Below are 72,089 nucleotides of genomic sequence, written 5' to 3'. Positions count from 1 at the left end.
AGCAAGCCCTACAGATTAAATTGCAGACGTTTGAAACATGGATCTGCAGTCTGATTTCATCTTTTATTGCAGAAAGTCAAAGTTCTTTGAGGCAGAGTTTTGAGCAGAGATGACCGTGTCCCTATCATCTCTTCTTAGATGGAGTCCAGAGACTTAACCAAGCTGCTCTGATTTTCTGCTGTAGATAATGGTTCCAAAACCAGCTTGAGGTGTCTCTCCAAAAGATTTTAATTTAACATTCACAGCACAACCAGAGGATTGAAAATAAGAAATCATGTAAGTAGAAACTCTTGCTAATGCCCCATTTAGGGCAACTAAACACTTTTAAAACCAAAAGAAATGACAGAGGACTGTCGGAAGCTTTGATGTACTCTGTTCAACCTTTGCATAGCTAGCGGTATTTTCTATGAAACTACAACTCTTGTGACCTGGAATTTATGCCTTCTGCATTTGGTCTAGGCAGCCCCAGAGCACTGATGTTTCCAGGGAGAGCAATTCTCTTTTAGAAAATATTCTATCCTTGTGAGCTGGATACTGCCACTTGTAATCCCTATGACATGTTTCATTAACTGCTGAAACACAGGGAAGACATTACTTACAGCAAAATATGGCAGAGTTTAGCTATGCAGAGGTATGCTAATTTCTTTTATTAATGGCTAAGAATCCAACAGACACCTATTATTCAGTGAATCTCAACCCTGCCTGTGTATTTCCCAATAAGTGCTAATTAGCCATTTGAGAATCCACCAGAGAGCAATAGTTTCATTTAGTTCAGAATAAGCAGCAGTGTGGTTCAGCTGTCACAGAAAGCTGCGTCACCTCTGAAAAGCAGAGAGAAGCCTAAAAGGAACCATAATGCCTCTAGGACTCAGAGAACTTAAGCACTGTGATATGCCTCCTTTTAGATATCTCCTCTTTCTTCTGAAGTATATTGGAACAAACTGTCTGATTACACGGACCACCACCAACTGCAGCTCTGCTGAGGGCTGCTCTCAGGAACCCCAGAAGCTTGGTTCCACCTCCATCCCTATCAGCAGTAGTCTTGATTTCAGATCAGGTGAACAGGAATTTTACAAGGGGTCCCTACCTTTCCTTTCTTCTGCTCTGTACTGGTAGAAGGAAAATAGTATACAGGTGAACTTCCAACCTGTTAGTTTCCTGGTTTATAATATTCCTGAGTTGCTTTCTTTTTTTTTTTTCCTTTCTTTTTTTCTGCAAAAGATCAGAAGCCCTCATGATGCAGCAATACCTGCCTCCATGCACAATGTTTAGCTTCCAACAACTAGAAGTGCCCAAGATCTGAAATACCTCCTCCTAACAGCTACAGCAGGTGTAAGATTGGAGTCCATGAAACCAAGCATAAGTACACATAATTATTATCCTAATCCAGAACTGAATCAAAACTCTAAATCAGCTAGTCAGTCTATCAAGCAGCATCCCTTCACAAGAGATTGATATCAGCTTCCCTTTGACCTTCAGCATGAATTTGCTTAATAAAATGGCTAGATCTTTACTCACCAAAGCACCTTTGTAAGTCATTGTTTCCCTGGAAGCTGCTGGTCAGCTGTATTCTCACTAAATCTTTCCACGTTAGAAAAGCAAATGCTGTTTTCCCTATCCCCCAGCAAATCTTACAGCCTATTTCCTATGAGAACTCACCCTTTTGATGAACGAGGTGTCCTCCCACCACCACCTGTTGGTCCTCCAGCACCTGCTCCAGCCCAGCAGGCACAGCCTTTAAGTAGGGCACACAGAGACCCTGTGTAAAGCATGGGTAGTGTTGCTGTGGGCTGGGTTGGGTGGCAGTGCTTTATAGGTAGTTCTACCTTACTCAACAGGTTTTACAAGGCTGCATTATTTGTAGATACTATTACATGAAGTCAGATAGAACCCACATATGCAAGAGCATGATTAGAATAGCTATCTGATACTAATACTGAAGACTATCAAACCAGGAAAAAAATATCTTCCTAATCTGTTAAGAAAATAAATACTGTTATGAAAATAAATACTAAAAGAATGAATGAAAATTTATTAAAAAGATTGGGGAGGGCATGAAGGAATTGAGCTTCCACTTAATCTTAGACCTCCCATTTCTACCAGAGTACTAAAATGCTGTCCCTAGGTTGTTTCTGGCTAAGAAACTTTACCTTGTAATTTTAATTGCTGTCTGTTTTTACAGGAGATGCTGTTACAGGCCTATCTATCAGCGCCTGCTCATCCTGGGGCTGTCTGAAGGAAGGGGGAGGATGGACCAGTACAATCAGTACAAAGCTAGACTCATCCTGCTTAAAACTGTCTTTTGCTTTACAATATGTGCCAGCCATAAACAAGAGCTCAGTTTAACACCAGCGCTAACACTAGGTGCTAGCTTCCTTTTTAGCCAGGACACTAAATATAAGACCAATGATCTCTTGGTGGCAAGCAACAGTAGGACATAGCTGGTGAGCAGCAAAACCCCAGTGACGGGTGGGTACCAGCTTGCTCTATAGGCACTCTCTGCCCTGCAGTGCTGCTGTGCATTCACTGATCACCTACACAGGTTTTTCTGTCCTGCCAGGAGGCTCTGATGTGTGTCTGTACAGCTATTCTCGCTGTTTGGGGAACTGAAAATCTAGCTGGCTCAATCAAACATCAAGTACCCCGTTGTGCTGGTTGCTGGAGCCTGCTGGCCTAGGTCTGAGCTGCATCCTCCGGGGTGCCTTTTTGCCCAAGAACAGTGTGAGCTGCTTCACCTGCTCGCTGCAGCCAGCAAGGGCTGAGCCGCTGTTGGTGGAGACCAGCCATACTCCGAGGGAACCTGCTACCACCATATGTGCCATCTCTTTTCCCAGCATCATCACACGTCTGATACCATGTGAGACCAGTTATCCCAGACAGATACTTGGCCTTTTGTGGTCTCAGCGTGGCACACTAGAGAAGGTCTCTAGGAAGGAGGAGAAATGATTGTCTCAGTCAGGGTTGTTGAGACAATAATTACTTACAAAGATACAAGAAGATTTGTAAAAAGATGGTCTGTTTTTACAGACCACCCCTGCAAACGCAGGCTGTTACAGTGCTGACTTCCAGGTGCTAGCCTGGCACTGGTGCACCACGTATATTCATAGGGATGTCTTACTCTGGAGTACTGGGCTGGGGCATGAGCCTTTTCACGGATGTCAGGTTTCATCCTCACAGTTTTATTCCATTTACATTCCAAATGGGTCTCTTGCTCCTAGTGACAGATCTCATCCATTTCCCCTTCCACTAGCCACTTAAACCAGCCAATTTGAAGATCACCTTAACTTCAGACTATGTAGTGTGTCTTCTGTTTGCAAATCTTTTCAACCTGTGTGAAAAGCTGCAGGATAACAGGCTTCTGATGCTGCATGAGCTGGCATGCAGCCTCCCATCCATATGCCTGTGAACTGCCTGAGCAAGAAGACAAATCAATACTAATTAATGGTCCCCTAGAAAGTAAATGATTGTTCACAGTGTGCAATGTAGCAAGGAATCCTGTAGGCTATTTTTGCCTTTGATTTATCACACCATATAAACAAGGGTTTATACATGTAGCCTGGAGCCTAGAATCTATTGCTTTGAAAGGTCAGAGCTTCTGCTGAGATAAAAGGAGCCTACAAATCTGGAAGAAGAGCTGAGTTTTTTTACTTCCATGGATGCAGCAGATAAGAGTGGCCATTTCATCTGTCTGGTTGCTCCTGAGGACTGGAACCTACACAAAAATATTCAAGAGCACAAGTATTTTGTGGAGTACCTAGACTGAGCTCCCATTTCCTGCAGGATGGATGCTTTTCTGATATTTGGCCTTCCTCCCCAGCAGACAGAGCTAGAACAATATAGCTAGAATACAAGAAAATTATGTTAAAAATCAGAAATGTTGGCTAGCGAAGGCTGCCTCTCACAAGCTAAGGCAGAAAGTTCTGATTTCTTGTGCCTCTGCTGTAAGGTTTATGAAAGTGCTGAATCAATTGGTACTGCACGGGCTTCATGTGCAGCTCAGAGGGAAGGTTCAATTGCAGCCAGTTGTAGAAAAAGGATCTGTAAAATGCATCAGGCCTTTTAATTACAGATGGTCACTTAGCAATTTCAGCTTTTGGGAAATGAGTTAGTACCATTAACAGAGACAGGTTCTTCCTTTATTGCAGTCCCTTCCAGCAAGGTTTGCTCTCACAGAACATGAGCAATTTAGTTTAATTGCTCTGTGAGAGTACATGATGTTAGGAAATGGATCATCGTGCACTGGCTCAAACCTGTTTGAATGTTGTGCTGCATGAATGTAAGTTCATTATAAGCATACATCATGAGTTTTGCTCAGGAAACAGTGTCCTGGGTTACATTGATGATTACCTTCATTTTGCAACACTATAGGAAAACATTGGCTCATGTTATGCTCATGATTTCCTATAATCTTGGATCCCTGGAGTTTCTTATTAAGTATTCACTTAAGAGTGCAGTGAATCACTCTTGGCAACTGCACATCCTTCGGCTGTGTAGAGCAGCAGAAACCTGTAAGGTTTCATCCAGTGTTTTTATATAATTTCTCCAGCTTGCCTAGCTGACTAGTTTCTAGTCCTGTCTTTAACATACTTGTACCTCCTCCTACCTCAGTGTTTTCTAGAGCTTTAACAGTAAAGCTCTCTCTTGCATCTACCAGGTAATTAACATAAACATTTTGAACACAGCCAACTTTATGACGGTTGTCTGAGGAGCATGTTAATTGATTCTTGTATTTTGACCATGAGCACTGAAAACTCCTACATATTCAATAGTTCAGCGTGTTTATTCAGCCTGTTTGGGCTGTGCCATATCAGACTTTCATGGAGAACATACTTTTCTACCTTTTGAGTGAGAAGATCTTTAGAGACGGTATCAAAGCCCATTCTGAGATTTTAGATGGTGTTTATTGTTTTCTCTCTATCCAGACCTGCAACCTATGCATAAAAGGAGACGAGTTTGCTCTGAGAGGATTTTCAGTTGACAAATCCATTTTGATTATTGCTCATTTCTTTGTTTTCTTTCATGTGCTCACAAAGATTTTGTGCTTTCCAAGGTTTTTCTGACATTTGAAGGTAAGCTGATAGACAAATCCCCAATTAGTCTTTTCCTTCCATTCTTAGAAACTGAATATATTTGCCCTTTTCCAGCCTTCTGATGCTTATTTGCACTGCCTGACTTCCCTAAGGTAACCCCAAGTGGTTCTGATATTAGCTCTGCCATACTCTTTTGCAGTATCCTGGGATAAAAACCATCAGGCTCAGGCAGGATGAAAACTTTGGAGTTCTCTAAGTGTGCTGATGCATCTTTGTGCATTTCCCTAGAGAGATCCTGCTGCTCTGCTGCTGCTGCTTGCATTAGCCAGTCTTTGCACTTGATCTTTCCTCTCTGAAATGCAAAACAAGACACAGAGAACTTTGGCCTTCTTGGCTTTTTGTGCTGATGACTTCACTTTTTCATTTGCTAGTGAATCAATGATTTGCTTGTTCTCTTTCTGTCTCAATGTATATTCAGAGCTGTTTCTTGCTATTCCTGATATCACTTGTAAAACCCTGTTCTGTACCTTCATTGCTAAAAGTTGTGTCTCTGCATACTCATGCTGTTCTTTGCTACTTGTCTCAGTAGCCTCATTTAGTCGCTACTTTCTGTAGGCATCTTCTCTGAGTTTAGGGTGAATGAAGAACTCGTGACTTTTCCCCACATTTCCAAATCTTCTCCTGCACCTCTGGCTGGCTCACCCAACTATCCTTTTATTTCTGATGTGCTGAGAAGACAAGGTGTCAATGGCACTTCTCTGCTCAATAAAAAGAGCTTAAGCCTGATTCAGAGTTCTGCCCTGCATCACCCTCCACACTGACCCATTAAAAATCTTCTCCTTCTTTACTGCATCTTTAATTAAAAAAATTAAAAGCTAAAACATATGAATCAAAGAGGTTTGTAAGATTTTTACTGTAATTATTACCCGGTTTTTTCTTCCTTTTGAAGTGAACTTTCAGAAAGAAACTTCCATTTGCGCAATACTGTATAGAAAAGCAAGCCCAAGTATCCTTCAAAAACATGAAACAGGGAGGATTTTTAGTGTTTCTTTTGTGTGTGGCCTAATCCTGCTCGCTTTAGTAGAAAATAAGACAAACTCAGCAGGGGACACATAAGAACAACTGGGCTGCGTTCCTCTCCCTGGTGCTGGTTTTTACTTGCAGCCTTGCTGTGGGAGAAATTCAGTCACAACACGTGTTTCAGTCTGTCAGGCCACGATCTGGCAAATATGTGCAAACCCGCGCTGTCCCTTGTGGTGCTTGTAGCTGCCCTTCGGACCTCTGCCACCCAGCAGCGTTGTGAAAGACACTGTTCTGAAATGAAAGGTGAAAAGGGAAAGGAGTAAGATACATGGATGGAAAGGGCGGATAGGAAAAGAGAGAGAGGATCCCGTTCCTCACATTTACTTCTCAGGATGTGATGAAAGAACTCGGCTGCTTTGACTCTGCCTGCCAGGGAGCAGTGGAAGATCAGGAGATCTGCCAGTGCTTTGGCAGATGCAAGGCTCTACCCCTCATCTCTCAGACCTCTTCGCTGAGGCCACCACAGCGGGGCAGGGAAGGGCAGCATGCTTCACTTCCTTTCTTCGGGTTATGTTTAGCCATTGACTTCAGCTATTTTACTCTGTTCTCGGTTTATTACCCTACAGGTTTACAGTGCTGAGGTGGCCACCGATGGTCCCTGGGCCACTGGAGGGCAACCCAGGTGGTGCTGTGGGAATGGGCCGCCCGGAGAGGTACAGGGACCTCCGTCTGAACTGAGAGTAGTAAAATATTAACATGAATTACAGCACGGCAGTAAATGCTTCCTAGAGAGATAACTTACTTTTTCAAGAAAGATCTTTTAAAAGACTCTTCTTTCTGTAGACCCCAAAATACAAACCAGAAAAGCAAATGCAAACACAAAACAATACAGCCAGGGGAACGAGCAAGAGGCCAGTTTGGGATTGTAAGAAGACCAGCTAAAGTCCTTCCACATGCAACAGCTTGCAGGACTGTAATATTAGTCATGATAATATATTTAAAATTAAAGTTAAAATAACATTGACGAGAGCCACCACCTGCATTTGCTCTGGAGGGTTTTTCTGGGTTATCCCAACAATAAAGGCTGTTAAAAAGGGGGCCACATGCTCATTAAAAAATATAGACAAAATAACAGAACGTGACATTGGGACAATTCTGTTGTTTGCTTACCATGGGAATCCTTCATGTTTTTCAGGCAGTTGAAGTGGACCTGCTATTCAGATAGTCAAATTTAATTGCTCATTTGAGTCATTAAAATTGTTAAAGCTGTCTTGAAATCCAGTGGTTTGCAATAACGCTTTGAGAAGAGCTTTTCTCCTCCTAGTTTTATAGTGAACAAGTGGGTTTCCTTACACGTTTCCAGCTTAACAACTATGGGGCCACACGTTTTGGCACTTCGAGTATCATAGATAGGAGATACTTCTTAAAATACCCTAAACTGCAGCTGTCCGCTGTGCTGTCACGTAAAACAGCCCTTGCTTCTGCCCTTGAAGCTGGGGGTGACCTGGCAGACGAGAGCGGGATTTGCTGAGCGATGGGTGCTCTTCCACTGCCACCTTCTGGCCATGGCCCGAGAGAGAGGCCCGTGGAACGAGTCAATGAACTTGAAAAATACAGCGAACAAAAGATTCCACTGTCCTTTAATTTTTACCAAGGGGAGAAAAAAACCCAAAACCAAACAACAAACCCAACCAAAAAAAACCCAACAAACCCCCTCACCTTAGATGTCCCCTGTTGGCCAGAACTCAAAATATAATCATTCTATATAGAACCATATTTTTTTTTTAGCAGTCCAAAGCTTTGGTTAAAAGGTAATGCTATGCGCTAGACTGAGCTGACTATGGAATAAGCATTTTCAGTTCTACACAGCTTGCCTGCCTGGGCTATGGACAAGCTATGACGCTGATCTGAAAGTGCAGGAAAGCTTTAGGTCCATCAGTGACCAGCTCTGTCTCCTGCCTGAGCTGGGTAGGAACACTTTACAACAACATAAAACCTCCTGTTACAATTGTGATACATCTAGTTTTCAAAGCTCTAGGACTGTGCCTGTATTTTAAGGCATTTTATTATTTTTGTATTCCTGTAATTGCCTGTATTGCCTCAGATGCTCATCAGGGACCGGGTGAAATTTCTAACATGAAAAGGAAGACTTTTTGGCCAGACCGTCTCGCTAGGAAAGTAGCCCACAGCTGGCAGCACAGAATACCACAGATCTCTGTGCTGTACTCACATGAACCATCATTCACACCCAGATTTAATTCTGTGTTCTTTTGCAGAGCTCTGTGTGTGGATCTGCTGGGAAGCAGTCTGAGCAATCAGTCTGTCTCTGAAGTCAACTACAGACCACATTCCTCCAGTGGTGCCACAGTAAGTGAGCCCAGCAGTGAAGACAGCAGTACTAGTCCCCCAGCATCAGTTGCCAGCCCACATACGAAATGGACTGAGTGCTGAGCCCCCTCGCCGAGCTGGTGTTTCATCCCTGTGGAGCCTTTGTACACCAGAAAGTACAACCGTTGCCAGGTCCCGTTCTTCTCTTAGCTTGCTAGGGATTGCAGAGAGAATCTTCCTTCCTCCTCCTTTTCTCCAAGCCTCACCCCATTTGGATCAGAACTGAGCTCTGAAGATCACCTGTCTGTTTAAGAAACATTATTTTTCCTTTGGCTGGGAAATGCCTGTGTGCACAGGACTGTGAATCAGGTCTGGTTTTTAGAATAAGCTAGGTTTATTTCATAAACTCAGGGATGGAAATAAGCAAGTGTTCTTGATTCTGACCATATTTTACTGTTACAGATGTGCGGTGTGCTTCATTAATGAAGTGGGGGAGAAGTGTGTTTTGTGCCTAACCCTCTTGCATTTTGGCTACAGAATTTGAAATGATCAGCCCCTGAGAAGCCTGTCTCCAGCAGGTGTCAGTGGAAGCTACAGAATGGAGAAATTCCACCAAAGCCAGGCTTTATTCACCTCTACCTCCTACAAGGTGCTGCCTGGCCAGGAGAGAGTGAATGCTCCATTCTGCAAAGACATGTTTTTGTAAGCCAGGTTGCTGAATTATTTTTTTCCTTGCTTGAAGAATTCTTGAGCTCAAGAATTTGCAAAGTGGAATGCTGTGGCTGTCAGAAGGGAACAGTGATGCAGCAGGTGTTAAGTCATTTATTGAAGGGACAGTAGACATGTTTGAAAAGTTTGAAGTAGTGACCGAATTAACTCATATTTCTACAGGGAGCTAGGAGTCTCTAACTTTGCTCACTGGAGTAGTGTTTTAACTGGTACAGCACAAACACGCAAAAGAGCAGAGATAAATTTCTCTCAGTAGCTGAAATCCTGACATTCCCTGACATTTGAGTGCTTTAGATGTATCTGATGGAAACTCCAGAGATATGCCAGTGTGATGTCTACCTGCCTGATGTCCCGCATCTCAAAGGCAGGGGATTATCGTTTCCCTGGGGCTCAGCCTGTGGTTCCCACAAACTGCTAACCCCACTGACCCGTGAGCACTAGTGTCACTCGCTGCTCACATCACACCTTTCTCCCTGTCAGCTTCTCCATTCCTGGTGGCTGCCTGTGAAGTTGGGTGGTCCCAGAGACACATGCCTTGAGCCAGCAAGGAGCTGCAACCACAGAGCATACAGTCGTGGCTTGTGCTTTGCTGTGCAAGCTGGTGGTGCTAACTGGCTGGTGTCAAAAAAGTCACTTGGAGACAGCGGTCCATGTGTGACTGCTCCCTGTCAAGCTACTAGGAATACAACTGGACAAACACACAATTTAAAATAGGATTAGAATGAAGTTGAATGAAGATGGATGAAGGCCAAAGTGATCTCCCTGCTTTGGCTCTTACTTGAGCACTAACAGGGACCTAATAAAATCAAAACCACCAAGACAGTCATGCTGCCTTTCCCAGATAGCTTGGGGGGGGGGGGGGGGGGGGGGGGGGGGGGCTGGGAGGTGTCTATGTATCTGATCACAGCTGCACAATGATTATTTCCTTTTTTTTTTTTTTTTTAAATGTTCTCCAAGCAAACGATGCTAGGTTTTCAGTAAGGCTGCTAGCAATCCCCTTGCTCTCCCCCTCAAGCCCCCCGGCCCTTCACCCCCTGCTGCAGTGTTAGCTGACCTCCAGTGGCTGCAATCACCCCACACAATTTCAGGCAGGCTGCTGCTGAGGGCAGGGGCAGTTTTAACCTTAAAAATGGCAGGGTCCATTCTCATCAAAACATTATGAACCTTTCTGCAGCCTTTCTTGGCTGTCCTGTTTTACTGGTGACATAGAGTGGCAGCACAATGTAACAGAGGTTTAAGAAAACGCTATTGTACAGGAGAACTGCTTCATTATCAAGCTAATGTTCGCAAGGCAAGAACACTTATTTGTCACACATGACAACAGGAAAATAAATTACATCTGCCTCATAAAGGACTTTGTAACCAGGCTGGGACTCTTGTGCTTGGCCTGAGCTGCCACGTGTGTACTCTGTGTGCTTGCAAAAGCCCTGCTGAGGGCTGCTGCACAGCATGCATGCATAAGGGTTCTAATGGCTTTAAAGTTTAGTGAAAAATAATATTTAGGACAACTTGTTGCAACATATAAAGAAGTTTCCTTAGGTATTTATTTCCACTAACACTTAAATGCATTACAGGGTTCTCAAACACAGAATATCTTCTAGCACAGGTTTTGCTGGCAGTTCCCAAGTTCTCAGGGACAGGCATGTGACAACATGGGTAGATTGTGAATGAAGGGCATGTAGGAGAAACTTTACAAGGCCATTTGTAAGGTAACGACAACTTTTTCTGTTTCCCAGTGTATAACAACTAAATAGTCTCATCTTCTTAGTATTATCTTGGTAACAAGTAGCATATACTGTCCTTGCACCCTGCGATGCTCTCTGAACCCTGAGCTGCCTGTATGCATACATACACAATCACACACCTAATGCAAAATTTTCTGTTGAGATCCTCAAAAGAATTAGAGCCTCCGGTGACTGAAAGCAATGACGATGAATAATGGCTGAACAGACCTGTAGTGACCAGCTATAGCATGGTGCAGAGCTGGGGCTTCACAGGCTTCGGTGAAGCTCGAGGCAACATTGCTGAAAATCTATGGCTCAACTTCATGACATTAGTGAAACACCCAGCTCCTAGACACCAGACTGAATTTGCACTGGGTTCCAGGAGAGGCTGGGCTTCTGAATACCTTTTGAAGGTCAGTGCCTGAATTCCATAATGCTGCTGGATGTATTTATTGCTACACAGCTTTGATACTCTGGCACACTGTACCCAACAAATGTTAGTTGCTACTGTCTGACTTGGAGCTGTAGGTTAATCACCTCTCTGTAAAATATAGGTAATTGAATGCTCATTTGAGGAAGAGATGAGGAAATATCATTGTCATCTTGCAAAGGACAGAAAGAGCTTTATATTCTCCAATTTCCATACTGAGAACTTTCCACTGGTTTTAAAGCACTTATTGAGACATACCCCACTTGTGAAGAGCTACCGTCGCTTGGGGAGAATCGTTTAAAGTGGCAGCAGTAGCACTTCTATGAGACAACTCAAACAACAGGTACCACACAACATAAACACGTGGCAATTTTAAACCACTAACATGGTTTATTTCCCCAGAAGGTTTTATTAGATGACGTTCCCACCCCACATCAATTGAAGATCATGATGCCTCAATGCCACTTCACAGGAACATTTTAACTTCACTGAATATTAACAAGGGGTGAACCCACCTATCTTGTGTGAATAAAACATTTTGTGTGATGTTTTATTAACAAGTTCATCAACACACATTTGCAAAGCTTTTCATGATCCTCTATCAATTAATCCATTTACCTTCTCAGAAAAGCAAATTTATTAAAACATGCGTCCATTATTGAATAATGACACTGAAAGTCTTTAAAGACACTTGGGCTAATACACAAAATCAGTTTCTATTGACATCAAGTATTGCAAAATAATAAAAAAAAAAGACTTAATCTTAACATCCATTATCTTAATTTGCAATTCTCTAGCAAGAGAATCTCACGTTCATTTATTCCTAGATCTATAATTAAAAGCCCTGTCATAAATTCCCAGCATCTTCATTTCTATTGTGTTTTATCCATCATGTTGCATCAGAATCGAGAGGAAGAAGTCATAGATGATTCTTGATGTATTAAGCAATTTTTTCTCTCAAAGTAGATTTATCCAGTAAGGTTACAAAATCTATCTTTAAGAAAGATTCAATAAACTATATGAGGAAATAATTTGGATTTGACCGTAATAAGAACCATTCTTTCTCCCATGTAGGAAATTACTGAGATCTATTGCTGTCACCGGTTTCCACAAAACTGAGGAGCTGATCTGTCGGTGGTTTGCATCTCACATTGTCTCTGTCTATCCAGTGCCAGCATTTACCTTTAAAACAAGGCTTGTTTGTTAAAAATGGCAGCGTGCCACTTCCAAGGTACTAGAGATTCCTTATAGACTCCTTTATAATGATAAAAGGGATGGGGGGTGTGTGTGTGTGTGTGTGTGTGAAAAATGCAGGGAGAGCAGCCATGGTTTTGGTGACCAAGAGTCAGCCAGCAAAGGGCTGCTCCTCTCTTCAGGAGGTTCCACATGAGAGGTCCTACACCTGCAAATGCCGGATTGTGTTGCCAGGGCTTCTCCACCTCAACTAACGCACTTGGGCGCCTCCACAGTGCCAGCATGTTGGGGACCCTGCGAAGCTGAAAGCTTGACAACATTTTCCATACCAGAGCTATGCAGACATCCCCAAGCAGGGAAGCAATTTTGTAACAGCAGCCATGTGAATCACTTACTAAAGGCAGTATCATGAGTTTGAGAAAAGCTTTTCCCAACACTATACTTACAAATCTCTCTGAGCCTTGATGGGATGGGAAAGAATATGACTCACCCAGGGAAGGATTTTGCAGGTGTGTTGTGCATCCAGCTGAGAAGGACACCATCAGAGCCAATGCTGAACAAGTGTGTTACACAAGATATCAGAGGAAGCCACCTGCAAGGAGCTGCTTACTGAAATTTTCACATGGACAAGAGCCACAAAGCACGTACTCCAGGGAGAGAAGGAAACGGGAAAACTCTGTAGGATACTTTGCAGGTGGGAGGGGAGAGGTATACCCCTGAGCTCCCCAGGCTGTGGTGTGGGCTGGGTTAGTGGGCAGTTGGCTCTGAGATGTGTGATGGGCTTCGCTCCAACAGTTCCCACTTTGTGACTAGTGTTGGCCGTCTGCCACAGCCCTGACCCCAGGAACCACACCAGAGCTGCTCACAACCAAGAGCTGCAAGCTGGCATCCCAGAGGTGAGGGGCAATAATAGACACAGGAGAAACCCCAGGTACCGGAGGCAGTTTCATATGAGCATGTACCACTTTGGGTCATCACAGCGACCTACTGCTCTCATATTCTGGCATTCAGTTGCGCTTCCATCTACCTTGGTGAGGTGATCAAACCACATTGTGAGAATAAAATCTAGCCAGACACTGTGTGTATCCACATGTTTTGGGAAAACTATTCCTTCTTATTTTAAAAAAAAACCAAAACAACATGTGACGCTGATTATCTGCAGATACTTGATGTGCTTATGATTTCAATCAGCATTTTGTTCATTCATTGCCTCTCAGTTTATTGATTTATAAGCCCTTTAGAATGGTATGATTAGTGTTAGCATTTTATTCTCAGTGGGGGTAAAATGGTATTTCATTATTAACGTGTTAGAAGCTATTTCAAACTGACAGTTTGTTTTGAACCTGGGCAAGAGAAGTGACATTTATATTCAGAAGCAGAAGATTGACATAGAAATTATTCTGAAGCATAATTACAGTAAAGGCAAATGCAGAAGAAGATAGAAATTTCAGCTGGAGTTTCTGGGGGCTGTTCTGCCGCTGGTAGCTAACTCCTGCTCTTTTCTCAGCTCAGCATAATGAGACATAGCGGTGGTCCCTGTAGGCTTTTATAGTAGATGCAGGATCAAGATTTTTATGCATTTAGGCAACCCAGCGCAGGGCCGTGGGTGAGGATATAAGGCAAATGCTTGTTCTACAGCCTGTCCTGGCTATCCCAGAAAGCTGCAGTGGGATGACAACACCCTGTGCTAGAAAAAACAAGGGGAGGGTTAGTGCCGGCAAGGCAGCTGATGTCCCAGGAGCACGTATGCCCTTTGCATTTAGGCTGGTTTATGTCAGTATTTGCCAGGTGACCCGGGTGCCCACCTGCTCCAGCTGCATGGGGGGACGCGGAGCTTGCTGCAGCCCACCCAGCTGGCCCCCTGGCACAGCTCTGCACCTCTGCGCCTGCTCCAGGCTCCCTGCAAGTGCCCAGGGCTCAGCCAGGGATTTTCCGGGAGCGGCACTGACTTTGGGTGCACTCTGGGGTTGTTAATATAAACTCTTCCCATTTTTCCCAACATTTAACTTACATTACAAAGGTGTCTCTTCTTGCCAGTGTCCATTTTTCCATACTATAGGAGGACTCAAGAAGATTTTACAGACCGAGTTGCAGACTTAAAAAATAAATTGTAGTAGGTTTTTTTTTTTCCCCAAGCATTTTGACTTTAGTGACTGAGCCTCCGTTACTGATGTCTAAAGGAACTTTTCATTGCTGTGTGGAGGAGCAGAGGCCAGGGCTGTGCCGAAGTGCTGGGAGTTTCCGTCTTAACACTAGAGCTGATGGGAAGCTGACACTCTGCAAGTTTCATACAGAAGTTACGTACAACCTATTAGGCACAATATAAGGAATACATAGACCCAGAGAGCAGCAATGAGTCAACATACTACATGAAAACAGTTGCCAAACGTGACCTTATTTGTTGCTGTCTCCTCTGGAGTAGAATGAGAAAGAATACAAATTTGCCACTGCATTTTTTTGCACGTGGGGTGATTTTTGCAGTTATTTTCCAGAGGTACATAGAATCTATTACAATATAGCTTTTAATATTTAATATATTGTAAGTAGATTAAATAAATAAAACGTAGGGACTCAAAATTCTTTTGCTTAAATGCATAGGCTTTTGTTTGTGTAAGACCGAGAGCTTTAAACAATGCCAGTGAGCATGCGTTTCTGCTTGAACTTACTTGCAACTGAAGTATTAATAAATTCTTAGGATGAAATCCTAGCCTCGTTGATGTCAACTGGAGCTCTGCCTCTCATTCCAACTGGACTGAGATTTCAGATTTCTGCATGCCATTACTTTATCCCTCCTGAGCTGCTGTGTTATGGTGGCCGATCTCATTACATCACGCTGTTACATATTCCTTTCTAATGAATGAAGTAAAATGTGTATCCATTATCTATACATACTGCCTTCATAATAAAGGAAGGCAACAGAAACAATCCTTAAAAATAAATGTTCAGTTTTATCTGAATAACACAGAAAGCAGCTCAGTGACTGGATACATGGAAAAACATGAATATATTTGAGACTAGAACTATTCAACTCCAGATGAAGAAAAGTTGGAGGAAGCAGTATGCAATTAGATACAATTATGAAAGATACAGGAAATTAGAGCTGTTCGTAGCTATTTTTCCAATTAACATTTGTCTTTCATTGGAGGAAAACTTTTAACTGGAAATAACCACCAGAATTGTGCCTTGTCAAGCAAAATGCTGATTTCTTCTTTATAGGAGGGGAAAACAAAAAACCCTCTCCCTAAAGTGTTTTCCGAGGGTGAAAGATGCAAAGACTGAAAAGTGATTCTTGTTTCAATAAGAAAAATCAAAATTTCCATGAATAAGTTCCTGGATGAAATAGTAGAACTTGTCTTTATCCTAATGATAACATCTGTTTGCAATAACACTCCATGCCAGTAAAGGATGTTATTTTAACTAATCTATTGGCTTGGCGATGAAAGTGACAGTAAAATGTTGATATGGAAGCTAATTTCTGTGTTTGGCCTTGAGTTCCATCTTCACAGACACCGGGTGAACACAGAAACTATTTTTGGCAACATCATAGCAACCCAGATTTAATTCTGACACTTCTCTGCCTTCCTGAAATCCAGGGAAGACATCTGGCTGCGTTTTCTGTGTATGTTTGTGAAGTGCCATTGAAATCATTTGCATCAGCAGCAAATTTGGAGATAGAAACATGACAAGAAGGTGCATGTGGGGAGGAGGGGACCAAAAGCTTGGGTTAAGAAGGAAAAAAGAATGGCAGCTCTTCAATGTATAATGTGCTTACTGAAAGCTGGGAATAAGATGTCATCCGGAATGTGTTTCTGTGAACTTCTAGCTTTGTCTAGCGCTTCGATGTCGTTCAGACCCATGATTTATATGGAATTATGCATATGCATGGCATGCGAGGAACGAGAGGATGGCTCTGCCTGATTCCCAGGGGAGTCCCTGCCGGAGGCGTTTGCAGTCCCTGCCATGAGTGTGCTTCCAGCAGCCCTTTAGAAGAATAACTGACTTCAGTGTTTGTGAGTTATCGGTTAATTTAATACTATTTAGGGTGGCCACAGACTCCTCATCATTTTTTTGGAAATGAGAAATGTTTGTTTAAGCAAAAATAGCTCTGTAGGCTTTGTGTGCAGTCATTTAGCTTAATTCACCACCGTCTTATTGTCATCCTCCGCCAGAAGCTGAGCTTTCCAGTTACTTGCAGTATGCTCAAGTTGCAGACTCTGTAAAGGAAAAAAAAAATATTAAAAAAAAATAATAGTGCTCCTCATCTGCTCAGCTAATTGCGTGTTAGCCTCCTGCAGCAGCGAGCGGGCCAAGTGGATGCAGACATGCCTGTGCTGTCTGGCAGGGCAGCGCAGGGGCCCCGGCGCCTGGCGGCACACATGGTGAGGCATGGCACCCGCGGAGCCGAGCGCAGGCAGGCCCCTGCGTGTTGAGGCACACATGGCGCGGGAGCCTGCTGCCAGACGCGCTCGTCGAGGCTGTCTGCAGCCTGCCCACAAGGCAGCCATGTGGGTGGAAGGCAGGCGAGCGGTGGAGCAAACCGGCTTATGGCTGTTTCGCTTTGGAGACCACTTTTTCCAAGCGTCCTAAACACGGGCCTTAATCATCAGCACTTCTGAAGCACTCATCGTTCTTGTATCCAGGCAAGGAGCCTTGTTATTACCCTTTGAGAGATACCACATTCCCTCATTTCCTATGGAAGGGGGCCTGCCAGCAGTATCAATACCGGCACCGCTCGGCTTGTTTCGCATTAAAAATGTCCCCAGGGAAGATCTGTGCTCGTCTTCAGCAGGGTCTCAAGACCATCACGAGAGTAAACTCTTGTGCTGGGCCACCGATGGTTACCTCCAGGGAACGCAGTGGTGGTCACTTCACTGAACACACCGCTTTGCCTTTGCCAAGGGGAGAGAACGCTCCGTGCCTGAACTGAGAAACCCTCCCTTGGGCTTCTCACTGCTGAAATGGTGACAGAAGTGGTCACTGTCCTCCACCAGCTGCCCTTGACCTTCCTCTGTGTGGCGATGCACTGCAGTGACCCTGGTCCCTGGTGCAGTGGCTGGCCCTTTGTGCTACAAGCCTGAGTGGCCCCACTCCAGTTCCAATGCTAGAAGAGGTGTTTGGAACAAAGGGAAGGGCAAAATGCTGCCCACAAGGTACCGGAGCACCCGCACCCTGACCTGCTCTGGGCTGTGGCTCCCAGCAACAGGGTGTGCAGGAGGGATCACACAAAAAAGCTGTGTTTTCACCAACATTTAAATTTGCCTCCTGTATTTCAGAGTTCTGAGATGCAGGTACCGTAACCACGTATGCTGCTTAGGGGGATCCATGGATCTGCATGCCATGGCTGTTTGCACAGGGAGACTGAGGGGTGTTGCAGACCATCCAGCTCATGTATGAAAAGGCTGGTCACCGAGGGTGAAGAAAATACTGTAGAGATGTGATATCACAAGTTATATAATATCATGGCCAAATCTCTGCAGCTGGATATCATCAAATCAAAATTAGAAACTCATTGGAAGCAAAGGACAGTCTTTGCACAGATTGCCTATAAATCTGCAATAACTAGTTCTCCCTGGGCGTAACATCAAAAACATTTTTTAGTGTCTCATTAGTAAGAAAATTTATTGCTCAACTATTGAACTATGTCGATTTTTGAAAACATTGTGTGAATAATTCCAGAAAGCATGTGTTTGATTTGTATTCGTTTTGTGCCGCTGGATAGAAAAAGTGGCTTTTCCCCTACGATGAAATGACACTAATCATGAAATTAAAAGGTGAAGCATGTCTACAGTTTCAGAACAAGGTAAATTTTTATAAATATGCTAATGCCCTCCCTTTCCTATAAGTCAAACTAAGATTAAGGAGTTCATACCCCAGCTGAGCTTCAAAAAAAAATAAAAAATAGAAGACCCAATTACAGTTCTGTAGAGGGGAAAAGAACTCGTCCCAGCCCTTATTATTTTTTCTTTGTGCTGCAGTGTGTTTCCCAGCTGTGCCTGTTGGCCAGTTTTGTGGCTCAAATAGCCTGAAAAAAAAACCAAAAACAAAACCAAACCGATTGAGAAACAGGAGAGAAGTTTAAATGAAACTCAGCATTGTCTGCAGAGGATGGATGGAAAGGGTTTACAAGTACCTGTTACGTGGTGCGGATTTATTGTCAGTAATGTGTGTGCATGAGTCGGGTTAACACCACCACATGTAGGCAGAGTGCTATCTTTTCACATGTTTTAGCAATAGGGAGGGCAAAAGAAATGGCTCCAGGGGGATTCACTAGCATGGGCATATGTGTGCAAAATTCCTTTAAAAGCTTGGGTGCTGGCAGGCGGTTCTGTACCCAGGCATCTCCCTCAGCTTCAGGCCTGTGAGGATGACTATGAGTGAGCAAATAACACAAAGGCCCCGTTACCCTCCACCAGCATGCCCTCGCTAGATTCTCCTCGGCAAAGAAATGCTTGTCAGCAGGCTTGTAAGGTGAAGGAAAGCCTCTGAGCATGAGGATTTGTGATGCCCTGCTGGCCCTGCAGCTCCCCAGGACCAGGGCGCAGGGACGGCAGGGGCACAGAGGGGCTGCCACGAGGTCTGGAGCAACTTTTGGGGCAAGCCCACATCTGGACCATCCGGAGGCTTGGCTGAGGCTTGGGTTTAGCTGGTGAGCAATGAGGACAGGCAAATTATGCCATTAAACTCCCCTGCCTTTGGAAACATAACTGGTTGATTGGTTTTATCATGCTGGTAGCAAAGTTTCTTCAGTGTCTTTGCTTCGGCCGTGCGCTCTCCTTCCTTGCACGACATACTCCGCAAATGCAAACAACCAACCAGCTCTTATATCAAGGAATTTATAATGTGGGAAAATGAAAGAGAAAAGAAAGTGAGTCAGAGGGGCCAAGTGGTCTGGTCAGGGTTACTCACACCTCAGTGGCAGAGTCAGGAATAAACTCAGGCTGGGGAACCACAACCCTGTGCCCACCAGACTATGGAAAATACAACTGAATTCCCAGCTGCCCTTGCAAAGCAAATTTTTTTTTTTCCAGAATGGAAAAATAAAATAAAACAAAAGAAATAGCTGGATCTATGTAGCATTTGTAGCAGGTAATTCCTTCTCATGAAAGAGTTTCAGCATCATCCAATCAGGGAACTATGGAAACCACCAAAAAAATAAGCATGGCTATGGTAACGCCCCGTTCACATCTCTGAGCAGATACCTCCAAGCCCTGCCTGGTGAACTCCTGTACCAGCATCACCAGTGCAGATGAAGCAGCTGACAATTAGGAAGGACTGTGAGGGCAAGCAGAGACCTTCCTAAAGAGGCGCTGGGAGCCAGCAGCATGCCTGTCCTGGCTCTGCTGCCAACACGCTGCATCCTGGCCGGCAGAAGGTCTGTAGTGCAGGTGGGCTTCCTCCCACCTTCAGGCATTACCACCCTAATGCAAGCAATCCCCACACCGCAGACACTTCTCAGCCAAGGCTTCCCACTCGGTGCTGCTGTTTTGAATGAGGGGTGCCCTACCCAGCTCCAGGAGACACAGGGGAGAGGGTCCCTCCCGGAGGAGGTGAGCCTCTGGCTCCAGCAAACCTCCCCAGAGCACCTCCCTGCCTTGCCTACAAAGGCCTCCGAACTGGGCTCCAGAGGACACCAGCAGTGCTCCCCTGCTTTCTTCCAGCTGTGCTGGGAAGTCTCTTTCCCAAACATTCATGGGAAATGAGAAAACACAGGCACAGAGGCACAGCCCCGGCCTTCACTGGAATGAAAGTGAGCCCCCCTGTGACCCCACTCTCCCACATCAGGCCCCTCCAGCCCAGCTTTACGGGTGAGAAGGATCAAAGGGCTCCAACTGCTCCCATATGGTCAATGGCCCTGTACGTTGTGTATAATTACACACAAGCATCCCCACATCCATGTTCGGTCTCTATTAAAGATCGCTGGGCGGCAGCCAGCGCCGTTTTCCCAAGGCAAGAACATCTCCAGACATCATGGCAGTGGCGTCATACCCGCACACACATCCCAGCAGCTGCGGGGCCAGGACACCCACCCGGCTGTGGCACAGGATCCCCTCCGCTGCCCACCATCCTGTCCCACAAAGCTGGGACACAGCGATGCTGGCGGGCAGTGGAGACCCTCCTTCGGACTCCAGCTGGGAGGAGTGCTTTTCAGCCACAGGGTGGCATCTGATGGATGCATTCATGAAACGTTTACACTGATTGGGTGAATTCAAAGCTGGCCTTTTAAAAAATTAATTTCACTTTGTTAATATAACTCCTCAAAGGGGATGCTTACTTTTTATTAAGACTGGCAGAAACAGGAAAATCAGCCCTTCGGCCACTTATTTGAGGCTGTTACGATTCTTTTTTGAAGCAGACACCTGTGCAATGGATGGTGGACTAAGCTGGAAGGGGCAGGAGATCCCAGTTCCCGTTTTCAACCTAATGGTGAAGCTTCATGACGGTCCCTGGAGGTGTGAGCGTAAGGTTCACGTTCAGCCTGGCCACCCACCACCTCTGGATTGCTCCTTGCTGTCTCCCAGGCCAGCACTTACCAAATATAGGAAGAAAGCTTATTTTAGCAGAGCCCTCTTACCTGGGTAAGTCCGTCCTGTGACTGCCTGCTGCCGTTGCAAACCGTAATTGCTGAGCTGCCATCCTTGATCATCATTCTGGGCTGGAAAAGGAGAAGCTCCATCACTAAAGATGTGATGGATCCAGCTCAGCCTGACTTCATTTCAGGCAGGGCTTTGTGGCATGCATCACTGCTGGATGCGTTCCTTGTTAACATGCACCGTTGCGAAAGTGGCACTGGAGAGTACTAGGGGAAACTGGTTTCTGAGATGAAGCTCAGAGGCTGACACAAGGACTTGCATGAACACCCAGGCTGATCCAACAGTCTCCTTTTCATAAACACAACCACTACGAAACTTGGGGTTTGTTTGACTTTTTTTTTTTTTTTTATTGAAGAAATGCTCCCTCCTAGCACTTCCAGCTATTGTCACCTTGGGTCGCCTCCCAAGCTGTTAGCGGATCTCATTAGGGATTTTCCTTCAAGAAAATGTTTTCAAACAGAAAATGTACTGGCAAAGAAAAGCCTGTGTTTTGTGGTGGTCTTCCCAGGCAAGAAGAAAAGCGAAAAGGCATTAAAAAAAAAGACATTAGGCAGATTCCTCTGGTTCTCAAAGGGGATCCTTGGGCCGTGACTACCTCAAGGATATGGTTGCTCACCCATTTCTGTAAAGGGCTTTCAGTGGGTCACCTGGATTCTCTACAGGGCAGACAGTAAGGGACGTTTTCCTCCTTTGCTTCCTACTTTCCCCTGTTGTCTGTTTGCTGGCATCGAAACTGGGGTTTGGAGTGACAATGCTGAATGGCAATGTTGATACCTGGTTTGTGTCCAAGGCGTGTTTCTTTCAAGTAATTAGTTTGGGAAGTAAAAAGCCCATGTTGCTGTGCTTTTTCAGGGATGGGGGGTTAGGTTACCTGCTGAGTTGGAGACATTACCTGTTTCATTACCTGTTTGGTTGTTCCCCCCCCCCCCCCCCCCCAAGTTCTAGACTTGTGATAGCCTGGGAAAAAATTGCCTTTATAGAGGGATGCTTTAAAAAGAACCATGGACGCCCCCACCTTTCTCTGCGTAGTAGCCCAAGGGCAGACTTAATTAAAAGTCCTTCAAAATATACTCCCCACTGCTCTAAGCTACTGTGTCTCAAAAACTCTGGTGCTCTGCCAAAGTGGGAGCAGGCGTATGTTAAAGTGACAGGTACAAAAGAGGTTGTTATATTCCTGGTGCTCCCTTCTCTGATCCCTCTGTTCTGAAGTCCCACAACCTAAACATTATTGAAAATAATGAATAATCACCTCCTTTCTCCCCTTCCCACCTAACAAACACATTATGGCTAACCGTTTGCCTTTTGCAAGCAGTCTCTCTGGCACAGGTTCCCACTCCCGGTTGAGATTCAGCCCTGAAGCCTCGGGAATTTTCCTGGAAAGAGCAGCTTGGTCACACCATGTCTTTGCTGGCACTGTGTCCTGTGGAAGCCTGCCACGCTGCCTGCACAAGGACGATCAGGCTAGAGCACCTTAATACCTCCCTAGCTTCTTGTTAGCAGCGGAGATAATCAAAGCCTCCTTGTCATCGGGATACTCCGAATTTTCTAAGTGCATCTAGACACATCAGCCTTTCTGCTGACAGCACGGCCCAGGCACCACTGCCCACAGCCTCTGTGGCAGCCAGCAACGAGAGCCAGTATCAGGATGAGAGACAACGATTTCAGAGAGAAGGGTGGAATCGTCACTTTTCCTGCCTGTGATGGAAAGCTCATGACAGCCATTGCTAGGCAGTAGGATGAGATAAACATCCTTCCCTGAAGACTGAAGAGAGAGAAGGAGCATGAATTGGAGCACATTAAGTTAATCTAACAGCTTGGCATGGACTAGCTTCCCATTTTCACAGTAAGTGGGAGCCTTATTCTGTCAATGTGCTGAGGATTTTATTTCTAGAGATTTATAGCCACAGGTTCTGGAGTGCTCTGTAATTACATGAGTTTACACTTGCAGGGACAAAGGCTGAGTAAATATTTTATTAGGCAATTTTTTATCTTATTGAAACTGAATACACATGTGATAATTTGCCTGGTGAATGGGGGAAGGATAGTGAAATAAATAAGATAGTTTACACAGAGCTTTCTTTGTGGGCTGCATGCAGAATCAGCGCCGCAGGCTGCATTGATCCCAGCAAGCGACACCCACAGCCAGTGCAAGAGCCTGGGCACAGCCATGCAGAGAGGTCACTGCTGGCTGTGAAACATGTCCATCCCATGGGATGAAGGGACTCCAAAAGTCTCCTTGTACAGAGACATTGTCCTGGGACCGATGAATTTGTTTAGCCTGGTGGGTACCTGCCACCCATGCCAGCACAGGCTAAAGGCACCAAGACCCCTCCTGTATGGACTTCTTTTCCTTCCTTCAGCTGTTTTCTGATCTTGACTCCACGTGTTTTGCTCAAATTACCCCTTGACAGTAGCAGCAAGGAGTCTCCAGGATCACTCACAGGACACAGAGCACTGATGGTCCCCAAGGGCTGTTGGCACTGCTGATACACAGCTCTCCATCACACCCTCCCATTCATCATGACAGAAATAATAAATAGTACAGGCCACAGCTTTTAAACGGGACCTCTTGTTACCACAGATCTTTCAAGGTTTCTCTGCTGTGGGATCCAGTTAGTGGAACAGATCTGAACTGCACCGTCTGTGGCGTTGATTCACAGTGGAGAATTTCTGGCAAAATTTGAGGCTCATATCCAAGAGCATGCCAGCCAGGATGCTCTGAAGTTTAATGTTGGCTCTTGCAAAGAAGACAGTGTGATGAAAGAGGGAGATTTTACAAGAGAAACACTTAATTTTGTGGAAGTTGTTGAAAATAAATGGTTGTCATTGTCAGGTAGGTAAGTGGCCCTGGGAGGCAGAAATGGATGGAGCTGGCTGAGCTCACTGCCCTTGGGGGGCAGGTGATCTTTTCATGCTGTTATTTTTGGCTCTCCAAGAGCAGGTCCCAACCCCATGGCTCTGCTGGCAATGAAAGTGTGTTTGCACTGCCACCGTACAGCAAGGAGACATTGGCATCAGCTCCTTGGGGCCGTGGGTGCTCAGATGCAAACCCCAGGGTCTGCTTAGCTCCCCCTGCCCCATTGCTGGGCAGAAATTTGTGCCGTGCATCACTGATCTTCTCAGGAGACTCGGACTCCTGATGCCAGCTTATCAGCGTCAGGGAGCCAGTAAGGAACTTACTAATTAATGACATGGGGCCTCCCTCCTACGGCATTCATGCTGGCCAACATCAGAGCCAAGTGGCCCTTAAAAAAAAATATTTCTTAGGGGCAAGAAACTGATGTCACCTGTCCTGTGCCCCAGCCGGGGAGGGGGTCACTTGGCTGCCTAGGAGCTGCAAGTCCTCCAGGGCGAGGGTGGGGAAGACAGGATTCTCACTTCAGCTGGACATGAGACCCTCCTCAGACCCCTGAAGAACAGCAATATGTTGACATGCCCTTCCCCCTTGTCCATCAAAAGCAGCTGCAGTCACACAGAGAGATCATCATGCAAGTCCTCAGCCTTCTCCTGGCTGGTTTCATCACCGGTTGGCCTTGCCTCCCTCAAACAGCAGCAGAGAGCTGCCTCCTCTTACAAAATCCACCCCAGCCCGACAGTTCGTGTGATGCCTCCTGGATACGGCCCCCCTAGAGGGCTGCTGCTCTACTGTGTGGTTTATTGGGATGGTACAGGGTCGCAGCACTCTCCAAACTATCAAGCTGCAACAAAGTCTTTTACCATCTCATACCAGCACATTCTTCATACAGTCCCTCTGCTGCCTTCTCCTCACCCAGAGTACCTGTTCTCTCTGCTTCTTCCTCCTCTGTCTTCCTCAGCTGCCCAACCTCTTAACAGAACCAGCCACAGCTGCACCTTGTCTACACCAGCCAACCCACCGCCCCTGAAGCCAGCCCACAGCTGTGTATTATCAATGCTAATTAACCCAGCTTCATTCCTCTACACTTACCCCTTTTTTCTTTTTCTTTTTAACATTTCATACTTTATGTTTTTAACAATCATTACAACCTTTTTACAAATAAATTTTTCATACGGTCCTCTATAATTCCTCTACAGTACAGGGCTGGCTGTTCACAGCAAAGTGACGACCTGCTAGCCTAAGTTCCTGACTTATCCAGCCTCCACTTGTAGCCACGGGATCAAGACTCATGCAATACTGTGGATGTGATCCAAGTCCCACTGCAGCCAACAGCCAGCTGCTGTTTGCATTTACTCTGTATTGACATGAACTTAGCATGAGCAGAATGTGGCTTGCTTGGGAAGGTGCCTGTTGATTTTAAGATGACTTACAATGAAGAGTGAACTTCCAACAGCTTGCTGATGTGCAGGCAATAAACTCTTGGATATGGCAGCTGTATATGAAACTCAGCTTTGAAATTAAGCTCTTGGTGAAGAAGCATCAGTGTAACATTTTTTAGCAGCAAGACATTTAATAAACATCTTTGCAGGCACATGTAAAATTGATAAAAAGCAAAGCTTCCTACAGCGTTTCAGAGATTTGTATTATTATTCTATTCACAAACAACTGCAGCCTGTTATAAGTCCCACAGCACAAAATTTTCTAAGAATAGTCAAGGAACCTTAGAATTAATTTATAAAATTTGGTAATCATTTGCAACTTCATTAAATACTCAGATACCTAATAATACATTATTCTTATCTTGATTTTAAATTTTAATTGCATGAAGTTGGTCCCTCAATAATTAACACGTCGTATATCCCACCTAATTCATGAACTAATTGTCATTTCCTAGTTCTTAATGTTGCTTGCTAATTCTGCCAGTGATAAAGAATTTTATGTCAAAACTCCAGAGTAAGTGACATTCCGCATGCACAATAATGACAAAACAAGTTAATTTACTGCAAAGTTGTTGAAAGACAGAGCTTTTTTAATTGCATATTTGTTACCTTCATTAAAAGGTAAGTGGCTCTCCAGTTATGTATTTGCCCATTTCTTACACATTAAAAAAGTGCTAATGAACCTGATTAAAATTAATTGAAAAGGTCCAAGATCTGCAAAGAGATCCTAACATCAACAGACTTCTAATTACTGCTGAAAGTGGACTTAAATGGGGTTTAGCAGTAGCTAGAAATTCATTTTCTAGCTCTGTTGTAAGGAACGATACAGGCAAGAAAAAGCGACCCAGGACCGAAACACCTGGTTACGGATGCAGCAAACGCGGAGGGTTTGGACGCTGTTTCCTCTCATTCCTCTCGGCTGACAAGGGCCCTGCCCGCCCCCCGTCCCCGCGCGGGGCAGGCTGTGTTACAGCTGCACGGAGCAGAACAGGCGCTCGCAAGAAAGTCCCGGGGGGAGAAAACTCTGGGCTCCCCGGTTGCAAGGATGCAAGGTATCAGAAAAAGCCTGAATTGTAGGCGGGTGAAGGGAAATGCCCACTGAAAGTGGGGCTCTAGAGTGAGAAAGGGAACCCGAAACTGAGGCACTACGAGGAGAAGGGGGAAAGGTGCAGGAGAGGGCTGGCTGCTCAGCACCAGGGACAGACCAGGGAACGGGAACAGGGAGGTCTGGGCCCTGCAGAGAATGGGCTGTGCTGGAAATCTTGGTTTATCCCACTTGGGCTTTCCTGGAAATTGTGCTTACAGCCATCCAGGACGCTGGAAGAGAATGATCCGTGCTGTGGTTCACCAAGGTGAAAACGATGGGCGATGCCCAGAGTCAAGGCACTGGCCAGAAACCTTTTCAGCTATCAGGCACGTTTTATCCGTGCTGTTCGGGCAGTCACAAACCCACAGACCTGGAAAAAGGGGCTCATTCCTCCTCCAGTTATGCTCAGCAGCAGTAGCGTGTCTCTAAGGTGGGGAGAGGGTACGTTTATGTATTTATAGCAAAAATAGAGAGTTGCCTTAGACAACGGTCTCCCTCAAACTTCACAGACCACTTTGTTACTTTAACCGCACCATTTATCATTGTCCCTTTTCCTCTGTGCTCCCCCGCTATCCACTGGCATTATTCCAGGATATTGCAATCTTATTAGAACTATTTTCTTCATCTCTGTTAATAACATACACCACTTATCTTGCTACCACTATATAAATGTAAAAGAAGAGAGAAACATATGAGCTATTTTAATTTTTTTTGTTTTGATTGAATTTAAATTGCTGAATGAAAAAAATAGCTTCTTCTAGTAATTCTGCTGTAACTAACTCAGTTTGATATTGGTTCTATTAGCCTTCTAATAGCATGAAAGCTAAAAAATTAAGTCGTTCCACTTCCACATTCATAATTATGTGCAATTAAAATCTTTACATACCCAAAAGTCTTATATGAAGCCCTGAACCCTTCAACTGTCACTCTTCATTATCTCCAAGCCTAACAATTTTACAGTGACACATTGTACACAATGAGATGTGCTAAAGAGGAAATATTATATTTTACTGATGTATGTGTTCTTTTAATTTCTCTGAATTAGCTTTTTGATATGGATGCTAATTGTTTTCTTTGAAAGGAGTCGCCACAGATATGTGATTTCTCTGTGCCTGTTGCGCTTCAAAAAAAATACAGTTAATTGCAGGAAACAGGAATTTCTGTCTTTTTTATATATATAAAAATAATCAGCTGCATATCAAAGGAATGAATCTTAATCCAACTTTCTGATTGTACATTAAAAAGAAACCTTCAGTGTTTGTGACCAGCACAGAGTATTTGGCGACTTTTGATGTTTCCCCTTTTCATTTATTCATGAGGAGAGATGAATAATTAAAACAGGATGTTTGGCAAAACCAGTGCGCACACAAAAAAATATTTCCATATGAACTTCCAGCTTCAGCGCATGATACTCTACAAGACACGTTACTGCAGGGTTGTCCATATGGCAAGTGTGCATGTAACTCTGAAACCATAGACCTGATCGAGACTTGGGATCCTGCCATCAGTGGCTGACAGCTGTTACTGCTGTATAAATGCAAATGCTAAGTGTGGATCAGACAAGTGTGGCAGCTAAGAGAGGCTGAATTTGAGCCCAGTCCTGGGTGGGATGAAGGCCACTGGTTACGCGTGCTCGCAGGGTGAGTGACAAACCGGCTCTGGATCACCAGGGGAAGGTGGAGTGAGTCGCCACACTCCCTCACGGTTACGCAGGAGAAACCTGAGCTGCAACACAGAACTGCCCCTCTTGATGGAGCAGCAGGCTGCTCCACATGCATTAGAGAAGGTCCTTGAGATGGAGAGGGAGGGTTTGGTCTGTAGCTTCCTGCAGGCTGCTCACCAGGTAGTTTTAACATTCAGTCTTAGCTGCAATGCTGCCAGAAGCCCTAGTCTTCATCCTAAATCTCACAAAAGGTTAATTTGACTTACCTCTCATTCACTATAAAGAAATACTGTAGAGAAGTGACAATATACCATGCATATCAAAAGGTCTCAAGCAGTCTGAGCTGGTCTCCTTTGTCTTGAAAATCTTCAAAGGAGCTCATGTGTTTTCATCAACACACCCTGCTCTATTTCACAGCTTGGAGGATCCTGCTGTTGAAAGACATCTTCTCTCCATATCTAGGCTGGAAATTCCCCACTGACTCTAATGAAGGTCTACATTCCTGTTTGCGACATTACTAAATTTATTCTTCAAAAATTTTAATGCAGCTTCTGAGCTCCTGTGAACTTGTGCACTGGTGTTGGAATGACAAGTAAAAAGGGCTCCATTCACGCTCGGTCTAATAATCAGTCACTGTCTATAGCTGTCTCTAACATTTCCTACAAATCCTTGCCATCTGTGCAAACTACATATATTTTGTTTATCTTAATACCTGCAGTCATGCTTTAGCTTCTTACATAGACAAAAAGGCTTCCAAAATGCGGCTGGTTTGTGCTTGTCCTTCAGTATGCCTCTTGAAACCTAACTAGTTTTGCTCCATCTCCTCTTGGAGTTTCACCTTTGCCTCTGCTTTTCCTGAAGTGGAGTCTGTGGTTTATGAATCATTTTACTATGACTTTATCTTGTTTTCCCTCCAGAGCTGTGGTCTTCACTTACATTCTCTGAACGGCAAAGCCCATTTGTTTCTTTTTAAACTTCTGTCAGCTTAAATTTCCATCAGCACTCTTCTCTGCTTGGGGTCTCTGATCCCTGCTCAGACCTTACCTCAAATTAGGGATTCCACAAGCTTCTGTAAAATGAGGATCAACTTAAATTCTCAGATTAAGTGAGATGAATAATTAAAATTAAAATTCTGCCTCTATTTTGCTATTCCTTAACCAATGTGAGGATCATCTCCTATTTCTCATCTGAAAATACAATTTTAAAAGCTAGCTTTTTTCACTGATGTTTTCGGTAGCTCCACCTGCACAGATTTGTTTCTTGAACATTCTCCTGAGCCCTGTGGGCACTTTGGATGGGGTAAGCTGCATAAAGAGCTTGGTTCCATATTCCCCGTATGCTTTCAGGATGTATTTACCACTGTGGTAGAAGGACAGTGGGACACACAGCGTTTCCCAGAGGCAATCTTCTCAGAAATTAATAAAACCTTAATAAAATGTATAAAATTAATAAGTTGCTCTCCTTTTCCCAGACTACCCTTCCCCATCCTCCAGGAAAATTACAGCCAACAACTATGAGCAGATGAATCTTCTGAAATGGATAGGACAAATTCAGCAGAGCCTTAATATCGACTGGTGGCATGGGGTGAGGGCTGGGGAGCGCCAGAGCTCACACACCAGCGATGTCAGACCTTCAGAGGGTGCCGCTGACATCTAAAGGGGACAAGGGACCAAAGTGGGCCACCACCAACATGCCCTGACTGCCCGTTCTGGGCACGGGGGACACAGATCAGCAGAGAAATCCACTGCAGCTGGCGGCACAGGGAGGGATCTGGTGGTGTTTTCTTTTCCACCAAGGCTACTGAGGGCTTCTCTGTGGAAGACTCACTCGCTCTGCTTATATTGTTATCTAATATAAATAAGTTGATTAAGTGGCTTGTTTAAATTGCATTTATCACATTCCATCCTTGTTGAAAAACCCTCTTCAAAAATCTAAGTGGCTGGAGCATTTGCAGAGAAGTGTTATACTCACAAGAGTGATAATGAGTTAGGTGCAGCTGGGAATCAGGTGTATGAGAATCACTGAACACTTGGCAAAGGCTGTTATTCCCTTTCTCCCCCTCTTTTCCTTCTCATGATTAAAAAAAAATCAGGAAAGGTATTTGTACACCACCAACAGAAGCTTGTTTGTTTTGGTTTGGTTTTTTTACAGAGTTCGTTCAGCTTGTAGGTCCTTATTAATTTATTTTTCTGCCTCTCTAAATCACTGAGGAGTATCTGCTAATACTTCTTCATGTCATTCCTTTTTGGGGGTGTTGATGGTGTCTTTGACCCTGTGCCTCCACACAGAAACCTCAAGCATTGCTAGGAAAGGCTTTCCTCAGGTGTCACCTACAGTTTTTTCTGTATTTTGGTCAACACATATAAATTTTCTCCCACTTTCTGATTACTGTAATGGCCTTAAGCAAGCGGAAAACAGCACAGCATCCTTGTACCGAATTTCCCAGGACAAGCTTGTTTCCTGGGTAGGATGTAGCTTCAGTGCCACTCCCTGGCTCTCCTTCCTCCTAGTCCCAGCCGGGTGAAGGCAGGATGTGTCAAAATCATTGAAAACTCAGACTCCTTTGGGCTGAAGGGACATCCTCTGGGTCGTGGTCCAATTTGGAAGATAAATAAGAGAAGATTCTGGTAGTCTTCTGAAATGCTCTTATCCAAGGAAGGGGATGAATTTGTTTCCAGAGGCCCCAGAATCCTTGAAATAATGTAAACAAGAGTCATGATTCCTCTTGCAGATCCATTGATCCACATGTGTGGTGAGAAAGATTAAGAATGATTTCCTTGTAAACCTGTCATTGATGAATTTTAACCACCTGGTGCAGGGATAGCTGTTTCATGAGTCACGTCCACTATGCACAAATCCTCACAGCAGCTACAGTCAATGGATTACACAAGTGCCATTCAGTGCCATGTCTTTTCATGTGGGTTCTTTCTTTTCTGCATATTCATTTTGAAAAGATTAATATAAAGATGGAGCTACAAGAAAGAAAATATAACAGCACAAAAATCTGCTTTGTGCTTCCTATTTCTTGTTACTGTTAGTCACTCTGATCGCACCATCAGCTAAGTGAAGTCTAATTGAATAGCAGATCAGCTTGGATGGCAGCTCTGCTGCTGTACTACCAATTCAACAAATTGCCTTTTCCTCTCTAGCAAGGTGCTTTATCCGATTGGTAGCAAGTTATCATACAAATTTCTGTTACGAAAAAAGACTGCTCATTAGTAAAAAACATCCCAGACAAAAGCAAGATATTTAGACAACATTTCTGCTCGAGTAGCAAAGAAATGCTATTTGCAGGCTTAAGAGATCAGCCTAAGAGTTCCTAGAAACATTTTGGGCTTTCATGATGTTAGCCTAATATCTGCCGAGCCCAACTGCTCGCCGTTGCGCTACTGCCGTGCCACTGTAGAAGCACGTAAGACTTGGTGGGACAGTCATCCAGGATTCATACAACAACCAGCCAAATCATTGGAGAGAGCCAGGTGGACCACCCAACTGCTGACAACCAGCAGCATCGACACAAGTGCTGCGTAAAGCTGCAGTTGTGGGCTCACACCTGCTGTAGGCTGAGCACACGGAGGCGAGACAAGCCATGGCAGGCTGCAGATACTCACCTTCAGGAATCACATTCCTTCTCTGCACTCTGCCAGAGAGCCCGGCTGGATGCTTTGTGTACTGCTGTTATGCACTGGGGTGGTTTGTTACTGTTTTGCCCCGGAGATATTTCAGGCAATTAGGTCCCAAACCATCCCATGGTTTACAGATTACCTTCAGTTCTGTCCAAAAGTTTCAAGTCTGCACATCTCAAAATGCCTTCCCCAGTGTTTTACTCTGATCATCCCTCTAATGTGGGATATGGACTTGGAGCAAGCGCCTGCATGGCCCCAAGGCACAGCAAAAAAGTCGAGTATGTATCCCATCTGATGGTGGGATCACAAGGAGCGGACAGCTATGGTTGACTCTGCAGCATGGGAGAAACTTCAAATTTGTCTCAACAGGCCTGCTTAGAAATAACCCCTAACCACAGCGCTGCAGGATCTAATGCTGCTATGGATGGCCAGGAGATTCCCTCCTGGAACAATACTGGCAACCAAGAAGAAAAATGGAAGTTCTGCATTTGGTGGTTGAGCTGAGACACTTCTGCTGGACCCATAAGAAAAAGTACTTTTCAATCCTTGGCTTTAAAGCAATGAGATTTGTTTTTCTTACAAATTGCATTTTGAAAGACTTTTTAAAAAAAATCTAAAAGTTTTTTTAACAAATTACACCTTTTTTTTATGCTGAAATGTCACTGAATCTAATGCAAAATCACCACTATTTTCTGTTTTCTCAGGACTTCCAGTTTACTCTCCACGAAAGAAAACTATCAGGGCTCTGACAGAAGTTGCAATGGGCAGTTCCTGTTTTTCTCCCATAAGAAAAGAGTGCATAGATCAGGTATACATCCCTGGCAGAAGGAAGAGATGGTTCTTCCCTGGGGAGATACCCAGTCTACTCTAATAAGAGGTTTCCAAAACACAGGTGAAGCAGGCGAGGAAATGAACCAAGAGTCTGCAGCACAGCAGATGCTCTAAGTAGGAGAAAGTGTGAGTCAGCAGACAGGTAGAGTAGGACCTCTGACACATTTCAAAATCAATTTTGTTCTTCCTCTGATATTAAAAGTCAGAAGAGAGTTCTGTGTAGCTGCAGTAAGGCTCCAGACCTTTAGATTTTGAAATGAAGTGTTTGTAGATCGCTGAAGATCCAAATTATGCCCAAATTATGTTATTATAGTGTAATCATCTTGTTAGCTGCTTAGAACATTTTCTTCATTATCACTTCATTCATACTTCTGATGATGAACAGATGGTACCAATGTCATAACGCAGCATAAATCACTCCCAAATGTTGTTTGAAAACAGTCAGAAGGTGGTAGGGACATCCTCCTGCTGGTGAGCCTGGCTCACTCCCTTGGCTGTAAGAGGAGTTACAGAAACCTACTTTGCCACTTACCAATGTGCTGGCTGCTGGCACCACAATACTGCAAGTCCTGTATGAACAGCTGTCATATGATCGCTTATACTGAGAACAAAGTATGCATTTTTATGTTTTTTCTCAGCAAAGACTGGTGAACCTAAGGCATTTCAAGGTGGATTATGGCCCATTTCAATCAGCACAAGAACGTCATAAAGAAGTCCCACATGTCCAGCAGATCCAGTTCTTACTGAAGAAGTTATTGCCGGTATCTGTACTTACACCTCATCCTCTTAAAGGACGCAGACTCTTAGTAGTCTGCAAGGGAAAAGCAGTGTAAAGCAGACTCACTCTGCTGCAACAGTCCTGCACTGGAGTAAAGTCCTTCACGGCCATGGAAATGGTGCAACTGGAAGTTGCCTGTTGCAGTTTTAGCTGGCACTAGCGGTGGAGCTGACCCTGAGAACAAGGCAGTGAGAGTCCGTCCATCCCAGGTGCTCCCCTCACCTACAGCACAGCCCAAGGTTCAGAGGGCAAATCCAAAGTTAAGGTCTAATCCAGATGCCAGTGCCCTTTGGAAAAAGATCAGTGATTCCTCAAGTATCCCACAGAGCTTTATGGGCACTCTGGCCCCCTCTCCAGCGAGCAGATGGAAGCCACGGAGCTCAGTTTGTTTGTAACTTCTCCCTCTCATTGTTCCTTTCCCGGGTTCGGGCAGACACTCCACAGCAATCAGCAAAAGGACCGAGCGTTCTCAGAGCAAACACACCATCATTTTACTCAGAATCAGAACAAACACACTCCAGACCCCAATCCCCAAATCCAGGAGACACAGATGGAGTTGAAACCCAGAGCACCTAAGCAAGCAAAGATGTACACACACACACAAAACCCCCATGAAAGCGAAACGACAGCTACCATAAGGCTGCTCATCCCTGACTAAAATTAACAAAACCAAACCAACACAAAACAACCCCAACCAGCAGGGCAAATATGGACCCCAAAAATCATAAACACTTTTCAAACTCATATAAAACATGTTTTTCAGACTCAACTCTAACTCTGTCCCCCCACCTCTAGCTGTACCAAAATGGAGCTCAGCCTTTGATTTCTAGATGCTTAGTCAGGCCAAAAGAGCAACCTGGTCTCGGCTTGCAGCACAAGGATGGCAGATTTTGCCACTGCAGGAAGGAAGGACCCCCTGTTTAGCTTGTTAAAAGTATTTACATGCCTAGTTCCCCTTGATCCCCCTTTGCAAATTTGGTTCTAGCTCTCAGCAGAAATTCCTCCCAGAAATCTTTTACTAGCCACTAGAGGGGAATGTGTCACACAGGGAGAAGGGACAGAGTGACACCACATCCAAGTTGCAGCCAGTTTGCTCACTCAGATGGAGAAAGCATTTAGTGTCGTGCTGGATTTTACAGTTTTTAGGAGCTAGTTTAGCATTTATCAGGTGCCTTGTTATTTTACTCTTTTCTGTCATATTGATCTCTCTCACTTTCTGCCAGTTTAGGGCAGTTGATGTTAAAGTCATGGACTCTTCAGGTGAAAAAAGATCCTTACAGACACTTAATTTGATGCCTAATACCCTCGTAAACCCATAAATCATGCATTTGAGAATGTGATCTCCACTGAAACAGTCTCCTATTCAAAATTGTTTACAGAGCATAGCAAGTACAGCATTTCTATCCCAGGAGAAATGCTGACATTTCAGCCCTTCTCTCCATTTAAAACAGGATTAAAAAGTAAGATTCAGATTCTTCTGTGTGTGGGATGGAAATTCTGCATTAATTCCAGGTAAGGAATGACAGATTCATTTGGATGTTCTTTAACAGAATAAAACTTTCAGCAGTTTGGATATTGATGGGTTTTTACTTCAGTCACTGATAGAACAACCCTAAATATCCTGCATCAAAAATGTATTTCTCTGCAGCGTATGGGAGCCAGGCACTGCCTCACTGGAGCTGGAATCTGCTCTTCCCTACAGCCCAGATTTCCGAACCAGGCCACAGCTTGTATCATACCCCAAGGTCCCACGATCACTGGGTGTTACAGCAGTCCAGGGCAGCAAAAAATCAGCACATGGGCTTACAGTCCTCTTGGGAATCAGGACAATGAGGTCCCGCGTGAGTTTATGCAGTGTATCATGAGAATCTGCCATTCTCCTTCCCTTACAAACTATTCCATCTGAAATCTATGTCCTGGGTCATGTGGGCGAGCAGCTATGAACATCAGGGCTGGGGATGCAAGCAGTCTGCAACACTGGGAGCTGAACTCCTACTGCCATATGGCAAAGCATCATACGGAAATTCACTCCAGGGGAAAAAAAAAAAAAAAGATTTAAAATGTGTTTCAGTCAAATGAAATAGTTAATTCCATTTTTATGTGGAAGCTGCAAATATTCATTGACACAAAAACTTTCCAATAGAAAATTCTGAACTGGCAGTAACTGCATTTTTATTGGGGAAAAAAATTTAAAAATTGTATTTATCATCCTGATAAAAGATTCCAAATCAGCTCTGGATATTTGCATCAGAGATTTACATTTCAAATATGTCTTGTTCATGAGCCAAATTTTTGGCAGATAGGAATTAGCAGATTCAAATCAATAGAGCCACAGAGACTGACAAAAAAAAAAAAAGGAAACTGCATCTCTACATATTCAAATGCCCTCTCCTGATAGCATACTGGTGTATGCCAAATTAAACCACCTGTTCTGCAAAGAGGCTTTCATCAGAATGCTCGAAGGTCATATACCTGTTCAGTCCTCTCTCTCCAATACCCCCAAATCCTCATGCATGTCCTTTAGAAGATGTGGAGCTCCCATACGTTGCTGGAGTTGACACCTACCTACATCCCTCCTAGACGTAAACCCTAGACTTGCCCATGACAGCCACTAACTCCTTCAGCAAGTCACTGTGGGTGTGATGCTCAAGAGAACTGGTTCATTTTCACCAGCGATACTTTTGGCCCAACAGAAACTTTGCCATGCAAGTAAAGGCAGATGGTTGATTTTGGACCCACAGCTTTTATATACAGAGGACAGTTTGTGAGGAGATGAAGGCAGAAGTTTCAGGTGTTTCTCTCAATAAGGGTGGTTGAAAACTACCCATTGCAATTTGCTGTATTTTAGGTGTATCTTCTGCTGGGAGCCTGATGAGACTGTTCCTGTGTTCAGTGATTAGCCTCAAAGTTAGACCAATGTTCTTCATTCGTATGCTGCAGATGCCAAGGAAGCAAAATTAGAAGCCGATGCAATAGCAAACACGCACTTTGCTAAAATTATCACATTTAGTGTGATTCCCATAATAAAAGCATGAGCCAGTGTGGGGAGCCTCTTTCAATTTACACAGAGAGACTTGGGGTCTCCTGACAGTCAGAACAGAGCCAATGTTTCTGAGTAAACTTTGTTAGGAAAACAGATTAAAAACTCCAGAGGTTTCACTAAATCTTATACAGGAAAACACCTTGTTACCCTTCTGATTTAGAATCATAATTTAGTACCAGTGAATAATACATATTAAGTGGCAGTGAATATGTCTTTGTAACAAAGCTTATGTCATGTATTTTTTTATTTTATGTGAAATATGCAAAATTAGCTGTTCTATTGTGATTATTATTATTACTATTGTGACAGTTGTGCAATAGTTGCCACAATCAAGTCTTGATGGCTCATTAATGAGTCATTTACTGAAAGTAGTCAAGTAGATGATTTTGGTTGGACACATTGCCTTGTTATATTGATGTGCCTCTGACAGAAATTTTGTCACACCTAGAATTAGGTTTCACATTTTAAAGTAGTGGAAATAAGCCCCCCTGCATTTCAATCGCTTTCTAAGAAAGCAGGATAATCCTTCCTTAAAATATACTCTTTCTTTAAAATCTGCTCTAAAATCTACTCATTCTGTTGGTGATCATTTATAGAAGATGGTTATAAAAGGAGAAAAAAACCCCTCCCTATGTGAGATGGATTTGCAACCTCACATTGCCATTCTTTTCTAGCACTGCCTGGTTATTTCCCTCCCTCATTATTAGCAAGCAGCAGTGTAGCCGTGGCCGTGAGCCCCTTCACCGTGGTACTGTGGAGCAGGGCCACCGGGCTCAGCAGCAGATGGACACAGACTTAGAAGACTGCTTTAAACATGCTTTTCATGCACATGCTTTAAAGACGGCCCTGAGAGATGGTTACCCCTGGAGTTCAGCCCCGTGGCTGCTGCCACTTCATGGTTTCCTTGACCTGTGACCGGGATCAGCTGGATCAGGGAAGCATAACGTTGCGTTACAAAACCAGGAGTTCAGGTTTTATAATCCCTTGGAAATGTGAGTGCCATAGGCATACTGAAACTCTTACTGCAACGTGATGTGTGGCTGTTATCCTGATGATCAGCTGCCCCGCTGTCCATTTTCCGTAGCCACAAAAGAAAGCTGTTTTGCTGATACATCACCACCTATACTTGCTGCTGAATTTTCTGCCTCGTACCTTCCCCTAGACCCTGCCATCCCCTCCATCCCAGCACTCCTCCCTTTCCATCCCAGAGGAGGGTTAGCCTCCTGACCATGCTGCTGGAAGCGTATATTCATCCAGAGAAACTGTGCATCCCCACATCTCTTACCTAAACTGAATCGCTATGTGTGGATTCTGTGTGGGCTGAAAGTGAAAATCTAAACCACATTACCTTTCTTCTCGCTCTAGGGGAAAAAAAACCAACCAAACCCCAACAACACCCAGATTCTCACAAATTTCTCTGCAGGGTTATTTTACCTTTTTTAGAACTTAATTCGATTTTACCCTTGACACAATGTTGCTGGGTTTGACAGTTAAACTTGCCAGTATGTGTGTTCCATATATGTGTTCCTCTGGTAGGGAAGAGCTAAAATTTCATGCCAGATACAAACGGTGATGTGGGAAGAGAATTTTTTTAAATTTGCTTAAAAAATAGAAATAATTACCACTATCAGCAGCAACACAGCTTGCTAAGTGACTACTGGTGATAGCTAGCTAAGGAAAAAAATGGAAAATCAAAGTCTACGGCCTTCTACCATACACTCCCTGCCCCTTCTCTATCCAGAAAAAATTCAGATTTCTCATGAGGATCTCTGTCTTCCTTGCACTGCAAGGCAATGTGTCAGTAGTAGGTGACCAAACTGATTACTTTGAAGCACTTGTCCCCCTCAGCATCCTGGGCTGTTACGTTGTGAGTTGCCTCCAAGGTTTACCCCCTCTGAAAGACAGGGTTAAATGCAGGTTTTGAGACAGTTTCATCGAGAGGGCTGGGGAAAGAGCAGATCTAAATGTACAGCTGATGACAAGCTCAGCTCATTCTTTGGAAGGAATATGATCTAGACAGGCTGGAGTTGTTACTGGACAGGCAGGTAGCAAGTGATTTGCCACGTTTTTAAGTCAAATTCATTATGCTTAATATTTCATATGCAATAACAGAAAAAAATCCACATGATTTCCTGAATAAGTTGTTAGGAAGTTTCACAGATGATGTGAGAAAGGAGACATTGAAATCATTTACCTAATGCAATTCCATTACTAGAAACTTTAAGAACATCCCATCTCAATTTACTCCTGCCTCTCAGATACAACTCTTCATTTAGTTATTTGAAACTAGTTTATTCAAGTATGCAGTGACTCTGGAACATTTGCACAGCAATGTCAGATGCTATCTGAGAAATAAGTAGTACATTTTCAGGCTCTGAAAGTAATTTTTGATGACACCCTTAAATCAACTTCATGGTCAGCTTTCTCATTTTGAGCAAGAACTGGGATTCCATTGTGATAACTGAAGGCTGCATGTTACTTGATCTACGGTAATGTAGAATAATTACTAGTCCATTGCACTTCATTACACTACTGTAATAGGCAGCAGGTCAGTGTTTGAGCTACAGCTGCTCTGAAAATTGAGCTGACACTGATACTACGGTAGAAGTGATAGCGAAAGGCTCTCATGCAAATTGTTGAAATTAGCTTCCACTCAATGGATTTTGAAATGCAATACATGACTCTGATCAGGACACCTGGCTTTGACTAACTTTTTTTTTTTTTCCCCTTGGATACAATGGGATGGTCATGAAATAAATTAATTGTTTGATGCAATGTGCCTTATAAAAGGTCACTGAAATGCCAGAGGATTCTAAATACCACAGGACTGTTGGACTCTGGCTAATAACATTCTCTAACATGTCACTGAAGGCTATCTGATAGTGGTTTTATTTTATTTAGATAATTCTCACAATCATTTGCAAGCATTCTGCTCCTATATTCGCAGGATATTTCACTGCATAAGACAATCCTACTTTTTATCAATGCCCTTAATTTATCAAGCCTTCAGACAAGGGCAGTAGGGCAGAGACTCTGAAAAACAAGGTGTTTTCCTTTATTAGCTAGCTGGAATCTCTGAATTGAGCCAGCTGCTGCACTAAGCATCCCCTAAGCAGCCAGTCTTCTAGAGGCACGGGTTGATCCTCACCAAGGCAGAACCTTGCTATGAGGTCTGCAATGAGCACACAGGCTGACATACCACCAGCGTGTTTGAAACACTTCTTACCGCTATTCAAAACTAGATGTGGGTGTTTTTGAGGAAAATGGAATATTTTTTCCTCTGAAACATTTGTTTAATCAAACTACCCATTTCAGTAAATTGAATTCTGCTGGAAAACAACTGTCCAAGCTGACATACCACCTTTCCATTCCAGGGAATGCTTACCACTACTTAGTCACAAAAAAAAAAAAAAAAAAAAAAAAAAAAGAGAAACTTGACACGCGTGAAGAAAGAAATCTTGCCATAGCTCTAGAATAAAGCAAAGTGGTTTATAAAAACCACCCACATACATTGCCCTGGCTATTGCCCTGTCACTGTTTTCTGCAGTGAAGCCTGCCCAGCCCCACACGGTGCGTCTCTGACAGAATGCCCAGACCTCCACCTGCCCTGCCCCACAGGGATCTCCGCTCCAGCGTGCAGCCTCTTCTGGCCCTGAAGAGCCTTGACTTGGGGGGGGGACGACCCCAGCCTGCACCCTCCTCACTTCTGAGCTAGGGCACTACAGTAACTGTCATGTTTCTGCCTCTGGCCTTTGATGCCAGTGTGATTCAGGCAAGCCTCTTTTTCCTCCAGAGAAGCCTAAGTGCAGAAGGAATCCTTCGACACCTGCCAAGGTGTATTTAATGAATAACCCTGCTGCTTCTTATATGACTTGGAATATTTTTAAATGATGCTTTTGCTGGAAGTATTCTCTTGACATTTGCATTTACTAGCTTCAATATGTACACAAAGAGAGGTTGTGAAAGTATGCACAGATATCTGAAATCTTCCCCCATTAATGCACCACAGTGCCTTCCTATACACTCCCTATAGATTGTGTAGTTTAGTCTGTATCTTTCCTAGCCTCTTGGGGGATTATAGCTAGAATTGACTACCACTATTTGTTTGAACTCTTTATAAATTAATAAAAAAAATAAATCAATACATGTTTGTAAATGCCAGCTAATCACAAGTAGCTTTATACAAATTAGAGCAGGATGTAAGAAGGAAGTAAATGGACAATGCCTGTGAGGGTGAAAAAGTCAACACTCAAAGTTCATCTGCTACCTGATTCCAGATACATACAGCCTGTTCCTCTGGTTTTGTTATTCATGAGAGATGGGGAAGGGGGAGAAGAGCAAAGCAAACATAGCCTGTGCTGTATGGGCAATGAATACAAAGAGCCAGTGAGCCATGAGAGTAGGAGCTCTATCAGAGAAAACTGGAATGCCAGAACATTCATCATGTGGATTTCAAGATGGAAGCAAAAAAACCCCAAGCAACCACCTAGATTTCTGGATTAATATATGGGAATTAATTTTCTGTCAGATTCAGACTCATTGCTTTTCTACCTCAGAAAACACTTTTCTGGTTTAGCTATGGTGCCTATGGTTTAGCTATGTTAGCCAAAAGCATCCATGAGGTGGGATTCACAGTTGATATACTGTAGAGTTTTTAGAAGATTGACTTATTGCCCCCAAAAGGTACATAGGTGTCTGTGATGCGTGAAAACATTTCTTTTCCTATGTATAAAGCAATTCTTTGTAAAGGAATATCCCCTAGCATTATCATGTTCAAAGAATGGTAACCAAATAGAAAATGGAAATGTATCACATCATCCACTAGTAATCATCAGCTTTGCTTCACCTAATTCAACGAGATCCTACGGAGTGTCACTCCCTTGCCAGAAAGGTTGAGTTGTATGCAGCCAGATCAGCAGAGCTCAGGGTGAGGAAGCAACCTGGGACACATGCATCATATAGACTTACCTTCGTGCAGATGGGTTCAACTGGCCCCCTGGAATATCAGATCAACTGGGAAATGAGGGGTCTTCCTAGAGGGATCCTACATTTTTTCTGCTTAAACCTGCTTAGCTGCTCTCCTCCTCAAGCTGTTTTGCTACTTAGCAATAATACCATCAGCAATTCGGTGCAGTAAGAAGTAGTGGGGACTTACTTGCTGGCTAAAATACCAATGTGTATTTATTCAGGGTGCTGATGGACCAGGAGGTATAAAGCAAAGCATCTCTGTATAGACATCCTCTGTGCCTGAAAAAAAACATTTCTGCCTTTCAGTTTTGTGAGGTTTCTGTTTGTCAAAAGCATTTTTTCCCCCAGTGAAATTCCCAGCTGAAGATGTGCTCAATTTTTTTCCATTTCCCCAGACAGGAGATGTACTCTTATTATTTTTTTCCGATTGATGCAGACATATACTCTAAAGATCCTCCAAAGAGCTTTTTGTGGGGGTTTTGTTGTGGTGTTTGTTTCGTCGTGTTTCCATGATGGTAAAATACTATCTGAACTGCTCTGGGAGCTGTTATGCAAGACTTTCATGAAACATCAGTTCACCTGCTTTAGCTGTGAAAAGCGGTTGCAAAAGCAGTTTACAGCATCCACAGACAACCCTGGAAGCACATCCAGAAAACTTGCTGTTCTGGACATATTCCTCTTTTTATGTACTCGGGTTTTTTTCAGTAGCCTTCCTTTCAGTGTGTTTGTTCTCATTTCAAATTACTGATTGAGCCTTTCATCTAAAATACGAGGGACATTACCAAGGTATTAGTAGTTAAGCTGCTTTGTTAATTACAGCCAGGCTTCTCTTTTGCCTGCCTGTCAGTTCAGCAGCAACAATGGTGCCAAATGGCTCTCCACCCGCTCTGCGTCAGCAGCTTGTGTTCACACAAAAATCGCTGCTGTCTGAGACTTCCAGGTGCTCTTCCGACTGCAGGACGGATAGAAGACCCGCCAAGGTCACCAACACGTGCCCACACAAGGTCACACAGCAAAGCAGCCTCTCCAGGTTGAACTCACCATCCATTCAAGTGGAAATCACTGAAAAGTTCTGACCATCCGTGTCACCGTTCTCATCCTTCTCCAGGTCTACTCACATTCCTTGACATAAGGGGGCTCTAGCTTTACATAATTCTCAAGATTTATGTACATCCTGAATCTGTAAAGAGGCATGATTGTACATCCTGTCTTGTTCTGTATTTATTTCCTGGTAATATCCAGCTATTTGTTTTGACTGCAGTCTGGCATTAAGCTGATATTTCCTCACAGCTACTCATTATAACCCTAACATTTTCTGATGCTTGCAGACAACCAGGACTTCCTTGAAGCACATGCAAAATCAAGCAGTTTTCCATTTTCATTACGTTGCATTTACCTACATTGAATTTCAACATCCATTTGCCCTGTCACTCCACTATTGATAAGGTCCTTCTGCAGCTTTTCACAATCAATCTGCATCTTTACTGTCCTGAATCATCCAAGGATCCTCAGCAGACTTCACTAAGGCAGAATTACTTAATTGTATGTAATGCTGACTCCAGGGTCACCTCTAGACACTCTGGGAACCAGGGAGCTGCTGGGTTATGGTCCAGCAGCCCTGAAGACACTTGTGGCTGCTCCATCAGTCCTGAGGTTTGTCCAGATGAGAAGTCTGCCAAAGGTTAGGACAGCGCACTCACTAGAATGTCCATACTTAAAAGGATGGGAATTTTGCATGGTACTACCACCTCCAATATTTAGAAGCCTTAGACAAGTCAAGCTATAGCCTTCACCTGTACAAAGAGTATTTTGGGCTATTACTTTTATGAACTGCAAGTATTTATTATGCAAGTAACAATGCAATTGTCTGCAGACCACATATGGTCTTTCAAAAGAGATTCACTTAGTGATTTCAATATGATTATATACAGTTGTGTTTCCTTATTTTTGGTTATACTTTTAAAGAAAGCTCACACACACAAATGAAAAAAAATGAACAAACTGTAATCTTTCAGGGCCAAAGGATAGCTAAGGAAAAAAACAAAGCCAATGTATTTTTCCCTTCTGTAATTCTGTTTGTGAATAGAATGTAAATCAAGTTAGCTGGATAATTTGCTAAAACCCATGGATGCAATAATTCTTATGTTGTTCTAACAGGGAAAGAAAGTAGAAAATGTTACAGAGAGAGACAATATGCAATTATGTATGAATACTAACACCCTAAGGGACAAATTACCAACAATGACAGTAAAATACTGCAGATTTCTTTTTGTGCTACAGTATAATTGACTTATAGTCTGACGAGAAGAAACAGCTTAGCTTTGGAGAAAAATCTAAAAATACAAGCTAAGTATTTGCTGGAAAGTATATAGTCACTTTGTTTTTCCACTTCGCTTTACCTGTGATACAGATTGCATTCCTTTATTTTTAACTTATATATGCAACTTGATTTGAGACGACATATTTCTTTCATCTTCTCAATAAATTATTACTCAGTCTTAATGGTATTAATTATATGGCTTCAATTATTTAATCAAACTTAGTCAATACGTTCAACGCAAACACTTTTAAAATTACATGTGGGAAGCCTCTTTGTTGTTTAAGTGAAGGAGAAATAAATCTTTCTTTAATGACTCACGTGAGCTGAGTCTCAAGGGGCTGTTCCTGTCCATCAACATTACACCTTGCAGAATCTGCTGCATGGCGTGGGAGTGCAGTAGCTGACGTAACCTCATAAGCAGCAATCTGCAAACACCAATCTTGGGGCAGGATCAGGACCTTAATTTGAATTTTATTGTTAACCTCAAGGAAGATTAAAGAAACACAGTCAAGGTTGGCTGCTCAGCATCCAAGGTACTTTTTGAGTTACATTTGCAAGGTCCACATGATTAGCTTTCAGATTCCCCCTTATGTCCCTGCATAAACGCTCTGATTATTCTGTTTTGTGTTGGGTGGTTAAGGAGTTGAGACAGATGTTTGCAAACAGCCTTCTATTTTACATTTATAGATGTGATGTTTTTATAGATGCAGGGTACCTGGCTATGACTACGAGTAAGGCCTCCAAAAACTACATAAGAAACCAGGAAACAATGGCAAAGACAGAGTAGTTTTGCTTGCAAACAGGTTTTCATGGAATATCTCAAGTTTGAAGGGACTCATAAGGATCACAGAGTCCAACTCCCTGCTCTTTGCAGGGCTACCTAGAACCAAGCCATATGCCCAAAAGCGTTTTCCAGGTGCTCCTTGAACTCTGACTGTCCTTGAACCCTGAAGGTCCCCCCTCAGCCTTCTCTTCTCCAAGCCGAACAAGCAAAATGACCTCAGCTGCTCCCCTCCCTGCCCTCAAGACCTCTCACCACTTTGGTCACCCTCCCCTGGACACACTCAGGTAGTTTGATGTCCTTACATTGAGGTACCCAGAGCTTCACCCAGCACTTGAGGTGGGGCCGAAAAGGACACGGCTGGCCCTTGTGGCTGCCAGGCACGCTGCTGACCCATGGAGAACCTGCCATCCACCCAAACCCCCAGATGGCTTTTCACGGGGCTGCTCTCCAGCCTCTTGCCCCTCAGTTTGTGCCCATGCCCAGGATCACCCTGTCCCAGGTGCAGAAGCCAGCACCTGCCTTGTGAAATTTCATATGGCTGGCGACTGCCCAGCTCTCTATCCAGATCTCTTGGTAAGGCTTCTCTGCTCTCGAGGCAGCCCACAGCTCTAAAACTGAGTCCTGGGGAACCCCGCTGGTGACTGGCTGCCAGCCTGGAGTAACCCTGCTTACACAGCTGTGAGCCTGACCTGTCAGACGATGGTTCACCCATCCTATGATGGACTTGTCTAGTTGTATGCTAGAAATTTTGTCCAGAAGGTTACTGTGAGAGGCAGCATCAAAAAACTTTGCTAACATCCAAAGAACCCACATTTACTAGCTTGAAAGAATCAAGCTACATCGGAGAATTACAGCTGTGCTCTTAGAGAACAGAATGGTAGATTCACACCGGAGTAGAGCCAGGTTTGCCTTTTCTGTCTCCTTGATATTTTCAAGGACATTATCTTTCTAAAAGATGGAAGAAGAAAGGCAAACATATTTTACACCATTAAAGACAATTTAGGTCAAATTAACTAGAAAAGTTTTGTACTGCCATGCTGGGAACTACCCACTGGAAAATGGAAATAAGCAGGGCTTGGTCAAATCTAGGAAGGTACAAATCACTGAGTGTAGCACAGTGCTGCATAACCAGGCACGCTACCTCAGAGTGGTCCTTACATTAATTAATTCTGTTTCCTGGCTCAGCACCTGTCATTACGGTGGAGAAAAATGGCATTTTTCACAAAATATCTCCCTGAATCATATTCTGTCAGCAAAATTTGCAGGGGACAGACGGTGATGCTAACTCATCTGGAGGTAAGTCATATTACTTAATTCAGCTGTTGTAAGACTATTGAAGTCAGAACTGAAAAGCACACAATCACCTGGGAGAAAATGAATGGATAAGCAACGAGCTCTCTTAATACTCCTTAGTAGTGAGGTGTAACAATATGATTTAACAGCCTCATCGCCTTTTAAAAATATGATTTAACAGCCTTACCACTTTTTAAAACCACTAATGAACCAATGCTGGCATTACATCTTCTCAAGCCTTCTAACAACATCAGTGGGTGAACTAGAAAGAATGCATGGACTGACCTACCTAGAGGAAAGAGACTGAAAGGCGACTTTGGGTTAGTGGAAAATGTGGGGCAGCAATATGTTTCATGTTCCTTTTTGAGGAGAAGAAGGGAAGCGGTGTCACTGAACAAATACAATGTCTGATCACATGGAGAAGATGTATTTTGCTCTAAGACAGAGGGCTGCAGACAAGTCCCTGTGGAGGAGTTATTGTGGAAAGTACTGAACCTCACACTACAATGAATGCAAAGTCCTCTGTTAAAAGCCATGCAAGTTGGGCAGCGTAACAGAAGAGACCAATGATCTAGCAAAGCTCTTCTTCCATGTCTGTGAGCACTGGCCTTTAGACTTGTTCAGGGGACAGTGAACTTCATCTTGCTACATCTCACATAGATAACAGTTCATTCTGAGTGGTCCATATTTCCTTTTCTCCGTACAGAGTCTGCTAATGAGTAGCTGATACTTCCCAGTCCACTGCAGCTGAGAAGTATTTAGATGATACAGTTTCAGATGGAGTTAAAAATAAAGTACAGGAAGGCAATGACTAAATCTATGCCAGACCTGAACTGACATGGACTCTGTTCTACTTGACCTAAACCATCAATCACATCTGACCCTGGATCTCACAGTATTATCCTTAATACAACCTTAAGGGTGGCTCTACTGAGTTCCACAGCCAGAACAATGGGAAAAGCTTTTTGGATCTCAGGATGTCTGTCAGTAGTGGAGCATCCCATGCTCCAAATACTTCAGTTAGTACCCAAATACTTCTGTTAGTACCTTGCACAAATAGAAGGTACTTTGTCCTGTTCCCAGTTATGTCATTAATCTACTGAGTAATGTATAGCCAGTATGGCTGGAGAATAACGAAGCTTTGCAAGTATATTGGCAATTTGGTTGCACATTTATACCTATGAGTCGTCTGAATACTGAAACCGCTTACCTGTTCTCTGAAGAACATTAGACTTCAGCCGGTTGAATTGGTCTCATTTCTTCTCTTCCACCACTGATTGAACTTCAAATTGGTTAAGGAGGCTAGAAATGGTTTTACAGAGACAAGAAGTAAGTAAATTTATAGCTGGTCTTGCCTATGAAAACACTAAGCACTTTCTCACTTGGCTCACCTATTCAGTTTTGGTCAATATGGTCTCTTCCTCTGGCACGGAGAAAGATATAGATTTTAGCCTGATAATAGCAAACACAGCATCTGAGAGCAGATTAGAGCCAAGGAGAAAGTGATACAGGTAACTTCTTCACAACATAATTAGTTCTCCTGTAACACTTAAGCCCTTATCAGATTCAGGTACCTTCTCTCTGCCTTGACCTTCAACCCCAATGAAATAAGACTTGATGACTGTCTCCTCAGCTAAGCAAGATGGTTACCTGTTATATTACATATGCACTGCCTATGCATTCTCTTGAGTTCAAAATGCCAATAATCAATTAAAACCTCACAAATTCTGGGATTAGGAAGTGTTATTATCTTCATTTTACCAATAGGCAAAGAAAGGCTTTGAAAGGTTACATGATGTTTTTCCAGAGGTCCCTGAGGCTGTTACACACAGAGGGCTCCCCAGTATCGAGGCAGTTTGTAAGGACTCTACACTTCACCGTTCAGGCCTGGGACAAACTCTGAGCAAGAGTTGAACTGAACTTTTAATATGCTGCTCACCTAGCTATAAGTCAGAAGATTAATGCTGACTTAGCTATATCCAACATGTTTAGTATCATTTCATAGTGTAACACTGATGATGAGTGTCTGAAACTTCTGTTTTTCCATCCTCTTACGTTTGGAAGACATTCAAATCTCCTTACCACCTGGTTAAACTGGCAAATATCAGCTTAAACACCTGTGTTCCTGATACATCTATTAATATCACAGCATGCAGCACATACCAGGTGCATTACTTTGAGAGGCTTGGGATAGGGATTCAGTCTAAAATGATGCTGGTCTCATTAAGAACCATGTTTTCTTCTTTCTCACTGTGTTCTTCTAATCTTCTTACAAGGCAAACAAGCCAGGTGTTTTCCAATTACTTGTGAGAATACTGTACTTGGAATTCAGCTTCAGATGTTTATAGACTGAGTTTTGTGCAATTATTGTATTGCTTGTGTGATGCATAGTTTCAGAGGACCAGCTGAGAACAAAACACTTCCCTTTCCCTCTTTCACATACAAAGAGTAATAAAGATTTTGTGAAGGTTAATAAGTAATTTCAAATACCCTCTGACACTAGTACTGTAGCCGTTTAGTAACTCTCAGTTACATCTGGAGAAACGTTTTTCACTATACACAGGCTGTCCTTTCACATAAAGGCTAATTTTAAGAAAAATATGCAAAGAATCCAAGGTGGGAAGGAGTGATGTGGAAAACAAAGTGCATGTGAATGACTTGTCACTCCGGCATGAAGTTAAAGGCTGCCCAAAAGTTGTGTGAATACTGTGCTGTGTCTCTCATTTTAGAAACATTGTTGGATAACACGAGCAGATTCCAGCCTAATACAGCTGCATACCCCTCTATCACACAGCTGCCAATTCCTAGTGAATTCTGCAATATAGTGACAGTAATGGAAAGCAAAATGATCTCTAAATAATGGTTTAAGATGGTTACTTGATAAAGGGCACCGCAATAATTATGATCAATGGAGCATGGATTCAATATATATTGCCCATTTAGATGCACCAGATTAGCTTAACAGCTTTCTTTAATGTTCTGAGTATTTTGTGTGTGTGTGTGTGTGTGTGTGTGTGGTTGTGCATGTGTATATGAGAGGGACAGCACTGCACATTTTGGTTTATTCCTCATCGCTTAATATTTATCAATGCAGATGAGCACCTTGCTGTGTGGGAAAGCGAAATGTAAAAGTTAGACTATCAATTGCAAAGGCAAAGCATAAAGAGTTGTGGGATTTTTTTCTAGACATAACTATTTTATGCCCCTAGTGTCAATAATTGCAGAAATAGTATTTATTTCTTTAAAAAATAACACACACACAAAGGAGATAGAAAAATTGTGCAGCTGGACTGAGTGCTTCTTGGTTTCCCGGAGAAACCACCGAAACACAATGAAGGCTTCAGAACAGATGGAGGCACTGACGGGTTCTGACTCGCATGAGAAGGGTCTAGGGATGCCTTGCAGATTCCCAAGTTTCTGGTTTGTTTCACAGGATAAAAATACAAGTTTCTGAAATTAGCTCTGTTAATTTTCAAAGCCCAGAAGAAGTGACTAAATAATCACCTCTAAGGCAGTCTCACTGCCTAAGTATTTCACCCACTGAATTTCCATGGAAGGTGATCCACTGGCTCCAGCGTTACACGGAGGTGACAGTCGGGCTGTACCATAGGTTGTATAATAGGCTTTGATCAAACGAGTGACCTTATTTACATAGATCTAGTGCATGAGACCTTTCTGCTTCTCACCGGCCACATTAGTGCAGTGTGATTGCCTCTCAGGTTCTAACAAGATGCAGAACATTGTTATTCCCAGTTTAGCCTGAGAAACCGAGGCATCAAGAGGGATGAAATTTTCCAGACACAGGCAGGCGCGGGTTGAGCTGGGATGGCTGAGTTCCCACATCCAGCCTCATGCCTAACCACCGGCGTACGCCGCCTCAGTACGCAGTGAAATAACTACCAGGTGAGGTTTTGTTTCAGACCGAGGGAGGATGTTATTTTTGTGTCATAGCTTTGACCAATGTAGGACTGCATTTTGACAGGGCACAGAAGCGCAACGGCAATTGTCACAGGTAGTATTGGACCTCAGCAACTAAAGAATCAAAGCTATTTTTAAGTTTTAGAGTGAATGTAAAACCCAACTATGAAGGCTCCTAAATGTACGTATATAAAAAACCCACAAACAAATGCAAACCAAAATCGACCCAAAATCCCACAGTAAGGTTTTGGAGATTTTGTTTGGTTTGGTTTTCTCTGTGCAGGTTTTTGCTTATTTGTTTAGGCTATATTAAAAAATGCTGCATCAAACTTTGATGGGCTCCCTAAGATGTCACGCTCAGTGAGAATTTTTACAAGCTGTATTCTTCCCTATATTGTCATGTACACAAAGGCAAGGTCCAGCAGCTGCCGCCTAGCGAGCCAGCGCCCTGCTGGAGTGCACTGCCCTGCTGTGCCCCACCACTGAACCCCCCGCCTGGCTCTGCTCAAGGTGAAAAGCAATTCTGCAGGGGTGATAAAATGCACCCAGTCCTGCCCTGGAGGTGACATGAGGCTTCATGTAGATCAGTTCAAGAATCACGCCAGAGGTCTGACATAATGTTCATTCCGAAGCTACTGTGGGAAAGGATTTGGATGAAACCTGCCCATCCATTTAGGTGATGTAGTTAGGCACAAGCCTCTTACGGCATTCACTCCAAAATAATGGGCAAAGCAAATGAATATTAAATGCAATGCTTTAACTGTAGCACCACAGGCTGGCTCTGCTTCATGAAAAACTCGGGTGATTGGTAAAATGATAGTCATGTGTGATATACAAATATTTTGGGTGAAATATATAATCAGTTAATTGGTTTATTAAATTATAAAACTTTTGTTTGCTTGAAAGAGCAATAAAACTAACTGACTAAATGAATATTCGCCCCTTTGAAGACTTCTTACATTAATTATGTTTATGCATCACTTGCAGCAGTAATGTTAGACAAAAGAAGCTTTATCTTTATATGCCATAGCTACATTGTATTGTGGTACAAATGATGGTACCGACTTTGTGTCTACATAATTACTGAAATCTTATCCCTTTTGTGTTTGCACATCATTTTCAGTTTTTTGGAATAGTTAAACTCCATTTTACTTTTTAATAACATTTTAGAAATCATTCTGATTCAGGTAAACAGAATTTGATTGCTTTGATGGATTGAAAATGGTTAGCTCAGCCAGAGCTTATTTGATTTGTTTCTTCAGGGATTACAAAGAATAGGATTTTATCTATGAACTGACAAAAGAGGCAATCTCTGCATTTTTGCCTATGAAATAGCAGATCCACTAAGCCATTGCTCCTTCACATAGTGAATGTATTAGTCACGGGGTTGCTTTTTATTCATTTTCAAAGTTTTCATTCCACATTGTATGGGGTGTCAAGCTCCTTTGTTCTTAAAAAAATTAATCTGGAGAAATAATACTGTCAAATGGAGTTTGGGGAGATTCAGTAGCCCATTAGATTTAAAGCAGATTTTAAAAACAAACAAATACTTTCTCACCAGTAACAAACATCTTAGACAAATGCTCTTCAACTAATGCAATGGATTTAAAAGCCTGAAGTACCTGAATGCTAATTACCTGCCAAAGTTCAGGCTGAGAGTTCTCCTGTGGGTTTCCTGAGAGCTCAGTCCTGACCCAGTCAGATTACGTGGTTTTCCTGGTACCATTCTTCATTTTATCTTGTGTGACATGACATTTGCAAAGCAGACAGTGTCGAGAAAATGTCAATATATAGTATAGAGATGATACAAGACACCCTGAATAATGTGTTTGCAATTGTTCTTACACTGGCCAGCGTATTCACTGAGTCCTCTTCAGAGATGCTGCCGATTGCCTGGGGGCTGGTGCCCACTGGGTTTGGCTCACAGGTGAATGGATTGTAGCATGATACTCAGAGATGCACCAAAAAGATTTGTGGGGACTTTGTAATTTACAAGCTCAGCATTTGTCTCACACTATATCAGGGGAAAAAAACAGAAATGTAAAGTTGGTCCTTACTCTGATGCCCTGGACCCCAGTATTGGATGTTGTACACTAAATGCATTTCTACCTAATAACCCTGGGGGTTTGGGATTTTGTTTTTATTTCTGTTTGGGGTGGTGAACAGAGGGAAGTGTAATCATCCAATGTGCAAAATGTTTAAGTGCACATTCAATTTTCAGTAAGAACTACCCCCTTGCTTAAAGCAAAAGTTTTTGCAAGCCAGAACCTTGTGTCCTGTCTGTTTCCAGATTTCATCCCCACGCTGACTGTTGGAACGCAGCAGCGCTTCCTGTGTGCGCTTGAAAGATTAATTAAATTTGACATCATATACAGTCTACTCTCAAAAACATCCCTTAACAGTAATAACGGGATGTTCTTTCTCAGAATTTTCATTCATGGCCAGACATGATGGGGAATGTGGTGTTGTTACTTCTGCATCATTCCCATTAAGTATGAGGTTTTAGATTTGCTCTGTGAAATCTAACAGGAAGTTTTCAAGTGCCGCAGGTTAGAAGACCAGGTAGTGAAAAGTCACAGTTGGCCCGTTATCTCCTTTGGTTTGTACCGTCTGAAGATTTGGCCCAACATTGGGTTGTTTCCCTTCCTTTTCTGGAAGACAGCTTTGAGGAATATGCATACAAGCTGCTCTAGGAAAGGTCAGCTGTACCGAACACGGGTCACTACACCCACAGCTCCAACCTTTCCAGCTTACTGCATCCTAATACAACCAGAGATGACACGGGATGTTGTGTGGTGCAGATGCAGGGAGTCCCAGCACACCCGGGGGACTCATTCTGCTGCTTCTGTTTTATTTCAGTTAAACATGAATGCTCTCTTTCCAAGGTTAAACATAAATTTTATTTTTCTTTTAGAAGAATACTCATTCTCTGGTTACAGAAATGTTTCATGTACCTCATTTTTATAATTAGGTGCCTTTTCATGCTGATTTATGACTTACTTTAGCTTTAACTGGTCTGTGTTTCTGACCGCAGCAATGATAATCCATACTCCCATGTAAGCTTCAAAGAAATGCTGATAATCCACTGTGCCTGATCCTGAGACCTGGCAGCAGAAAACTGGAGAAGAAAGCAATGTGCTGACTAACACCGCTGAAAACCTCCCCAGATTACTGGGACAGCACTCAGACCCCTAACAGCATCCCCTGTCAAAACTGGTGATGAGATTTTGTCCTCCCCGCTGTTACCAGGATTCAGTGGAGGCTGCTGCTTGTGTCAGAGGGAGGAGTGAGCCTTGACCCTCCTGTTCCACAGAGCTTGTGCACGACTCCATCCACAGGGAGTGAAAAGGTCACTACAAAAGAGTTGGAGTCAATCACTTTTTCAAAAGCAACAGGCTTGATGATGCACTTTATGCTGTTTTACAAGGCCAGGTGAGCTCATTCATGAACATCACTCCGTTCGTTGCCAGTGCTCTGAACTCCCTCTGCTTTAACTTGAGATTGGAGTTGCGTGTGTCTTGGGCTTAATCCTGTGTTTAATTAAGTGAAGGTCAGAATGAGGGTCAACCAGGCTAGTGAACTTAATCCAAGACCCATAGGTTATACAATAGCTGCTTTGGGGAGGTATAATTGTAGATAGGAATCGAGAGAAGAAAAGACAATATAATTGAATAAGTTATATGATGAAGGAGGAGGGGAAAAGCAGGATTTTTTTTTTTTTTCCCCAGTCTGTGTGGCACTGGATGCATTTTACAAGAATAGCCACTAGATAGCAGAACAGGCATGATGCTCTGTTCTTTTGTTGGGCCAAATGCAAGACAAACAATGCCTGGTTCCAGCAAATACAGGGGGTGTAACTGTGCTCAGCTGGTACCACTGCTTCACAGGAGAGGGATTTTGACATCGCTTCCCACTTCTCTGATCTTAGTCTGAGCATTTTGATCCCAGCACGCTGAAAGAGGGGTTTATTCTCTGAACATGTGATTAACCCCGACTTTTGTTCCATGGAAGAATTTCTCCAGCGAGCTGATCCAGGTCAGGGGAGCACCCGGCCACTGCAAGCCAGCCCTGCTTGCCCGGTGCCCCAGCAGCGTCCCCACCAGCTGGCCGTGGCGGGCTTGGGTGACAGGGCGTTATCACTGCACCCTGGCACTCATCCCGGGTTTTGACTGGAAACTCCCAACGTCTCAGACACTGAACTAAGAAATCTCTTTTCCCACTTTCTCCCCCTGCCGCCTGCTGCAGTCGGTGCCCTTTTAGAGGCTACAGGGAGGTGACCTGTACCTTCCAGGGAGCGGCACAAGGACCCCATGCAGCACAGCAGCCTGCCCCGTGCTCTGGGTTCTGTCACCCAGTACTGACCAGTTAACGTCCAAATACTGGACTGAGTAGATCTCTGCTGCTGGGTTTGGCTCTAGGTGATACGTGAGCAAGCCCCTGAGAGTCACAACTTCAAGGTGACTTTTCAGAGGGAAGGGGGTAGTTCACAACCGTCAGACTTCAGGTGGTTCTGTTACTGCTGGCCTAGAAAGCTGCTCTTAAGTCATCCTTCTCTGTGCATCCAACAGCCCAGGATCCTGCCACAGGCAGCTTTTGTAGCACAAGTTATCTGAGTGCAATACTGATTAACCAAAAATTGACAGTAAAAGCCCTTTAAGGTTATGCTCCAATTTAATTAGACAATGACAATGCTTTCAAAAGGATAATTTGATTGTCTATAGGATAAGTTCTGAACCAAACCCCAAAAGTAATGAACTCCTGCATTCAAACTTAGGGAGAAAGCTTCTTCAAATGGTTGGGGAAGGCAAATTTCAGGTGGGTTCCCAGCTAGCTGCATCTCTGATGAAGCACTAACAAGCTGCAGCAGCACTGCATGGGTACAGACACTTCACAGTCTTGCTATGGAAATTTCATTCATGACCTTGCTGAGTTTGAAGTTATGTAGCCATACTTTTGCAAGACCTAAATTGCAAAAGTCTCTTTTACAGATCGAAAAAATTTTGAACATTGACTGATGGACTCATCCAGTCCCCAGGACAAGGGTTTCGATCTTCAGGAGGGGGCTGGAGCACTTCCATAAGTCAGAGGAGAAAAAAGGCACTTTGAGCATTTACAGTGCTCCATGTTTTGTACCGCACTGTGGCAGCCTCCTGTGGCAACTCAAACCCTCATCTCTAATTCCTATAGTGAGACCTGCTTGGGAAAGTCTAGAACTTAATTATGTAAAAACATTCCAAGATACCGATAGTAATTGATCCTCATTACAGATTCAATTTGTCTGCAATTGTTTTAACTAAATAACAGAGCTGTTTTCAGTTATAGCAGATGAGGGAAGGGGGGGCGTGGAGACTTAAACAAGGATACACTTTCTAACTCATTGCCTCAAGGGGAAAACAAGATTTTTCCAGAAAAAAAAAAAAAAAAAAGTTCTAAAGTAATTAGCTCCTGGGCTGAAATATTTTTAGCCTGCTGTGAATTTTTATGACAGTGCTGTTAGACTGCTGAAAATATGCTTTCCTAGTTTATCTTGCACAATTTTAACTATGATGTGCAAGTAATATTGCAGGAGTACTAATTATGTATCTGTAGCTATATATACATATGCATATACATCCCCAGAAATTTTATCTCGTCTCTTGCAAGAACTGAACCTCTTGTGCTCAGTGAAAGAATGAACTACATTGCACTGCCCAGCTTTTTACTATTTTATCTGTTTAAAAATTAAAAGAAAAAAAAAAGGATGTCCTTGTTTCAAGTGTGTTGTTCAGTGAATAAGGAACCTGGTGGATCTCAGAGAGTTAGCTTTCAATGCCACCTCCTTGTTTGGCTCTAGACTAGGTGTATTGCCTGTCTCAGTCTTAGCCTCCTGGTTTGCAAATTGGGCATAACGATGCTGAACTCATTTGCAAAATGCTTGAAAGTGGAGCCAGAATAAGACCAAATGCTCTTATTTGATACAAATCGTGTAAACCAATCTAACAAGAAAATATGTTGTGTTGGACCCTCTAAAGTAACCGGTCCATTCAGTACTGAGCTGTGACATTTTGCCATGTCACCAAAATGACAGCTTTCCCATACCCTCTGCCAAAAGCTCAACTTGAGCTCCGCAGAGGTCAGTGACAATATTCAGACATCCTTGGTCCTCAGCCCCCATACCTTTCCATGGTTTGAATCCCAAAGCCATCGTTCTGCATACAAAGGAGGGGCGACTCCATGTCTCAGCAGCAATGGTTCGAGGTCAGGAGCTGTGTCAAATGCAGTTCTGCCTGGCTGGAGTTACAGTGGTGGCCGGGAGCTGGACAGGTGAATGCAGCCTCACTTTGCAAGTATTTCACGTTAGGCTGAAATCTTTAAAGGAATAGGAAGAGTAAATACAATAATTTATTTCTTTTCTTTTTTTTTTTTTTTTCTAAAAGCTCATAAGCAGAATGCAATTAAAGAAACAAAAACCAAATAGGTGGGTCAGTCATAGCACAGCCTTTCTCCTAGGAGAACAGCTTTTCTACTGTCCATACCCACCAGTTCATACAAAGTATAAGCCTGCAGGTGACACCAAGCATCTCCAGCCTAAATGAGAGAACTGTAAGGAGGAAATAATACTGTCCTGCCTGTGTAATTAGAGAAGCTGACGCATGAATCATTGTTATAACAAGTTTAATTATAAACATGATTAAATAGGCAATTAATGCATATTCTGTGCCGGATAAACAAAATTAAATTCCTGCAATATTAACATCTTCCACAAGGTTTATTATTAGATTACTGTAAGTCATGTGGTACAGGAACACTTTCATGTTCTATATTTGTTGTGAACAAACACTTATTTTTATTTCCACTTAACCAGAGGTAAAGGACAAAATCTGCTGCTCCTCTAAACCGCCAGGACCTCTGGAAAAGCAGCGTCCCATACATTTAAAAAAAATTAGCCACAGCAAGTGCTGGCTTTACAAGTATACCCGATGACAACTAACCATCGCTACAACTGCCGATCGAGAGGAATACAAAGAGCCAAGTGTACATGAGTCCCGGGCGGGCAGCTCTCCTCCTGCTCTCCATTGCCGGCCAAAGTGGCGGGAACGCTCCTCGGGTATCAAAACCAGAGCATGGCCAGGTCAGATCAGCGAGGGGAAAGTGCTTTGGATCCGGGGATGGAACAACAGTAAAATGCACAGGATTTTCTACTGAAAAAATCAAAAGGCTTTTTAGTGGGTATATTTTACTTCCTGGCATGTGTTTCTCCAGTGACAGCCTATCAAGAAAGGTACTAATGCATTCAGCATATAGGCAGTCTTTTATCCACGTAGCTCCAGAAAACGGTATAAATATTAAATACATCTAAACAGCCTTTTCCACTTAGTGACTAGTAATCTGAGGGTGTTCTGTAAGGAGACTGAGAGAATGCTGAATGCCCATGCCTCTGGAAACCAGGTCCCTGAGAGAAGCTTCTGGTTAGGAATGCAAAATCAGTTTTAGGAAACACCACAGCTCTGGTTTTCAGATGAAGAAACTGGTAAGAAGAAACTGGCTGAAACTGGTTACCAATTCCAAAAGGACATGAGCTTTTGTTTGCAGCACAGTCCCTGTCCATTTTTATTTTGTTTTTCCTTGAGGATATATTTCCCCAAGAGTCTAAGGAGCTTTAAATTCCATATGCTTTCCTATGCTTCCTAGCCAACTGGGATGGGATTTCTCACCAGTCAGTGATGACTGGTCTCCAATAAATGTGTAAGGAGGCTACACATATTCTTTATTTGTCCTCTCCCGAGCCCACATCCTCCTTATGTGCAAAGCTTTTGGGGCAATTGATAAAAAAAGAGGTAGCTGCTACCGTAACATTTAGCTGAAGTCTCATATCCAGTCTTATTATTCCTGACTGTTGAGATAACCCAGATTCTTTCTCTGTATCTCTTATTATTGCTCTGTGAAATCCAGAAAGGCTCCAAAATAAATTGATATACCAACCATATGCATAAATCTGTCTCAGCGGAAACTGATTCAGCAAATTTTCTGCAATTGGGAAGTCTACCCCACCACCCGTGCACGCTGTTCATTGTATACTCTGCTTTTGGAAAATAAGCAGCATTCTTATAAGGCAGAGTGTTAAGCTGTGCAGTTAACATCTTCAGCCGTGATGGAATAAGCAAGCAGCTGGGTCATGGAGTCCAGGGAAAATCTCAATTTGGATAAGAAATGGCCACAAATAATTCTAGCTCTACCCTGTCACAGTCCCTTACTCTTTCATGAATGAGGCAATCTTGGTCTAATATAGCATGGCATTCACATCTCATAAGATACATAACGATGTTCATACCATAAGGATTTTTTGTGTCTCTATCTACAGCTGTTAGCAATGCTGCAGCGTGTAAATTCTCAGGTGGACGATATAGGCAAATTCCAGCTTTCCCCCAAATAAAAGCGAGGGCCAGGCACAACTTTGCTGATCAATGGACTCTGGCGGTCACTGGAGAGCAAGAGAGCAGCGTCAGGCTTGGGTGGAGTGTCCAAACCAGCACAGAGTTCTGCGCTGGGCACAGGAAGGTACATAATACCCTGACCTGTGCGGATCAGTGAAATGCATCAGACGTCAGACAAGGAGGAGGGTGTCCTTGTCTTACGCCTGTGCTAAGCACCAGCATTGTGCAACTCCAGCACGAGCTGTAGCCTGATGTAGGTATCAGCGCCAGGCCTCATGCGGACCTGCTGCTGTACAGGGACAAGTTGCAGGATGAAATAGTAGCCTTGCTGGCCACTACTGGGATTCAGGCAAATTGCATTTACTGAGTGAATGGTCCTGCATTAGGCATGTGTACAAATTTATACCAGTAATGGTTGCAAGATCAGGCACGTATTATTTTGAGAAAAGAAGTAGGTGACATACTGAGATATGCCTCCCAGATGTAGCGGACAGACAAGCATAGCCCTAACACATGGGAAAACCTGCCGCCTCTATAAACCGCTTACGCTTAGCGAGCCCTTTATCACATTGTCAAAATCAGCACCAGCTTGAACTTTCTGATATCAGTATAACATTAACTTGTCTTGGGTCGACATCACCTATTAAAGAGTGGAGAGGAATTTCAGAATACCCCAAGACATAAGCACACCGACAAGCCAACTGAATCCCCAAATATGCTTTTCCTCAAAACTAACAGGTGTTCTTTTCTTTCTCTTATTTCTAATTGAAGTTCTTGGCATTCTAGTCAATGCTCCGTAGTATATTTTGGAAAACAATAAATCCTGGTAACATGAGACCTTGCTACAGTATTTCACTGTTAAACCTTTGCTGAGATTTGGGGAGTGTACCAGGGTTTGTGTGCTGAATTATGGGGTGTGCGGATAAATTATTTTCCCCCCCTTCACTTTTTCCGTCACAGAATCAGCACATAGGGAAAACCTCTGATGAGTCAGACTCTTACTGTGTCCACATTTGAATGCTCTAGGACACGGTGTGTTTCAAATACATTTTAATCTTTCTTTGAAAGTAAATGAATAATTGAAGTAGGGAACACTGATACTTTATTTTATAGGGCTAACCAATATTTGATTTTCTTCAAAATGTAATTTTGATGATAGTGTGTTTTTTCCTTAAAAGCAGATACTTTCACAGAAAAATAACTTCAGTTCAATTCCCAAAGAAAACCACAAATTCCTATTGTAAAAAAGTTCTGGTTTATAATTTAAGACTTTTTTCCTAACTTCATACACAATTCTTGAAAAGCAAAATATTCTCTGAAGCATTTTTTCATTGAAAAAAATCCCCTCTATTTTCACTGGAAATGTTGGGAAAAAAACCCCCACTCCTGAACTTTTCATTAAAATCTTGGGGTTTAAGATTACTTGGGGTTTTTACACCCAAATGCTTTTCTATTTAACTATTATATCATTGCTGCTGTGACTCCGTGGAAGGCAGTCAGGACCTTTCTGATATAATCAATAATTTGGTGTTTGTGAACTCCCTGAAATTATCTGAAACGACAGGTTAATGAGAAACATTTGGGAAAAAAAACCAGCCCAAACTAGGGAAGCTTCAAAATCTTGTATATATAATATTAAAGAGCTATTGAGGCATTTTTATATGATAGTGGGTTAAACATCATTGAGGTCTTAATCTCACAAAGGCATAATGAGACAGCAAAGAGTTATCCAAGACTCTGCATTAACAATGATTAAAAACTGTGAAATTGTATTTAATAGTTTATAGTTTAAAATTTAACTATAAGATCATGAACAATAATTCTTTTTTATTATTTTTTTTCCAATTTAACATCACTGTTCTTCAAGGACCAGAGAAGCATAACTCTAATGATTTTCCCCTCTATTTCTGAGAATATTGTTATGCTGCTTTAACAGAATGTCCTAAATGAACATAACTCTTTCTGTCACAGACTTTAAACGCTGCCCAAACTTTTTACCCCAAGCTGACCTGCAAGATCAACTGCAAGCTTTTATTCCATTTAAAAGGCTTTATGATGTCAAGAACAGCACTAATAATAATATGTTGGATTGGGTTTACCCTAAGCATTCTTGGCTATTTACAGGGTCCTTTGAGTTCAGTCATTAATAGTGAAGCTTGATGGTAGCATGGTTATAGACATGTAACGTTACTGGGAAAACAGCACGCGTTCTTTCCAAACCTGTACCCCACACCTTCGTTTCACATATGCACTGCCATTTGATGTAAAAGTTAGGATATATATAAAGCTTCAATTTTGCCTTTACTCTTGAAAGTTATGCAAAAAGCGCATGGGCCCAGAAGACTAGTTGCCAGCTGTAATATAAAGAAGGATACTACGGAAACTGAGAACTGCTTATGGCAGATGCCCTGTCAAAGGAATGATTTATAATCTGGAAATACAAGCAGTAAGAGAGAGGCCCACCAGCTAGACCTGTATCATCTGAAGCAATCAAATCCTGCAAATATAAAGCAATTTAGTATTACCATTTCCAAGTGCTCCCCACAATAAGGACTCTTGTATGCCGAAGTTTAATATTCAGAGCAGAAACCACAAACTCTAACAGCCGCTTCTGGTCAAGATAGCTAATAACAGTTCCCAGGCAATGGCACAGTTGTAATAGTATTGCACAAAGCAGCTGGGGATTTACTTGTATGTCAGCTACTACATCTGAGAACTAGAAAACGATGGTGGGTCAGACATCCATTTGCTTTATATATTGATATAATTTCATCAGAATTTATGATGTGGGAATTATTGCACTGGCAAGAAATGTAATCTAACCTTCATCTCACACAATGTAGTACCGATATTATGTTTTGAGAGAACTATACTGACTTGTTGAATCAGATTACTCCAAGTGCATTCCTAATGGATTTCAATATTCCCTTGGATAAACCGGTGCTATTTGCTTTATATTTATTACATTTAAAAAAAAACAACACAGAAGATAAAACCTCTTCTGACACCATATATTCTTTCATTTTGCAAACTACAAACATACATTTGTTCATTAATTTTAATGCCTAAAATTTTCCCTGGGTAACAGTCATTGCATTTACTCAACTACCTGTATTTCAACTACACACTTTAAATGTATAAGGAATTTGAAGTCTAAGTATTGACAGCTGTATGCTTTTCTCCTCTCTCTCCTGGATTAGACAGCTTGTCCTTGCATATCTGTGAGGATCACATGGTATAATTATTAGTGCTGGGATATTCCCAGATGCCAGGGTATGCCACTGGTAATAGGTGATATATTTGGGATATGCTTTGTTACGACACTTCTAATGTAACAGAACTCCAGGGAAGTTTATCAAGAGATAAAACCTGGATCAGTCCTGAGGCTGCTTTATATCATGAGTCAAGAATGGGGAAAATAATAACAGTAACAAAGGTGTATATGAAAAGAGAGTGAGGGATTTTGAGAGTTAGTTCCCCCAACAGCTCTGAAAAGATCTTAAAACCCCCATGAACTCCAGTCCCTGCCCTATAGTTGGATTATCCCCAAGAAGAGTAATTATTTTCAAACCCATCCATACCATGAACATACCTACTGCTAAGCCATCTTTTCCCAAGCTTTCATTTACCAACAAAAAATACTGGCAGGTGCCACAAAGAAGATTCATCTCTGCTGCTGCAGCATCCAGCCTGATGGACATTGTATCTAAGTCTCAAAATAGGCAGGGATGATCCGTTAATGTGAAGGCTGAAGCACTGGGTTGCAAAACTGGAAACAAAACTTCAAAGAACTAAAGCAAGAAAGCCACCTCTTTCTGGGGCTGGAGCTGTATCCCCAGCTATTATTCCATGATTCCTGTGCAGACAGTGAGGGAACAGTGAACAGTGAATGAACACTGAAGGTGAAAAGCAGCAAATATTCTCCCAGACAGGATACTACTATCTCACAGAATTAATTTCTCTTCCCTCAGAGTACATCACTTATGATCCACCTTAATCAATAGCTACTGAGTTGAAATAGTTCTTCTACTCCCTTTAGAGAGCTCCTCAGTCTTCTGGCTCTTCAGCTAGCAGATTGTTTTATATTTCTGCTTCATTTTATTGTCCTTCCCTCCTGCCGTGGTGATCAGACAAGACGGAATAGGTTAGTATATCAATAGAAATGCAAACCACTGTGCATAGTAAGTAAATATTGATATTAGGAATGGGGAGACTGAATTAATACCTCCACACACTATTAGCTCCAGGGTACTTGGTCATGTCCAGGCAGTACTATAAACAAATATATGAAGAAGAAACAAGCCATTCAGACAAAGATCCTGTTCCTTGTCATTATTTATCCTCGAACACAATTATAATCAGAAGACAAAAACTAGACAATCCACCCATGCATACTGGTGCACAGTGCTGGAAAGTGCATTTTAGTCAGAATCCTCCTTTTAGTAAAAAGCATCATATTTTCTGTGGTCTATTCAAGCTAAAGTTGTTTTAGCATTGACACTGGGTTATTTTTTAAGTGCCAGACAAAATAAAACATTTTAATGTGAGAGCATTCATTAGAGCATTTGTAAAAAATTCTCCTTTTGAGCTCAGAAGACTGCAGCCCATCTTGTTATTCTCCAATTCCACTGCATTCACTCAGCGGATAGTGCCAGGGTTGGTTTGGTGATTCATGACCTCCACACAGAGAACCTTCGTGGGATGTAATGCTCATCTGAGTGCAGAACTGAAACAGAAATCAGAGCACAGAGATGCTTGCCTTGCTTGGGTTTTTTTGGGGGAACCTTTCGGAAACCACAAAAAAACCCACCAATAAACTTCAATAATGAAGACTCAATGATCTCCCCAAGCAGCCTAATGTATTGCTATTACAGTTTTCCTGATGAATGTAGCAATACGGGGCATACAGCTGCACATTAAGTCCATAATTTCTGGAACAATTCAACATCGTCATGGAGAACCTATGCTCGTAACGCAGCTTAATTCCTTTTGCTGTACAGATTGTACTTGATAGCAAGTACGTATGCAAAAGGTAAGAGTGAGTTAGTGTCACTTCTTATTGAGAATGCCGACATGCCCAGAAATGATTGCTGTTTTGAAATAGGTGTTTGGTAGAAACAGGATTTCACTGTAATGTTTAGGAAAGACATACACCAGCAATTTCTTCTGGATAGACTCATACTACATAACCACTCTGTGGCCACTGCAGAACTACCACCCTACCGCCAGCTCTGGCTCTCTAAAGAGCAACCCTTTCTCCTAACCTCCTAAAAGGAACACACAGGGGATACATGTGATGAGCACCTGAGGCTGAGGGTTTCCACTAACAGACATGCTACGCTAATGGATGAGACAAACGGATTCAGTTAGTGGTTTGCCATTATTAAGTGACAAAGACGTTCTTACAGAGGCAGAAGCAGTGCATGAGATGGGAGGTGCTTGTAAGGGCAGCATCTCCTGGGCAGAGGTGGCGGTGCTTCAGAATAAACGTATGGTGTCCCCTGAGATGGACGTCACAGTTTGACTCACCTGTTCGTTTGTCGTCCTTTGATGTGCATTGGGAGGTGGCGTTATCTAATGATGCAGAAGCAACTGTAACACACTGAACTCTCCTAATGCTTGGTTAGGTAATTTCCTGCTTGCTTCACCACAGAGCCTTCTCCTCTTTGCACCTGAAATTCACATATGTAGCAAATATCACCATCCAGTACTGAGGAGTCTTATTTTGGTAAGATTTTCCCCGGGAGGAAAAGGTCTGTGTTATGAAGCTTACCTGTCTAAATCATGGCTAGTATTACAAGCTGCACTTAGAAAAGGTTTCAGCCCAAATTGAAGGGAAAAAAAATGATGGTAGAGTTTGAGCATGCAGTCACATGAGTGCATCTGTCTGTGTTTTACAGAGGCAAGGATGAGGCATTACCTAAAAGCATTCATTTCAAAGCAGTGTAGTGAAGCCTGAAGGAGCACTATTTTAAAACAAATCAGTCAGCATTTTATTGGTGTCGGCCCAGCTTTGTACTAAACACTCAGATTAATGTTAAATCACAGCTCAGGAATTATTCATGAGATCTCCTACAATGTAATTGCTGATTTTGGCATCAATAGTCTGTATCCCTTTATTTCCTAGATTAGTTTCCCTTCCTGAACTACTGTATGTCATGCCAGAGACAATGATTTTATATGACATATTTAGGAAAGAGGGACCCACCTACTTTACATAAAACAACGTCTGAGGAATGCACCCTCCTTGCTGAGATGCCAGTCGGTGCTGACACGTTCCTGTGAGAGGCAGAGCCTGCTGGGAGACCAGAGAGCACAGCACTGAACGTCTCCTTTCCAACTGTTGACTAAATGGTTAGTTTTATTCCAACCTTTATAAAAAACTAATGAAATTACCCTTCACCTATCTTTGAGGATTAGCATTAATGCTCAGAACAAACTGCATGACTACTAATCTCTTAATGTCCCTAAAGATATGTACAAAATGAAATTTATAAATAATAAATGAAACCCAACTTTTTCTAGAAATACTAAGTCATCCTGTTCTTGACCCCCTCCCTGAGACTTGTGTGCTCTTGTTTGAAGTCGGGCTGATATAGGGAGTTGGAGAAAAGCTCCTTTGAGCGTGGAAGTCAAGGAGCTCCATGCCTTGGGCCTCCACCATTTTTTTTTCCTCTAAAAATATTGCCTTTTCTTTTTACGGCAGCATGTTTAGATCCAAATACCTTCAGCTTCTCCCCCCTCTCTTTCCTTCATGCTCCAAATACCTGTATCACATGGGTGAGCAGCGAGAGCAGGAACCCCTGAAGACACAGCGTATTTCATGCTCAGGTAGCTACGCCCTGTAGTTGCCAGAAAAGAAACACCACCACGTGTACCATTCCCTCACATCCAAATTTTCATGCAAACAAAACCCAGACTGAAACCCAGACTTAAATTCTCTGGGTTGATGAGAAGAGATTGTTAAAAATTATCAGAATTCACTGCATGCACTACAAGCAAAAGAGTTTCCCGAGTGAGAAACCCAGCCGTCGTTCTCCTAGTTGGAATGCAGACCCAGTATTTCTCTAAATGGTGATGCTGGAGGGATTAGCCACTCTGATTTCCCAGTGCCTTCTGCCCGCCCACTGCACTTCCACCCCTGCTTACAGAGACTCACACTCACATACTTGAGGATTTTAGTATCTATTTTTAAAGATGTGCCTTTTTAGTCTCTAGAAAATTACAGATTTTTAATTTGATAGTTAAGGATTTTGCAGGAGAGCTGGTCTCTCACCTCCATCTCTGAGGTGTGTGTTTGCTCAACAAGCACACCTGAAGTGTATGTATTGCACTTGCACATGTTTTGGAGCATAGCAGGCACAGAAAATATGTAAGTAACTGTTTCTGAAAGACTGTGGCAGCATCACTTTGAACGAATTGTAATGATCCATTTTGAGACAGACCTGGATCTGCTGCAGTTTGCTCACATTTCCAAGCCCCTGTCATTGCAGGCTGACACAGTCTGGCCAAGGGTTCTTCCCAGGTCATTATCTGATTTAAATTTTCTCTATTTCTAAAAAATCTTCACTCAAGGAAATATTTCAGGCAAAAGATTTTGTCCTCTTCAAGGACTAACTCAGGGAAGACTAAGATTCAAGTCCAAAAAGATTCTTAGTTACCAAATTGCCCAAGACTCATGCACTTACTGTTTTATCACTGAGCCTTCAGAGCAAAATTTGGAAATCTAAACTGGGCATTTAGGCTTCACATCCAAAGCAAAAGCAGAATTACATGCTGTGTGGAGCAGATGCACAGAAACAGTAAGTCAAGTGGCGAGCCTCTGGGGAGGCTTGAGTTTGTCCTAAAACCCTCCCTGTACCAAGGGGAAAGGACACTTTGCTGTGACTGTCATAAAAAGCGATCCCAACATCGCCTTACTTTGGCGAGGATACTCTAAGGAGGTAAAAGTAGGGCGCCATCACCATCTTGCTCCCTCTAAAACCAACAGCCCCCACTCCATTTGTACTGATCTGACTTGATATTATTGATCTAATGCGTCAATTCTCTCAGATGACAAATTTGAGAAACACCCAGCCTATAGATCCCAGATGAGCCTGGACATTAGTTGAGGACTGGCAAAAATCAGTATTCTGTGCATGTAGCAAAGCAGAATTTTTTGAACACCGGCAACTGATACCACACAGACACCCAGAGGAGTTCACATTACTTGAAAGTTAGGCAATAGTGGTATGATGATACAGGATTGTTTCACTCCTCCGGAAAATTTGGTTCCTTTCATTCTGCAAACGTAGCCATGGGATGAGAAAACACAAGTGCTGCTGGTCCAGACCTCGGTTTCCAACAGAGCCTGTCCCAAAATCTCATTTGCTTTCAGCTTAAGGACTTAGAAACCTAAAGCATTGTTGAGTAGAGTTTGTATGAATGGTTACAAGAAAATGATATTTATTCATGATAGAAGAGCATATTTTGTGGGTAACATTGTATGCTCATACAAAGTACATATATCAGAAAGTCATGAAACGTTCTTTAAAAATACTTCCCAAGTGCTCATTACTGCTTGAAATCCAAAGAGTGATTTTGTTAAAATAAACCAGATCTATTTCTGAAAGTCCTAAGACTCTCGTAGACATCGAGTGGAGCTTTAAGGACTTAGCACCCAGAAAAGCAACAGCACTTATTTTTATGCTCATAATTTTACACTGGCCAAATGTATGGTTTTCTAACTTTACAAAAATGCATAAATTAATAATACAAAATAAAAATAGTATGATCCAAATTACCTCAAGGCTGAGATACCATGTGCCTAATTTCAGCCCAATTTTCATGGCTGTGTTATCTGAGCCTGCATATTTATAATGGAATTACTGACAACCCTTTTTTCATAAGGAGACCCTCCTGCTTTAAGACCAATATAAATATGCTTGGACAAATTGGTATGCAGGAAAACAAACATCAATAAAGATTTTGATACACAGAATAGTATAGACATGACAACATATTTTTTACTCTGTACAAAGACATGCATTCATCTGTAAATGATTACATTTCTATCTGTGGCAGAATGGTAGTGTGGGGCATATGAATCTCACCTTCAAAAGATATTCTTTCATTCTACAAGAAAATGCCGGCAAGCACAGGAAACTTCAATCAATGTCTTATATTCGAAAACTATGACACTGTCAAACTGGTGTCATTAAAGCTAACTAACCATATTAAACGAATATTAAAATATAGGTTTCTTTGCATAACATAATGAGTAAAACTGCTTTTAAGTTTTTCCCTATGCTTTGAGGTGTAGGTGGCATTTTCATTCCAAAACTTTGAAGTCAGAACAAAATGTACAGGTAGAGGGTACTAGATCAAATAATAATCAACTTCAAAAAGCATTTTGGCTGTTAGATGTCCCAAGGCTAATTTCCTCTAGACATTTTAAATGTAAATGTCTAAACTCATTTAAAAATTGTAAATTGGTCTAGGTTCAATCAAAAACCATCCTGACACAGAACAGGGGACTGGCTAATTGTCATTTGTTTGTCAAATGAATTCCATTTGGAAAGCAATGAAACCTCCAAGCTAATTCTTTTAAGGTGAGCTGGTAGTTGTATTATCAGTTAAATGCAGTAAAATGGATAATCACATGATGATAATGAAAACTGAACCTATGTTAGCACTCAGGCTTAGTCTGCCACAGGGCATATAGTGATGGAACTTAAGTACTGTAATGTTCCATTGGGCACAATGGCACCAAGTCTGCTCTTTAGCCTTACAGACACTTTCTTTGCATTGTTAAAAAACTTTATCAAAGCACCGTGGCAATGTAGAAAATGTCAAAGTGAAATTGCACTGTAGGCAAATTGAGATTTCATTAAGTTTAAATTTATTGCTTTTGACTGAGTATTACATGCTTGTTAAGAACCAGTAATTTGGAATATCTGCCTGCCTGGTAAAATAGCTTTGTCTCCTTGCGTAATACTTTATATGGACTTTGAAAGACCACAGTAATTAAAAAAAAGTGTGGGTTATTTTATTTTCTAAGAACGAAGGTCAAATATTTAAGGTCCATGACCATAGTGGATCAAGAGAATATGCATGTGTCCCAAGTGTGGGTGTTGGTGCCCTCAATAGAAAATTACAGCACTATATGGTATTTTTTGCTGGGCGTACAACATTGCATCTTGCTGACATCAGAACTTGGAAACACAATTCTACTTGTTCCTGCTGCTCTGCTGAACATTTTTATGGAAGAAATGAAAGTGTTTGTAAGAGTAAGGAACCCAAAAAACTGTTGTGAGACTGCTGTGCAGATGCATACTTTCTTATATAAAAATATATACACACACACACAAATTGTGCATATACATGAGTTTGTGAACAGGTATATAAACAGACAAAGCGGAGCTACAGCTGTATCTGTATCGTGGTAGAACACGTACAGGTATTGTCTGTGTTGCACAGTATATATGTCGTATAGCCTGCAGGCTTCAGCTCTGGCAAAAGCTACATTTGAGATGTTGACATAAAAAGCTCTTAAAAGTACTCTGGTGCTTTTCTCACCTTCAGGAAGGGATTGAATCAATAGTGTAGTACCAGCACAATTTCTGACTGATGAGGAAGGTTAGGCCGTCAGGAACAGATTACTGCCCTTGGAGAGAGACCTGGATTGAATTTACTATATTCCAGATATATTTATTTACACTAGGTGCCAGGGTTTTATGGCAGAAGTGACAAAGTTTGTGAAACCCAGGAATGCATTATCATGTTATCTGGTATCTTAGATGGACAGTCAATATGAACAGACTGTAGGCACACCTGTCCCAGTATCCAGTTCACCAAGTAATGAAATGGAAACAATAAAAGTCTTTGAACAAGCAACAGACATTTGAGTCTTTGGGATTAAACAAGAGGACTGTAGATTCAAATGGTTTCCTCTAGTGCTGCCAAGGCAGCCATGTCTGCATTGGTGCCAACGCTGAGAGTCACGCACAAAGCTCAAACTTGTGTCTGCCCATGTGCTCCCACCCCACAGAATATGGATATACTTACTTCTTCTTGGGGTGGGGGCAGGGGGTGAGAGAAAGAAGAGAGTTTTAAATTAGACCTATTTTACCTACACTTTCAATGAAACCTCTAGTTGAAAACTGAGGAGAAAGTCATGAGTGGGATTCTATGAATTTAATCTGCATTTTTTTTTCCCATTTAAAATTAACATTCTGAAGATTAGGGCAGCCTGTGAGAATTAATGGAATTAAGACACAACCATTTGTCACCAGAAAAACTTATTTCTTTCTTCATAGGGAAACAACCTGCTTCCCTTCACCCCAGTATTTCAATTCAGAATCTCTCGAACACTCCCTGCCTGCCACTGCAGATTTACCGAAGCAGGACATGGCTGGCTCTTCAGAACCATAGCCCACATCCACCAAATAGAGATTTTCAGCAAGGGCACTCACCCCTTTTTCCAGTGGAACCTCCAAAAGCTTCCTTCTTGTGTTCCTCCAGGGCAGAGTTTGCCAAGGGGGTCTTCCATCACCAGCAGCGGCCAGCCTGAGCAGGGGGCTCCCAGACTCAAAAGGCATCCACGTGCACTACAAAGCCCCAAGAAAAAAGAGATCCCACCAAAGGTGGGTGCAAACCTCAAACCCTGCTTAAAAATAAAGGTTTTCTAGTTTTGTTTTTGCACGTTGTACAAAGGCTGCACCAAGTCTCAATAAGAAGGGTGCAGAGTCAAAGCAGGAGCTAAGGTAAAGCTTTTATTTGATAAAACATCTGGTTTTTTGCTTTAAGACACATATGTGCAGTTCCCTTTGAAGTCCAGAAGAGCTATACAAGTCTACACTTGAGGGCAGAATTTAGCCCAATGTGATAACACAGGAGCTTGTAATCTGAAAAAGGAGTGTATTTATTACATTTTAAGGAATTTGTGGGTTAACTCAAATTAGCCAGGTAGGACTAACACCTCTGAATAATTCTCCCTCTCAAGACACACTTCAGAACACTCTAAGAATTACAACTAAATCCCACCTTTCTGCTTTCTTTTAAGGCACTGGACAAAATTTGCATTTTGGAGTAAGCCACTAGCTGGAGCTAAAGACCTGTAGAGCTAATCCACAGGAAAGAAGAAAGGAAGGGGGGAAAGCCACAAGCCTGAGGAGAAATCCAGACTTTTTAAGGCAGGCCTGGAACAGGTTTCTGATTGAGTTGTGGATACTGGCTATCACCTGTTAGACGGACAGAAAGACCAGCCTAAAAAATGAAAACATCCATATACTTGAGTTAATGGCTAGCTGAACCAAACTGGAGCAAAGCCTGATTTTTAACAGCAGAATGAATCAAAACAAACACACTGAAAAGAGCTTTTTAAAAGCACCCAGAGGAACAGGGAAACAATGAAAGGAAAATCGGAGATACTGAAGAAATAATTAAAGGCAGAAATTAATTCTTCAGTAGGGTTTGGAATTGCAAGTGAATTACTTAGAAATACAGAAAGCACCTAACAAACCCTCTGACCCATTTACTTTTAATTACTGATATTGCAAAGGCTTTTTAATGCGCCGATGTTTAAACATCATCTAGGAAGATGCTTTCATGCCAGCAGGAGAAAAGATCTCTTTTTGTCGATAAAGATCAATTTATCTGTGGCAATCAGATACAATATATCAGGTGGGAACTGAGCACTCCTTGGTTTTGAAGGGTCAGAGCAAAAACCAGAAACACAAAGAATATTCTGCACATTCTCCTAGTTCAGTGGCACATACACAGGGTTTGATCTTCCCGCGTAACATGTAGCGCTGAGAGGACTTCGGTGAAAACAATAATCACTCTGAATCATAGAGCTGCAAGCAAAATGTATTGCAATCTTTCAAAATCTTTCAAAACGTCACCAAATAAGTGCCTAATGTGCCAAATGTGACAAAAAGACCCAGCTTTCCCTGTAAGGCTTCCACAGGGGAAAACCAGGAGTAAACGCTAATAGGGAGACAGGAAACATTTCTTAAGTTTCTATTTGTGCTTTTCGTACCCCAGTTGCAGCAGATACAGAGGCTGGCAGGCAGGGCAGTACAGCTGGGGCAAGCACGTATATGCATAAGCTGAATGTTCCCACAAGGGCTACATGTGTCATGCTAATATCATGCTGCCTTTGCCATGATTCAACAAAACACTAACATATGAATGCAGAACCAAACATTTGCTTAAGAGCTTTCTTGGATCTGACTGCTAACTAGTCTCAAGACAGGTACTGAATGTATGGCTTGATTAGTATATGGAGGCATTTGTTTTTCACAGTAAATTTAGCTTCTAGAGGGTCACTTATGCGTCACAGAAGTGGCCATGTGAATTTCCCCATCGTGGCGATTTTCCTAATTGAAATAATCCTTTGACCAGCTGGTATTTACTAGACTCCTAGACCCAGTTTGCGTAGGCAGCATCCACATCAGCGGCAAATGCAGCTCCCAGCTTTCAGCAGGTGCTAGTAAGACATTCTGCTTTTTCAGCAGTGGTGGCACGTTGTTTTGAACCAGCCATGTATGACTAGCTATTGTCATCCGTCTGCTTTAAGGGATCAGTTTGGTTGCTGTGCCACTGTAGAACTGACTTCAATAGTTTTTCTATGCGTGTGTGATCCAATCAGAGACAGCTTTCAGCTTTCCTGGGAATATATTTTATGTGACATTCTCCTAAGGTTATGCTGTTCTGAAATGAAGTAGATCTTTTTTCCTTTTCTCCAAGGATAACAAAATAATAATAAAAAAAAATTCCCCAAAGCTGAAAAAGCACACCTTGAAATTAACATTCTTACTGGGTTTTACATACACGACTATACCATATCTATTTATTTCAGACACTGCATTCGTAATATCTAATAATATTGAATGTGACATATTCTTTTAATAACTGTAATATGCAATTTAATAAATTTTAATATATACTCTTTCTTGATACATAGCACTAAGTCCATTAAGCACTTCTTAAATTTAAACAGAGCTTTCATATGTGAACATGAGACTTTCTTTCCTG

General features: G+C 42.6%; 1 long non-coding RNA gene across 1 annotated transcript; it reads right to left on the bottom strand.

The window, feature by feature from the left end:
• Positions 1–16,395: 16,395 nt before the first annotated feature.
• On the bottom strand, positions 16,396–41,429 carry LOC119153166. The gene is made up of 3 exons (XR_005106083.1): positions 41,342–41,429; positions 21,031–21,111; positions 16,396–16,672 (listed from the first exon to the last, which is right to left on the bottom strand). It is a non-coding gene; the product is annotated as an uncharacterized LOC119153166 (long non-coding RNA).
• Positions 41,430–72,089: the final 30,660 nt, after the last annotated feature.

This window comes from Falco rusticolus, chromosome 9, assembly GCF_015220075.1.
Source record: "Falco rusticolus isolate bFalRus1 chromosome 9, bFalRus1.pri, whole genome shotgun sequence".
NCBI lineage: Eukaryota > Metazoa > Chordata > Aves > Falconiformes > Falconidae > Falco > Falco rusticolus.
The sequence above is the reverse complement of the archived record's forward strand: the minus strand, read 5'-3'. Positions and strand labels throughout refer to the sequence as shown.